Source organism: Cucumis sativus (assembly GCF_000004075.3).
Source record: "Cucumis sativus mitochondrion chromosome 1, complete sequence".
Lineage (NCBI taxonomy): Eukaryota > Viridiplantae > Streptophyta > Magnoliopsida > Cucurbitales > Cucurbitaceae > Cucumis > Cucumis sativus.
Window position 1 is genome coordinate 757,558 of NC_016005.1, and position 71,743 is coordinate 829,300.

A 71,743-nucleotide genomic window follows, 5' to 3' on the forward strand; every position below is an offset into this window, starting at 1 on the left:
GAAAATGCCATTTTTCATGCTTATGGGTTGAATGACTGAAATCTACAGCCCTTGCACTCCGAGACAGCGCCATTACACTCCATCCCTGCTACCCCTTGGAATGAGCCCAAGTCCGGGTGCTTAGGCAGTTGAAGCAAGACCCCGTTTAGGGCCACTCCGTCTTCTCATGGAATATCTTTCTTCTATCTTACCTATAGGATACCGATTAATACGAATGGGAAGAAATTGAATAGGACTTGAATCAATCCCATAGGATGAAAGAGGCCGACGGCTCAGCTGCTCGAGCTAGTTGACTCGGTGTGAACTAGAATCAAGCTAGAAGATAGAGAGGACGCCTCACTCGAAGGATAAGCATGAGTATTCCTGACCTCATCCCTTGAATAACCTCGTGGAGGTTCAAAGAATTTGAATGCGCTTTCTTCTTAGTAGTTGATCAAGGTCGGTTAGAAGAAAGGGAACGGGGGAAGCACTCTCAAAGGGAAGGGGAAGGGAATTCTATGTTGAAGTGAGAAGTTAGAGTATTCTCTCTGTCATTATCCGTTGAGTCAGTGGTGCAGCCCACGGAGCGGTTGAAGAATCGGGCAAGGCCCCAAAACTCAGGATAGGCGAAGGAGGAGACCCATCATTGTAAATCAATCGGAATGAGTAACTTCAAGAAAAGTAGAGCGGGAAGAGGTTAGAGTATGCGAGAGCAGGAGCAGGTAGTCATACGACTGATAAGGATCCGTAGACCAATGTAGAAGCTTAAAGACTCGAGAGGAGACTTTTTTTCTTATCATAACTGGATCGAGGGTAGAGATCCAAGACTCGAAAGAAATAATCAGAGCTTCTTCTCTCAACTTCTATTTTTTATGGATTCCTTGCTTCGCTTTTTCTCTGAAATCTCTCCCTTTGTCATTCTAATGGATAGTCTCATCACCCCATTAATAAAGTAGCTTCATTCAATGGACCTAATCTCAAATTCTCTAATGGATAGGACCCACGGAGCGGTGCAAAGAATATTGCGAAGGACGGATAGGTTTTTAGTTCTTAAAGGAAGATGAAATATTCTTCTCCGCAATATTCTTTCTCTGGGTCCTCCTTCCTTCCATATGGATGGTCCTACTTCGGTTAATTACGGATGGTCCTACGGATAAATCCTCCGGACTACTTCCCTCCATATGGATGGTCCTACTTCTAATGGATAGTCCTACTTCCATATGGATAGTCCTCCGGATAAATCCTGCGGACGTAGGACTCCGGACTACGGATAAATCCTGCGGACGTAGGACTCCGGACTACTTCCCTCCATATGGATGGTCCTACGGATAAATCACCTGGACCTTTCTTTGGCCCTGCGGACTGCGGACCCTGGACCTTTCTTTGGCACTCCGGACCTGTCTTATGGCGCCTTCTACGCGGTCCCGGTCTCTTCCTTCCTCCAAGCAAGCAGTAAAACGGGCAATGTCTTTAGCTTCATAAAGCTATAGAAGAGGATCAATAAAGTTCCAGGAAATAGTAAAGTCAAGCTATCAGCAAGCATGAAACTCCTGAAATCGCCGAAAGTTAGAAAGGTGCCATAAGACAGGCTCAATGAAATTTGAGTTGAACCGATTCAACGTAATGAAACTCATCTGCACCTCCGAACGGGTCCAGGTGACGTCCGAAGGACTTGTTTATATCCAACAAGATCCAGTCCGGAGGATTTATCCGTAGGACTCTAAAACGGAGGACTATCCATTATCAGGGCTTACAGTCGTCTCATTGATTGATAAGGACATCTTTGCAAATGAAGAGCGGGGCCGATTGACCGTTCATATCCGATTACGGAAAGAAAGAAGCCTACTCTGTACTATCACTGGCCAACTCCCTCCACCAGCGCACCCCTCAATGCTACGTCCACTCTACCGCACTGACTCAATTCCCTCTGCTAGCTGCCTTACCGCTTCCGACATTCCTGCTTCCAAGCAGCCTAAGCGTGATAGCTGCCCCCAGAGCAAGCAGGATAAGATCAAAAATCTCAGCCATAAAAAACTAGTAGTTCTATAGTGATCGAGTCCTTCGCCTAAGAGCGCAAACCAAAGGCAAAGGACGGGTGAACATGCATTCTTTTATCTACAGTAGACGGTTTTCTAATCAGAAGCGGAATCATAAACTTCGGAGTAGTGGCTCGGCTAGAGGAAGAAGCCTACGCCTATGCACTACCGAAGAATAGACCTGATAGAAGAAATCGATTGCATAAGATATGCCACAAAAGCACTGACTGGTCTTTCCAAACGGAAGAGCATAAAGAAAAAGAAATCAGTCGTCGCGAGCCCTACCTTTGAAGCTTCAACACAGTCCTTTTTATTAGTAGCTCGTTGCTAGAACTTCTCTTTGGCTCGCCCCTATCTCGTCAGGGGCTTACTCACTTCACTCGCTCTTGTTCAGTAGCGCTTTCTTCTTTAGATAGCAAGCAGCGCGAGAGCTCTTCACTTTCATTCAGGTCTTTAGTTCCAGTCGAATCACGAGCTTTGCTCGACACTGCTAGCGAAGCTCTACGACAGAGCATTTCCATTATTTCGTCAGTGGAAAAACTGCTCTCTCTCTTTCCGGCTTAGCCTACCGCCTCAATGAACAAGGGCTTCTATGGGCTTCTATCCCCCTGGTCGTATTCAAAGGATCTCTCAAGACCTTCTTCTGGCATCACAGCCTATTCTATCCTCCTCAACCTCTTCCTACTGAGGGGTTCAATCCATTGCCAACTACCCTCTCCCACTGACTCCCATAAAGTAGCTTGCTCTCTCTCACCACTGTCGAGTCGGGCTTCAAGGAAGCTTCGCTGTCTTTGCTTTCGCGAACTTGACTTATTGTTCTTGATTCTGCAATAGATCTTTCATCGTAAATAGTTTGATTTTCATTCTCTCAGCCGAGGAGAGTTCTTTACCGTGAACCTGCTATTCCTTCTTATTGATGCTTAGTAAAGTCAAGTCCTAGAAATCTATTATTTGACATCCTCCAGAAGAAAGGCTATCTATTTTCATGATGCATTTTCTTGAAGTGAGAATTCCATTCGATGCGAGCCTAGGTTGCATAGTCTAGTTCCAATCTTTTCATCTTACCCAGCCTCTTAGCTGCCTTTTCAAAGTATCCCTTTCAGATACCTTTGGCCTAGGCCGGAGACCATTGGGAAGGAAAGATATTGGTTGGGAGGGGGCGCATTCCATTCTTCTTCTGGTCCAATTCCATCTGCTTGCTCACACTCTCATCTTTTTTTTCATTCTGAATAAATGAATAAGGAGTTTCCTTAATCCAGGGGGAGTTCCCTGTAAGCTTCTTCACTATATGGAGATTCAGATAGAGAGAAAGAAAACTATTTACAGTGTAGGAGTATCTGATAGGGGCATTCAAGACCCCACGGAGCGGGAGAAAGGCTTAGCCTAAGGTTATTGATAGCGGTTATTTCTCTTTTTCCTAGGTCCTTTGAGCCTTCGCTTTTTTCGTCTCAGTAGTCCTCTCCCTCGGTAAACTCGGTCTATTGCATAACCTCTCCCAGTCCTTCAACTATCATCCTTCAGCCCTTGTAGGTAGCAATAGCAATCTTAATAGCAGTAGTTCATAATGCCATGTAAAGATATTCTCACTCCCAAGTCAAGGCAGCAGGTTCTCGGGCAAGCGCATACATTCAGTGACCTTTTTTGGTGGAGATCTTGACCTCTTCCACATTTTGCAGCGGAGGCAGAATTTGATTCAAGCACTTCTGTCTTCTCTGGCACAAGGATCCGACCTTGTGAAAAAAGCATTCCAGCCCCGCCAGACACAAAGAAGTCAGTGGTCAGATTACATTAGCAGCTTCAAAAGGAGACAGCCGCTGTCCTATCCGCAGAATACCTTGGGTTAGTCATAGCTAAGGGCGAGACAGATAAGACGGATAGAATTTTTTCAGTTCGAATTGAATCAATGAACAAAGTAAATGGCATGAGAAAAGAAAGCGAAAACCCACTGCAGTCTTTCACATCTTAACCGAGGGGACATGGTCAGGCCAATGGAGAGGTTCAAATCCTTCCGTCCCAGGATGATAGGTTGCTCAAGCTGCTTTAGCTACTAAAGCGAGAGGTTGAAGTAGTCTCGAATAGGAAGGAGAGGTTTGAATAGGTTTTTAGTCTCGACACAATATGCTAAGCAGACGAATAAATAAGTACGAAAAGCATCCTTGAGTATAAGATGGTCCACACAGTGGAATAGGTCTTGTGAGTGAGTCCACGCTTTCCTTCCATTCAATCAAGTAAAGAAAGTTGAACTGAAGAGTGCAAGTGTATGCATGAGATTGAAACCCTGGGTTAAGAGTCCTTGAAAACGAAGCTCAGGTCGAAGTAGAGGAAAGGAGTGCAAGTAGAACGAGATAGAAATCAATGATTTAGTAGGCCTTCTTGCTTTTCTTTCAGCCTCTTCTTCTTTCTTTATGGATAGTTCTTGCTGCAGATCGAACGAGGATATGAAGCAGCCTTTCCCCCCAGACGGAGTAAACTCATCCTGGTAACCTTTCCCTAGTTGAATATGAACCATAAATACGTGGGAACCGCTCCGTCCTCCTACGCAGGTTAATATGTAATCCTTTTTTAGTGGACGCTACTTGATTATGGGGGGATGAGACTGATTTATCCATATAGATCCATCGATCCCCCAATGCATGCGAAACTGCACTTTCAAGAATGAAATACGAAGGTTATAGGAGGATGCCTTTTCTCCACTCTTTGCCTAGTGCTGGATGGAAGAAGGGAAGGGAGAATGCACCCAGTAGGTGGTAGCCAGACAAGATTCTTTAGTCAAAGAAGGAATCAAGCAATCCGTACCAAGAAGACCTTCAGGCACGAGGTCTAAGCGCACCGACCTTGAAGTGGGGGTCCTTTTGTTCATTGAGGCGGTTTGGGTTCATTCTCAGTCAAAGACGCACACTTTCAGACATCAGGCCAGGAAATGAAGCAGAATTCAATAACGTAGTTCATTCATCGCCTCGTGGAATTGAGTATGAGAGAATTTCCGTTTCAGAAGTTCTTTTAAGTGGACGTTGTTGAAGACCGTTGCAAAGCTCCTGCTTTTGCAGCCTCATCTCTTGCCTCATGACTGGCCTAATGCCTTCTTTCTTTCTCTTTATTTATTGACTCCCAACGTGGACAAGAACTCTGATGACCTACGGATTCAAACCCAGCGCTTCGTCAACTCATCTGGAGCTTTGATTTGACTCCCCCATTTTCAGAGGACGTGATACGATTCGCTAATTCAGACCGGACGAGGCGCTCGACTCGGGTCAAGGGAAGAAGCTATCTCAATAATAAGGAAGAAAAGAAGAGGTTAGGGTCGTCATCAATCAGTCTTCGCCTTATTCTAAAAGTCAATCTTTCACTCACGCAATATGCCTGAAATTTGAAGGAGTCTTAAGACCGAAGGACAGACGGGTTAATATGGATAGTCCTTCGGACCTGTCTGGCCTCCGTAGCTTAATATGATTTGCTCAAAAATATGCGTTCCAAAGCGCTAAAATTGCCACTTTTCAATGTTAAATAGCCGCTTAAAAAGTATTATGGAACTGAAAGAAAGAAAATCTCCGCGAAGCTCATAATCAGATATAAGTCTAAGAAAGAAATAAGAAGATATGAACTTTCTATAAGTCCGGAGTATAAGTATAAACAAGTCCTCCTATAAAAATCAGTGAACATTGGTCCTTCAAGGTGCAATGAAATATGCGATGACATTCTTTCTTTTCTCCAAAAACAAAGGCGAGGCGCAAAGATCGTGGCCCACTACGCGGTCCCATAAGACAGGGATATTGCGGAGTCTTATTCCACTAAATGGTCCAAAGGTCCAGGTGCCATAAGACAGGTCCGAAGGCGCCATAAGACAGGTCCGAAGGACTATCCATTAGGGTGAGGCGCCATAAGATATTGATTGAGAAATAATATTTCACTTTCTTTTCTTCCTTTTATTTCATTCAACGCATATTTCATTGCGCCTTGTTCATTGATTGCGCGGAGCTCCGTGGGCAGTCGCTTCGCTTCGCGCCTTCTCACCCTTGTTCCAAGAACATCGATCAGTCGTCTTGACCCAGCCTCCGGCTTCTTATTCCGCTATCAAAGTATTCCACTAAGGAAATGCGCTTCTCAAAATTCTTTGTCTCAAATAGTGGAATGAATGAGTTCGGGAGGTTCCCCTATATTAACCTGAGGACTGAAAAGAAAGTGAAATATTCTGAATTTCATATGGAATCATAGTCTGAATTTCATATGGAATCCTACTCAATTCATTCAGCCTTAAGAGTCGCTTCGCTTCGCGCACCTGGTCCGAAGGACTGACCGCAGAGGTTAGCGGTCCTTTCGCAAATTCTTTGCGCCTACGGGTCCAGATGACTCTACCCTATGGAAGCAGATCCCCATATTCATTAGGCTAGGCCAGATCCAAGGCGAAGGACTAGTCTGAAATCAACCATATTAACCTGTGGAATTGAGTCCTCCGGACCACTCGTCTTGACCCGTATTTCCATTATTTTTCACTTTCACCTTTGGCTTTCCTTTTCATTCAAACTATATTCCCTTTAGACCGCTCCGTCTTCCGCGTAGTGCTTTCTTTATTATCTGAAACCTTCTTTAGGCTTTCTTTTCTGACTTCACTTTCTGCCTTTTCATACTTTTGAGTTTATGCTTTCATCTGACTTTCTAACTTCAAGCGAACGAGCTCTTCCATAAGCTAGCTTCCTTTTACTTTCTGACTCGGACTCTTTCTTCTTGTTCATTGATAGCTTTCTCTCGTCGAGCTTCGCACCTTCTTTTTAGTCTCTTTACAAAGAAGTCCCACTATTTAATGTAATAGCTATGAGAGGCTAAAATCAAGGCGATCGATGACTTTCGAAATCTTCTTTGAGCGTCCTTCGCGGTCTTCGCAATATTCTTTGCGCCTCCTTTTTTAGTGGTCCTTTAGTTAGGGTAGAGTCTCATCACCCCATTAATAAAGTTTGGAGTCTTATGGAACTTGAATAAGGAGCGCGCTGCTTTATAGCGGCTTTTAATGAATCATGACTTCTCATCAAATTCTTTCGAAATCTTCTCGCAATATTCTTTGCGCCTTTCTCGCAACTCATATTGCATTGAGCCTCGATCATTCTTTGAGCCTAACTACGGGGTAAGTATTACACTACATCAAGTCTAATCTTTCTCACGCAATGATCTTTGCGACCCACTCCGCGGTCCCATAAGACAGGTCCGAAGGCGTCACAGGTCCTCCGGACTGCGACTGAGGCGCAATGAAATATGCCTTGAATGAGAGAGAAAGAATATTGAACTTTTCTTCTTTTTCTGACTGGCAGCTTTCATTCTTGAATGAGATCTTTCCGAAGTCATGTCGAACTAAACTAAAAGAATGATCATTCAACTTACAGTCTTCTTTCTCTTTGTCTTTGTTGTTGAATTGGACGTTCATTCTATCTTTCTTTTCTAAGAGTCTCATCTTTCCCATTTCTATTCTCGGAACAGAGGTATATTCATCATGTCTTTTTTGCTCCTGGTTAGGACATCTACTTTTCACGTCTTTGACACGGGTTCGATTCCCGTTATACGCGATGTGGCGAAAGGGATGAAAGAAGATATGCCTTGCCTGCATTAAGATTTCAAACTTGTCGTCTACTTTTAGGAAATGTTCGGAAGAGAGAACTGACAATAATACAACGCCGCATTCTCCGAAACTTGAGAAACAAGAAGAGATCTATTAAGAGAAAGATTTATCCGAGAGAAAATCTTAACAGTTACATCCAATCACAAACTACACGAAAGTTGCCCCTTTTTCATGGGGATTTACCCATCACAGAGATGCACAGAGGAAGAGAACGAACTTCTTATATCCCTTTTCCACTCAATCCAGAAACAAGATCGGACGTTATTCCGGTTCGTCTCCATTTTAGTTCAACTATTCCTCAAGCAAGGCAGCCGATAAGTCATCGAAGGGTTTGTGTGAATAAAGGAATGGTCAAAATTACTCATTTTCAAGTGTCCCACGGTGATCTAATATCTTTTCAAGAAAATGAGGCGAGAATCCGCGGTTCAGAAATAAGGAGATCTTTCTATAAAGAAATATCAGTTGACAAAATCATAGGCAAATTCCTGGATCACCCGGTAAGAATGTGGAGAAGAAATAAAAGAGAATGGTTCCACCTACTCAAAACTAAGAGGGGATGCCGCCTACTACGAAAATCCCGGTTTTTGCAAGAGTTGCGTTCTTCTATGCAAGAAGAAGACTTAGAAAGAACAAAGAAGTTTGGATCGGAAAAAGTATGCTTAGGCAGTTCCTTCGCTGAGCACAAGAGAATGAAGAGGAATTTGTATCATTTTCAATCCCTATTCTTATCGAATAGAAGGAAGGAGAAAAACCTCAATCTTCCTACTCGAAGAAGAAGTCCTATAGAAAACAACTCTTCTTTCTATAGTAATTCGACCTATTGCTCCGCATCCCCCCATCAGTTTACTATGAAGAGCAAAATCAAAAGTCTCTCACTACCTACTCATTATTCGGAGGTGAATCATAGAACACTAAAAGCTGTGGTATCTTATGGACCTAACATAGGTCACATCCCTCACGACATAAGATTGAAAGATCCAAACCTTCCTCTTCGGAGCGGAAACGGACGTGGCCAAAACATATAAAGATCGGCTCGCTCATAGGGACATATCTATCCGTCTCCAGTCTCGTCTAGATCGATGAATAGATCTCTTTCTATCCATATGTATCGCTATCTCCGTGGATAGAGATAAAGAGAAAGAGAAAGCCTACCATCTAGATCTTGATTCACTATTGCCTTCTTTAGCTAAGGACAAGGAAAGAGAGTTTTTCTTCTGTTATTACTTGCTGGATCGGAGCGTATACGAGCGAGTAGAGCCCAGGGAACGGGGAAGCCCGTCATAGAGCAGTCGACTAGAAGTATCAGACTGCTGGCCTGAGAGATTAAAGTAAAGAAGAGTAAGGAAGTTCATATGGAAAAAGAAAGAATCTCATCTTGAGCCTGAATTTGCATTGACCTAGAAAGAGAGGACCTACGGTGCCATAAGACAGGTCCGGAGTGCCAAAGAAAGGTCCAGGGTCCGGAGGATTTATCCGTAGGACTATCCATTAGAAGCAGTCCGCAGGATTTATCCGTAGGACTATCCATTAGAAGGAGGACTATCCATATGGAAGTAGTCCGGAGTCCGGAGGATTCTTATCCGTAGGACTATCCATATGGAAGTAGGACCATCCGTAATTAACCGAAGTAGGACCATCCATATGGAAGGAAGGAGGACCCAGAGAAAGAATTTTCTCTTTTTATCCACCCCATAAATCAAGTCCAAAATATTAGTTCCATTAATCAGTCCCACTATTTATTTTGGGGATCTGGACGGATATAAAGAAGTCAAAAGGACTCCTACGGACGGTAATAGGTTTCATAGTCCTCCGGACAGGTTAATATGTCCTTATCAATGAGACCAAAAAATAGGCGAATTTCTCTTCTTTCTTTTTTCTTTCGGGGGCCCAGAAGGCTAAAAGGTGGGGGAGAAGCAAGCCGAACCTCTGATCGACCCCTGGAAACATCAGAAATTCTCGGCGTCGAGAGAGATTTGAGATTCCGTAAGTAACTCAGCGAGTGCTTTCTAAGCTAAGAAGGGCTTGACTTGGAAGAAGAAAATGAAATACGAACAACCGCGCTGGTGGTAATAGATCGACTTTCATGCTAGTTCTTGCTCCAGCATGTTTGTTCCATTTCAGGGAAGGACGAGGTACCATGATACTTTCCGTTTTGTCGAGCCCAGCTTTGGTCTCTGGTTTGATGGTTGTACGTGCTAAAAATCCGGTACATTCCGTTTTGTTTCCCATCCCAGTCTTTCGCAACACTTCAGGTTTACTTCTTTTGTTAGGTCTCGACTTCTTCGCTATGATCTTCCCAGTAGTTCATATAGGAGCTATAGCCGTTTCATTCCTATTCGTTGTTATGATGTTCCATATTCAAATAGCGGAGATTCACGAAGAAGTCTTGCGCTATTTACCTGTGAGTGGTATTATTGGACTGATCTTTTGGTGGGAAATCTTCTTCATTTTGGATAATGAAAGCATTCCATTACTACCAACCCAAAGAAATACGACCTCTCTTAGATATACGGTTTATGCCGGAAAGGTACGAAGTTGGACTAATTTGGAAACATTGGGCAATTTACTTTATACCTACTATTCCGTCTGGTTTTTGCTTTCTAGTCTGATTTTATTAGTAGCCATGATTGGGGCTATAGTACTGACTATGCATAGGACTACCCACTCCGCGGTGAAAAGACAGGATGTATTCCGACGAAATGCTCTAGATTTTAGGAGGACTATAATGAGGAGGACGACAGAACCACTCACGATCTACTAAAGGGCAAGTAGCTTGATTGGTTCGAATCCAAGTCGTGAGAGTGAGGGTGAGGAAAAGGCGTAGGTTGGCCTGGCTTTGGCTTGCTCTGGTCATTATGGCGATTGATGATCCCTGTGCAAAGAATAATAGTCTCCGCGATCTTAGTTACCTTGATTTATTAAGAAATAGTATTGTAGGTGGAGCTCCATAACGTTCTAGCCTCGAGCGTTCTCAGCGAGACAGAGTTGGGGACAGGGTAACCGACCCAGTTGGAGTGGGGGAGCATACCTGAAAGGGAATCTCACTTTCATCGGAAATAGGCAAAAGACAGAGTCCAGTAAGATCCCTGCCCATTTAGTTCTCTTTCCGTAACTCGACATCGCACCTAAAAGGCAGGAAGAGTTGATACGGCGCAGAAGAGGTGAGGTCTCAGAAGAGGCCGCTAAAGTCTCTCTTTCAAGGTCTTTCTTGAGTTCTTGAATCGAAGAAAGGATTAAGAGAATCAATGGGCGATGAGGAGAGACCAGGATCGCACGAGACCAACGACAAGAATGCTCAGTGGCGCTCACAGCTAGGAAATCTGTCCCACTCCGCGGTAGGGCCGTTGCAGCTGGTATAGGCATGATCAGTAGTTCCAGTTGATTCGCTCTTCTTGTGGCTGCTGAGTCAGAGTACGAGGGCTAGGCCCAGCCCTTGTTCATTGAGGCGGTCAAAAGTAGAAAAGATATTTCACGAAAAAAAGAAGAACGAAGATCCCTAGGCAAACTTATTCCATGAACTTGATTCCGCCTTACGTCAGCATTCAAACTCTATTTATTAGTAGGGTCCAGGGGACCAGGGAAGAAGTACGCAAAGAAGAAGAGGGCTGAAAGAAATCAACGGTCGTCTTCTCGACCAAGAGGAAAAGCTGTCCCCCGTCTAAAAAAAGGCGGACTGTTTTATGGAACAGAAACTCTCCAACTTTCTCTCTTATGTTTTCTTTATGGCATATATTTTGGACCGCCATAAAAGATAGGGGAGGAATCCCGCTCCGTCTTCCGCGTAGTGGGGTCCGGACCAAAGAAGCTCCGCGGACTTCCATTGACTTTTTCTTCCTCTAATATCAAAGTCAAACTTATATCCTTTAAGGAAAACTATACGACTTCCCCCCTCTCCTTACAGTCGAGTTATTTCATAACCTCCGGACCAAAAAAAAGCTATTATGTCCACTCCTCTTATTCCTTTCATCTTTTTCTTCCTTAATTCGCCTCTCCCTTCAGTCGAGCCTTTATTTCATTATTTTTTGAATAAATACGCGCGAGATGCTAATGAAAGAGGTCGCTCGGTTCGCCTTTATCCTCATCACATCCTCTCGTTCGTAAACTCGTTCTCGACTGAATTCCGAAACCCCTTTCTTCGAGGCAGCCTGCTTGACTTGAGTGCTGCGGATGCTTGTTCTGCCTGTCCGACCCTTGTTTCTGAGGTTTTCAAATTATAGACTGACTCTAAAGGTGCGGATTAATAGTGGCGAGACTGGTCCTACGTCCTACGTCTGCAGTCCGCAGGATTTATCCGTAGTCCGGAGTCCTACGTCCGCAGGGCCAAAGAAAGGTCCAGGTGATTTATCCGTAGGACCATCCATATGGAGGGAAGTAGTCCGGAGGATTTATCCGTAGGACCATCCGTAATTAACCGAAGTAGGACCATCCATATGGAAGGAATAAGGAGAGCTGAAAAGAATAGAATAAAGTAGCAAGAAAGAAATTCTTCTTTGTGAGTTAATGCATTTCATGCTTTTATCCTTTTTTTGATAATTAATTCATTGAGAATGAAAGAAGCTCAAAATGAATCTGCTAGATTGAAGAGCTAGATTTCAGATGAATCCGCGGAGGGAAATGCTAGGTTTTGCCCATAGGGAAGTAGCAAGAAATCATGAAAAATCAGTCATTTTTAGACAATTATCGTTATTTATCCATATTCGAAAAACTATGAAAAAGAAGCAAAAAAGCCGGGAAATAGCAATTCAAGAATCATAAAGGGATAAGAAATTCACATAGTTTGTTCAAACTTTGAGTTTCTGGTCCGGAGAAAGAGAGGTCTATTCTTTATTTCACTCCAGGTTATGGGTTATTCAATCATAATGATTCTTTCATTCGAGTTATGAAATCATAATTCTTCTTTCATTCTCGTTAATGAGCCCGTAGTTAGGAGTATTAAGACCGGTCCGGAGTCCGCAGGGCCAAAGAAAGGTCCAGGTGATTTATCCGTAGGACTATCCATTAGAAGTAGGACCATCCGTAATTAACAGAAGTAGTCCTACGTCCGCAGTCCGCAGGATTTATCCTACGTCCGGAGGATTTATCCGTAGGACCATCCGTAATTAACCGAAGTAGGACCATCCATATGGAAGGAAGGCGTCACAGGTCCTCAGTCCTATCCATATTAACCCGTCTGTCCTTCGGACCTGTCTGTCCTTCGGTCTTAAGACTCCTTCAAATTTCAGGCATATAATATTGCGTCTTTTTTTTTGGCCTTAAATTAATGTATAGGGCTTCCGAGAACATCGATAGTCGGACTCGTGAATTCCACTACCCCGCTCCGTGGGCATCGACTTTTTCATTGATTTTATTCCCTTGTTCATTGATAGTACTCCTTTTGAGCTTTCTGACTTCTTTCTTCACTCAAATATCCTCTTATGATACTCAAACTCCCACTCCGCGGTTCAAAGAAGATTGAATGAATAAAAGGCATAGCATAGGAAGAATCAGAATAAAGAAGTCAATGAAAAGTGAAAAGAAGAAGACTGAACTCCTAACCTCTTCTTTATGGGAGCTCCGCAAAAAAAAAGAGAGAATGAAGAAAATAGAACTCCTCCGTCTCTCTTCTTTATGTACGTCCTCCCCTTGTTCATTGAGGTCCGCTCCTTCTACGTCTTTCAAACCCACTATTTAGTCCTTAAGGACATAATATCTAAAAGAAGAAGAAGACAAGACTACGTAGCTACTTTCATCTTCTATATTATGAGGCTTACTAGTAATGCTGAAGTTTCCATTAGTCCTCCGCAAATTCTTTGCTCCTTCCTCGCAATATTCTTTGCACCTCCCTGATGGATAGTCCTTCGGACCTGTCTTATGGCGCCTTTGCCTTTTTCTTCCTTTCCTCTGAAAATCTCATCTGCACCCTTTAGTCCTATAAAAAGTACAAGAAAAGCAAGCACAATATCCCTGTCTTATGGAACCTTTACCGCTCCGTGGGAATCCTTAAGTTTCTTTCACTTTCTGACCGCACTACACTAGCTCACTAGGTATTTCAAATGCTTTCATCCACCTATCAATCAACTTAGATAGATTCATTTAGCCCCTAGAAAAGTGGCCTTTTTTATAAGGGGACTATCCATCAGGTCCATATTAGCTTTCTGCTTGGTACTTATAACCCCAACCGTCTAAAATACTTAGTGGGAGAAAAATGGTATATGTTCTATTGAACTTTTCATTGACTTCTCCACTCCAAGAGTTCCCACCCTGAGATTCATGCTTGGCCTCGAGGCGCCCTGGGAGCTCCCGGTCTTTGCATGGGTCAATAACAAGGTTCATGGGGAAATCTAGTAAGTGGGTGAAGGAAAGGTGTCAAGGTATCCTGCTTTCCTTGTTTCAGCGGTTGCACCCTGAGATTCTCATGCTCCGCCTGCGTCTCGCCCTGGGAGCGAGCACCCTACGGAGGGCTTGAGCTGGGAGTCGGAACACCGCAAACTCCAGAATTGGCTAGGCTTTCCCACGGAGCGGTTTTGCACCTGTCTTCCCTACGGGAGCTTGTTGGGGCGGACCTCTGGGATCCGCAAAATGGCGGGTCACACTTAGGAGTAGGAGTATGAAGTTGTTAATGATTTCTTGACCGAAAAAGGGTAGCTAAGGACTATGTTCATAAGATCTGGTAATAGTAATTAGCTGAGATTGTCTCAATTCAAAGGAGGAGTAGTGCCCCACGCTAGCTCTTGCTCTAAACCTCTGAAGTCTCGTTGCAAAAGAATGAAATGGTGAATTAGGGTTCATTGTTCATTTTGCTAAAATGATTGGATGCGGGTTAAGGCAAATCAAATTAATACGAGAAATTTCTTCTTTTTTTTTCAGCAGAGAAAGGAGAATTGAATTTTGATGCGTCTAAGGCCAAAGGTTTTAATGGTATAAAAGATAGAAATAAGAAAACGAACTTCAATCGTGGAAAATAATCTAAAGGTCTCGACTGAGGAAGGTCCTCAGGCTCCTACGTCTAATTCATCTCTCATTCTTCGTAATTCATATGAGATAAGAGAATGCCAAGCCAAAAGAAGGTTTCAGACAGTAAGATTTACTGGTTTTGGAAAGGTCTTTAGTGGACAATGATGATTCTGCCTGGATACTTGATTCAGGGGCCACTAATCACCTATGTTCTTTTTTTCAAGGAAGTAGTTCCTGTCAAGCAAGAGCTAGTTGCTGGAGAGATGACTCTGAAAGTTGGAAGAGGAGAACTCGGCTATGGCAGTGGGAGACATAAATCTTCTCCAAAGAAGGATAGATTTTATTGGATAATGTGTACATAGTTCCTAAGATTCAAAGCTCTTTTCTTTCTCTATCTTCTTTGCTTGAAGAAGGCTACTCAATTTCCTTTTCTCTTAATTCAGTCTGAATTGCAAGGTCTTGATCTTTGTTCTGCAAAAATGGAGAATAACTTCTATGTTTTGAGACCGGTGGAGGGCAAAGCAATTTTCAATCATGAGATGTTTCAAACTGCTGAGACTCAACCAGCATTTCTCAAAGTACCTATTTTTGGCATTTGAGACTTGGCCACATTAATCTCAATAGGATTGAGAGATTGGTTAAGAATGGGCTTAACAGCAAGTTAGAAGACCTTTCTGTCCGAACATTGAGTCTTGTCTCGAAGGTCAAATGAGAAAACGACCTTTTACAGGAAAAGGTTATAGAGCTAAAGAACCATATTCACTGGTCCTTTTTATAGGTATGACGGCAAAGTTGAGGAGGGTATGAATATTGATTGAATTGATTCTTATTCTAGGTACGGTTATCTATACCTCTAGGGAAAAGTCCGAAACCCTTGAAAAGTGAAAGGAGTATAAGGCAGAGGTTGAGAACCTATTAGGTAAAAGGATTAAGACACTTCGATCTGATCGAGGTTACGAGTATATGGACTTGAGATTCCAGGACTATTTGATAGAAGACGGAATTAGGTCCCAACTCTCAGCACCTAGTAGACCACAGCAGAATGGTCTATCGGAAAGGAGAAAGAGAACCTTGTTGGACTCCTTCAGAGCTATGCTCATTTGCCTAAGTCGTTTTGGGGTTATGCAGTAGAGACAGCTCTTTCTATTCTGAATGTGGTTCCGATCTTCAAGACCTTTTGAGCTCTGGAGAGGGCGTCAAGTAGTTCATATTGAAAGATTAGGGGATGTCCTGCATATGTGCTAGTGGCAAACCCGAAGAAATTGGAACCTCGTTCTAATCGATGCCTATTTGTAGGCTATGAAAGGAGAGGTGGATACTTCTTCGATCCAGAAGAAAAGAAATGTATCGAGAAATGCTACTTTCTTAGAAGAAGACCACGTTAAAGATCATAAACCACGAAGTTGTCTTAAGTTCATTTTCTGGTTCAGCTAGAGATAGATCAAGAAGAGTTGTTGATGATTCTTGTCCTAAAACAAGAGTTGTTGACGGCTCCTAAATAAAGAATGTCATCTTGACCTTTCTTTTTGCTAAAGTAGGTTTCAGGTTTCGGAAGAAAAAGTTCAAGGTGCAAAGATCTATGGCCCACTACGCGGTGCAATAAGACAGGTCCGGAGGACCCCTTTGATAACGATAAAAGATGAAAATGAAAAATGGCTTTGCTTTCGTATTTATTTTCTCTTTGGAAGGAGCGGAGCATAAGAAGGGGAGGACTTTGATGGAATATCTTCCTTTCCTGACTGAACTTTCTCCTAGGAAAGAGACCGGCAAAGAGAGGTTTCCCCTGAAAGAGAAAGGAGAACTATATCCCAATCTCAAAGATGCTCGCCCGACTCAGATAAAGGCTAGGTTTGAGACCGATCTACATCTGTCTTAGTTGCCTAAGACGAAAGAAATAGGGTAGTGCTGCTTGGGACTACAGAAATGGTTGAAATTGATCTCCTGGGCAATATTCTTTGCACCTTTCCTGCATTTTTATGAAACTGAGGCCTCGTGAACTGGCCTGTCCGTCTTTCTCTCGCTGGAGCAAAGAAGACGGGTTTCCTTCTTGAGTTTTTTGATGGTTTTTCCGCAGTGTGCCGCAGAAAGAAAGAAAGAATTCCTTCAGCAGGCTCTTTTCGTATTCCGGCCCCGAGTCAGAATAAGGATAGGCATGGTCCCATTTCCCAGTGAATAAGTAAATGAGACATTCTACCGCTTCAAACTGGAAAGTTTCTAGGGATTTCTCCCATGCAAATCTACTTTAATAGGGATCTCCTCGATCGGAGAAAGGCTGTTGAGGGGAATGGAGTAGCAGAGGAGGTAGCCTGGTCGATCTTTTAGCCTCACTCACCTTAATTTAAGGTGGAGTGGTTCATTGACCTTCAAACAAAGCAGGTTAAGGGGTTTTGTCCTCCCAAAGAATTTCTTCTACCCCGATCATTCTTTCTCAATATTCTTTGCGCCTTTCTTTTTCAAATAAAGCTAATATGAATAGTCCTACAATATCCCGCATATTTCATTGGGCCTCAGTAGCTTAATATGGGAATTTATAGGCGCTTCGAATATGAATTCATCCTAGCAAAAAGAAAGAATGTCTTTCTGACTCTACCCGTGCAAAGAATATTGCGAAAGCAGATCCCCAAGATCTCCTTAAATAAAGAGAGACTGGGCGAACCCCCTATTATGAGAGGAATCGGATGCGACCGAGTATCGAAGTCGCTCTTGAGTAAGAATCTCTTGCCCTTGTTCATTGAGGCGGGTCCGGAGCTATCTTCTTTCAGTTTCAGTTGCATCCTTCTTTCTTCTTTCATTCTCTTTAGCATGAGATCTTTCCCCTCTCCTCTGTAGAGGATCGAAAGAAGCGGCTTTACCGAGAGATAGGATTGGCAGCCCTCTTCTTTCTCTCTTTCATAGGGTGGAGGATGGAATCGACTCGGAAGGATGTAATTCAAGGAGAGGCGAGAGAGAGGCCCCACCCCGGCCGCTATCCTGCTGATTTCTTCTTGAGTATGCGTCATCGATCGGTCTATGGAAAGAAAGGCATATTTCTTCATTTTATGACTTTTCCCAATGGGAGTCCATTTGCACATCATAAAGTGCGGGTCCACTAAGCCGCTGGGATCAGAAGAAGGAGCTTAATATGTATGGAGTTGAACAGTCCCCATTATCTCGTATATTCAGAACTCCCGAGTACCAGGTTCAATGTAGTATCGGCCGAAGAGTCCCCACTACGCGGGTCGGTCGGGGAGAGGGGCGAAGAGACTCGACCGTAGGGAGAGGTTCTCAGACGCAAAGAGGGATGTTTCGGAAGTTTCAGAAGATCAGCACCTCTCAAATACTTTGACCCTGACTCGCTACGCAAATAATATGGTTTATTGTAGGCACCTCGCTCGAGCTAGCAGCGTACTTCTTTTTCCGATTCCTCATTCAAGTGAGAATGCTAACTTCTGATCCTTCTTTTATTTAATCTATAAAGAATCAAAGACAGAAAGAAGGAGTTGTCCTTGTTGTTCTCTTCTTTGAAATCTTTGCTTGAATTCTGAAAGAATGGTTGGTTGGTGACCGCTTCGACAGACAGATGGAAAGCTTGACTTGATGACAGACACTCCGATCTGCTCTACCCCTTTTTTCCCTTCTTTCTTTCGATATTGGCGTATAAAAGCCTATAATTGGATTCGTCCAGTTCAACTGGGAATACCGCTTGATGTGAGAGAGCGAGAGCCACAGAAAGAGCTTCTGGAACAGCAAGATCTTCAGCCGATGACGCGGACTCAGCAGGTGGGACTGATTCCTATGAAACTGAGAATGCTAACTTCTGATGATTCAATGGAAGAAGGAGCTCTCTCCGCAGCACCCAACTCTTCTGAAAGAGGGAATTCCCTTGTTGTTCGGGATGTGACCTGTCGACCTCTTCTCTTTCTTTTTCTTCCTCTGAAACTTATCCCCGGACCAAGTCTGACTCCGCTTAAGGCCCCGATCCTCTTTCTCATCAAATCCCCCGTCCTGGAAAAGCCGTTCAAAGAGGAGAACATAACCTAACAAAAGCTACTGAAGAAAGAGGTAAAGGTGAAAAGGATCAAAGTATTTGAGCTTTGCGCCTATCCTCAACGTCTATAAACTTATGCAGCAAAAAGAAAAGCAAGGGCTGCATAGTCTACTACTTGAGTTGCACCAGCAACTTAGACAACCGATGCCGATACAGCTCAATCTGGTCTAGCGCCGACCTACCCTACTTTAGAGAGTTTTTCCGAACCGAACTGAAAGAGGGACCCAGGGACGCAAGCCGCAGAATCATCAGGCTTTCCTGTGCAGGTTTGAATCACTATTTTGGAGTGTTCTACGAACTAAACAAAATGGGATCCCACTCCGCGGTAGAGGCTCAAAGTATTATCTCAGATTTCCGCTTGATTTTACATCTCAGGGAATGAAGGTGAGACCTGATGTTCTTGCATCCCTGGATAAGAAGTGGCTCCTCTTTCTTCCTCTTTCCCTTACACAGCAAGGTTCAAAGCCGTCCGGAGGACCATCAAAGAAAGGTCCAGGGTCCGGAGTCCGGAGTCCGCAGGATTTATCCTACGTCCGGAGGATTTATCCGTAGGACCATCCATATGGAGGGAAGTAGGACTATCCATATGGAAGTAGTCCGGAGGATTTATCCGTAGGACCATCCGTAATTAACCGAAGTAGGACTATCCATTATCCGGAGGACCACTATTTACGAAAATATGATGAATAGTCCAGAGGTGCAAAGAATATTGCGTGAAAGCAGAATATTGATATTGCCTGAAACCTAATTTGAGCATATTGCCTTCCACTTAAAAAAAGGTAAGCCCACGGAGCGGCGCAAAGAATATTGCTCAAAGCTTTTCATATTGCTCAGATTTTCGGTTCATCTTTCTCAATCTTCTTTGAGCCTTCGCCTAAGAGCGCAAACCAAAGGCAAAGGACGGGTCGAGAACGAGAAGTAGGGCATCAGTGGTATTAGAAGCAGCAGTCGCAGTTCTTCTTCTTTTGAAAAAGGAGAAGTTCTTCGATCAGCTCTTGAATGAGAAATAAGGCAAATAGCCTAACCCACTAAAATCAAACTCAATTGAATCGAGGTCAAAGCCTTCTAATAAGACTCCTCAGATAATCAGCCTACGGCTGGGTAGAAAGACGGCTATAATCCCAGTACAAAGAGAAAAAAGCCAATTCGCGAATAAGGCCTTTGTCATGAATATGGATAGTCAGCTGGTCCGAAGGACTGACCGCAGAGGGTTTTTGCTTCTTTCGAAATCTTCTTTCTTTCTCAAATATGATTCAATCAATAGCTAAGGATATTCTTTCTTCCCGCTACGTGGGCTTGTCGCAAAGTTCTTTATAGAAGGCGCAAAGAATATTGCGAAGACTTCGGACCAAAAAAGACTTCTGCAGACGAAGGAGTCAGTTGAGTTAACTAGAAATCTCCTTTCTTTAAAGACAGGGATATTGTTGAGAAGACTCCAAAATGCAGTAAGGTGGAATAAAGATGCTACGAAGGCTGAATGAATATGAGAAAGAATATTGACAATGAATTCATGGATGACTTTTTGTAGTTCTCATTTTCTTAACACATTTCATTCTAAGATTCGGAAAGTGGTCACAGTAATCAATGAACAAGGGCAGTGGTTTTCTTGTATCATATTCAAGTCAAAAACAAAAGCTCATCTGAAACCTGCAAAGAATATTGCTCATTTGAGATCAGGTCCATATTAACCTGTGGTGAACCCCACTACGCGGTAAAAAAAAGAGCAAGTGGCGCGGCTTAGTTTCCCCCGAAAGGAAGACGGAGCGCTTCGATCCGATGCGCATGCATGGGGTTTTTCCCTGAACTCTGCTCTCCGTCTAGTTCATCCATTTCTTTATCCGAGTTCATCAACAATATATATAATATGAGAAAGAAGAGCTTCTTTCACTTCAAGAACGACTGCCGCCAAGGCGTACAGCCTCTGGTCGAAGAGAGTGGGGCTCGAACCCTCAACTGCATTCTCCCCTAAACAACCCCTGTCCCACTCCGCGGTCGTCAAACTTATCAGATAGACATTCTTTCTTTTTGCTTTTTGTTAGGCGCAAAGATCTATGGAAAGCTCCTCTTGAGTCTGATTCCAATAATATCCGTCATGATTCCGCTAAAAGTCTTGTCAATATTCTTTGAACCTCGCAATATTCTTTGCGCCTCACGCAAACTCAAATTTCATTCAGCCTTACCCTTATTTTTCCTTACAGTCGAGCCTTCTCAAATTCCCTAATGGATAGTCATCTGGACCCCTTATAATTGGGCTTTGCGCCTCGCAATATTCTTTGCGCCTTCTACGCGGTCAGTATTTATATATAACAATAAGAGATAGCATCCGTACTCTTGGTCTTCTTTCTTCTCTCTTCTTAGAAGTGAGAGAGCAAGTCAATTCTGACCTTCCTTCTCCTTCAACCGCCTCCTTCGCACCTCGTCGGGCGAGCATGGGATTGGGATATAGTTCTCCTTTCTCTTTCAGGGGATGGGGATCCTCTCCGCTCTCTTTCCTATTTCAAGAGATCTTACCGCTACGTGGGCCTGATGAATAGAATGAAATACCTTTTCAAGGAAATCTTTCAGTCTCTGAGGATCAAAGCAATTTCCCCGGGTTTATTTCAGTTTGCACGCTTGGACTTGCGCTCCTTCGCTTCGCGCCTTGCCACCTCGCATTCCTTTTGGGGTTTTTGGAGTTGAGAGAGTCAATCTCTTTTCTTCTCACAAAGGGGGATAAAGAAATGTTCAGGCTCAATACGATCTCTTACCGATCGATCTACTAAGAAGGCTAGAAGAAGAAGGGATGCCGCATCCGAGAGCACGAATCTGCAACCGCTACTTTATGATTTACTCGACTATTACAAAACCCACTCCGCGGGCCAAGACTGAGGAGGGCGAGAACTGCGACCGGAACTGCCAAGGAGGATTTCTTTCGGTGAGCTTACTCAGCGCTCTGCCTCCGCTTCAAGAAGAAAGAGGTACGGATTCTTCCCTTCTTCTCTTTCGACGAAAGAGATGATTGGGAAAGAGAATGGGGTGGCAGACGTCAAGGACAGGATGAATCTCCATTTTCCATGACTAAAATCCCACTTTGCGAGTTCAAATGTGAAATTTCTTTTCGCCATAGTAATCTGAATAGGATTTCCTCATCAAAGAAAAGATAGGATAAGATATAATAAGATATAAGTAGTGCATGCGTCAATATTCTTTTCACCTTGCTCTTCTTCTTCTTTCTGAGACTTTTCTCCTTTCTTCTCTTTATCTTTACTTCTCTTTCCCCTATGACTTTTCTTCATTGATCTCTTTCTTTCTCTTTCAGTCTTCTTTCTTTACCCTGTGACGTGGATGGATCCCTAGCGGATCTACCCGAGCGCTTTCTCTGAGATCCGATCTCAGAACGTCAGCCTCAGCCACTTCCGCCTCTTGATTAAAGGACGAGTTTGTCTTCCTTGTCGCCGTCATCTCTTCCCTCTCCTTCGTAAACTCAGTCTCGTCAATATTCTTTGAACCTCTGACCTCCGATCCCGCGGATCTGCCTTCTTCCTTTGAAAGTGATCCTGATTATCATTCCCGGCTAGTCCTACTCACAGAAAGAAAGAGTACTGATGGAGATGGAAGAAGAGCTAAGCCACTAACTCAGACCCAGCTGAGGCTGCCGAAACTGAGACTTCTGCCGATCCCCTAGGTAAAGCAGCTCTCTCCGGAACTCCAAGAACTGCTCTTGCTTCGGAAAGAGAGAATGAAAGAGATCTAGCTAGAGCAAGGGTTCCTGGTTCAGGGGACCCAACTCAAGAAGATGAATGAAACTCGGGCCGGTGTAGCAGCTTTCTTTGAACCTATTCTTTCTCCTTCTCATGCTAACCCTTATTCATAAAGATACTTCCTTCCCCGTCCTCAGTCCTATCCATATTAACCCGTCTGTCCGGAGGACAGGTCCGAAGGCGAGAAAACAGGGATATTGATGATTTGAGTGAAATCAAAATCAAAGAATTGTCTTTTCGCTTTCTTTTCTTTACTTTCTTATCGTTAATGAGTGGAAGTATAGGTCTGACTATTTCTTTGATCTGGAGCTTGATTTTTCCAGTCGCAAAATAATTGAACCGAAGGCTCAAAGAATTTGAGGAGCATATTTCATTGCGCCGGAGGACCACGGAGCGGCGCAAAGATCTATGGCCGGGTCCAGATGACTATCCATTAGGGAGATCGGAGTAGGTGCAAAGAATATTGCGACTTTGTGCATCTTTGCGTTAATGAGCTCATTTTCTTTGATTTACGTAAAGGCTTCGCGCCTTATTTATTCAAGTGGAATTAATCAGTCCGAAAATCAATGAACTTTGCGAGTTCTATAGCTAAAATCAAGGCGGTCGATTCAAAAGGTGATAAAGAAGTCCTTCGCTTTTTGATTCGAAGCGTGGAGATAGTCATCTTTGTTCTAGTCTTTCTTAATGAGGGGAAAAATGGGGTCGAGGACTTTCTCTTGATGACTTTTAGTAGGTTAACGGTGGATTATTCCCAGAAAAATACCGGTACTGAAAATCAGTCAAATCACTTTCCTAGGAAAAGTCACCACCCGCCTATGGAGCTGGTTCGGATTGGGAAGGGGCACCGATCCTCCCTTCTCAGTCTTAGGATTTGAGGTTAGTCTTTGAAATGACTTCTAACCAAGGGCTTTCCTTTCTTGGACCTGGATATTCCATTCTTCCTTCTTTTTTCAGCCTTTCCCTTCCCGTTGAGATCCGGAACTTCAGGATCCAGTATAAAAAATCAGTCTTGGAAAATGAGAAAAAATCAAGGTAAATAGAGTTCAGAGGCTTGAAAAGAGATCTCCGATCGGACAACTGCTATCGAGGTCTAGCCGCCCGCGAAAGGGATCTGATCAAAATGAAATCTGAACATGGCTTTAGCCCATTTGGGGCTATTCAGGCTTCACCCCGCGACAGGTCTCCTCCCACGTAGCGGTAGTTTCCCCATGGTTTGATGATTTCTTCTCAACTCAGTGAAATCACTTTTCTATCTTCCGAGGTGAAATCCTACTTTTTTCAGCGGTTCTTAGCCAGTAAAGAGAGGATATGCTTTTCACATTAAGATCCATACTTATGACTCTTCCCGGTTCCGAAAGTCCATATGAGAAACCCCTAGATTTCAAGAAAACCCTAAGTCTAGACTGAGAATGACCTTTCGTCCTCCCCACCCTTACCTATTCGGAAAGAGATCCTACTCTTATTCCCTTCCAAAGGCCGACGGAGCGGTTTGCGTAGCGGGAAGAGCGGACTTCAACCTTCCCCTGCCTCTTCCTCGTATTCTCAGCCTCTCTCAAAATCAAGAATGTCCTTCTGAAAAACAAAGCGGAACTCAAATTTCAGGCAAAGAATATTGCGTTGGAACTTTTCTGACTCAATGAGACCACTAATAGACAGAGGAGAGGTTTTAGCATTCTCGGAACAAAAGTGCCCGTTGTCATTTGCGTAAGACAAAGATTCTTTCAGTCTGAGTAGTTTCACGAGTAAGCAAAAACAAGGGTGCAGATGAGCTCGACCTAGAGGGAGAGGGATGAAGTATCTCCACTCCACCAGTGGGGAAAATCAGTCAAATCAGTACTCCCACGTAGCGGTCACAAGACGGACGCTTTTCAAGCTCTTTCATAGGCTAGACTGGAAAGAAGATGTGCCATTTGAATCCGAATACATTAGCTGCTGAGTCAGAGTACGAGGGCTAGGCCCAGGCAAAGGCGAGACCAGTAGCAGCTCTTTCTTCAGTTTCAGTTGTTGTCGTTGAGTCAAGCTATTTATTCTCTCAAAATGTAGATTTAGAAGCTGCCCATAAATTTACCTGAAACCCTATCTCTTCCTTCGACTTCTACTGAATTTCGACTTCTACTTTCTGAAAGTGAATCCCCTCCACAAAGGTACCGCCCGGAAGTTGCTCCATTTCAATCTACTAAGATCCCAGATGCAAAGACGGTTCTTTCCTTAATAGGTGTCGGAAGCTGTCTTCCGGATTGACCAGATTTCATAGGCTTTCTGAACGAGTGGGAGGGCGAGACTGGTCCGGAGGACTTGTGAATAAAGGGTTCAAAGAATATTTCAGATCTTTCATGAGATCTTTCTCTTGTTCGCTCGGTAAGCTTAGAGCTAAATACAGGCTTTTCTCTGATTATTGTAATGTCAAGTCTTTTCCTGAATAGAATATGGAGAAAGAGCTTTTTTAAGCAGAAGCTCGACAACAGGGCTGGGGAATCAGAATGAGAACTGAGAAGGGCTCAACCGCCTATCTCTTCCTTCTTAAGCCTGACGCCTCTTTGTCTTTTTAAGCTTGTCTTTCTTCATGTCGCAATATTCTTTGCACCTCTCCTAATGGATAGTCCTTCGGACGGAGGCTCTTTGAATTTGAGGAGCATTTATCTAAGAAAAGAAGAAAGGCTCCATGCAATATGAGTTTGATATCCATATTAACTTTTCTTTGAGCCTTCTTTATTGATGGAAGTTCTTGAAGGAATGCTTCTGATATTCTTTTCTTCTTTCTTTTCTATTATGATCAAGGAGAGGTTAAGTGGATAGTCAGTAGGATTCAAGCCATAGCACAACCCAGTCCGGGTATACAAGTTCTCAAGAGGAAGGAGGGATCCCACCATAAGTAACTCGACAGGGAAAGAGACCCAAGCAAAGTCAGTCGACAAAGAGGTACAAATCGACCAGGACGCTCGACCCAAGGATGTGAACTTATTTATTCAATTCATTCATTTTCGGCTGACAGGAATATGAATTTGGTAGATTTCTTGAAGCATGCTGTGTTCACGCCTTTGGCTGAAATTTCTCTCTTGATATCGCACCTTTCTCCTGGCTTAGTTGCGCCAAACCATTGGATTTGACCTTCAATCAAGGTTATTTGAGGTTAGCCACCTATGGCGAAAAGTCAACCTTAATAAAAGAGAAGAACCTACTTCAAAGTTCAGTCAGAAAAGACTACTGATCCAAATGAAATTCCTCCTAAAGAAATAGGATGAATAGTCCAGAGGCGCAAAGAATATTGCGAGGAGCAAAGATCTATGGCCCCCAATTATAAGGGGTCCAGATGACTATTAGGGAATGATCGGCGTAGGTGCAAAGAATATTGCGAGAAAGAAGAAGGAGTGAAAGGAGAGGCGCAATGAAATATGCCTTGAATGAAAGGAGAGGCGCCATAAGACAGGTCCTCCTTCCTTCCATATGGATGGTCCTACTTCCATATGGATAGTCCTACGGATAAGAATCCTCCGGACTGCGGACTGCGGACTCCGGACTTCTTCCCTCCATATGGATGGTCCTACTTCCTTCCATATGGATGGTCCTACTTCCTTCCATATGGATGGTCCTACTTCGGTTAATTACGGATGGTCCTACTTCCATATGGATAGTCCTACGGATAAGAATCCTCCGGACTCCGGACTACTTCCCTCCATATGGATGGTCCTACGGATAAATCACCTGGACCTTTCTTTGGCCCTGCGGACGTAGGACTCCGGACTACTTCGGTTAATTACGGATGGTCCTACGGATAAATCACCTGGACCTTTCTTTGGCCCTGCGGACGTAGGACTCCGGACTTCTTCTTTAAAAAGAAGGGTCCAGGTTTCATAAGACTCCTTCGGAGCGGTCTTCGCAATATTCTTTGCACCGCACCGTGGGGGAGGCTCAATGCAATTTGAGTTGCGAAAAGGCTAGGTTTTTTCTCATACCGGTCTCAGATAAGGGCATTCTAAGTAGTAATAATTGATCAAAGGCTTGAAAGAGCTTGCCAAGAAAGGATTGGATCAGATCAGCCTGGAGTTGGGCCTGAGCATATCCGCAAATCTTTCACCCTTCGCGAAGCGCCTGCGCTTAGTAGATAGAATGACCGTAGATGTGTCCGCTAAAGATGATCCTGGAGTGAAGGGTGGTAGAATGAGCCTTCAGGACCCAATGTGCTTATCCACTCGCCTTAGAACAGCGGGCCTAGGCTCCCACGGGGCGGTAGCATCTCGAGTGAAAGGCAGCAGCCGTCATGGCCGCCGAGCTAAACGCATGATAGTGATGCTAGCCGGTCACGCCCTACTTTATCCATAGCACTTGGAACTGTGATACCTCCTTCGGTTCTTGCTTACCCCACCGGTGGCCTCTTATAGAAGACATAGAAAGCCTCCTGACGCCAGTCGAAGTATAGACGAAGGAGACAGAGAATAGATTAGTAGCTAAAGCGGAGTTGACGCAAATGAGCTTCCAAAGTCTCCATCAGCCTAGCATACCAGGGAACCCTTGCTGCGAGACTGCCAAAGCATCTAATTCCGAATCTCCTTTGAATGTGAAAATGGTTCATAGTCGGACGTAGAAGGAGCGGAGCCAAGTTCGAACTAATAGGCGTAGTAGGCTTTCTTTAGTGGGCTCCCTCCGCCATAATCAAAGATAAGGAGGACTTCCATTGACCTTTTCTTCCGTCCGGATTGCTCGAAGTGCTTTCCCCGCGTAGTGGGATTCTTTGAGCCTCTTATGACTTTCTTTCTTCATTTCATCTCTAAGCTTTCTCTTGTTGGATAGGCTTTCTTCAGTACTTTTTAGATTTGGCCTTGTTCACGCAATATTCTTTGCACCTCTCCTCGCCTATTTAATAGAATGAATGACTTGCACTCAAATTCCCTAATGGATAGTCCTTCTTCGCAAATTCTTTGCGCCTCCTCAAAGAAAAGCTCTAGATGAGGCGGAATGAAATATGCGTAGAATGAATGAATCTACCCTTTACCACTACTTAGGAGCAGCTTAATATGTGAGCGGGAAGGAAGATCATATTATAAGATTATGCCTGGAGTCCGGAAGACGGAAAGGAATTTCATGAATGATCGAGGTTCAAAGAACAAAAAGAAGGCGCAAAGAATATTGCTCAGAGATCCCCCGAGTAAACTAAGCTGGTGGTCGGTCTGGTACGGTGCTTTCTTGAAATCTTCTTTGAACTCATTGTGATATTGAATTGAAGGTCGAGCAAAATCTCAAATTCTTTCTGCAACTCATATTGCATTGAGCCTTTGTTTTTTCCTTACTTACGGAAAAGCGTATTCACACCTCTCCTTAACATTTGTTAGTGGTCCTTTTTCTTTATCAAGCTTTTCCTGTGGATAAAAGAGGTCCGGAGGACTGGTCTCGCCTATTTCAACAGCACCTATCTATAGAGCCCTAAACACGGATGAGTTCTTATGCTGCCGATAGTACTTAGTCAGAAGTCAAGAGGAGAGCTCCTTTATATCTATATCGCTCCTATCCAGTCGTATGAATACCTTCTCCCGATCCTGAGAATGAAAGGACGACGGATGGAGATTTCAGTTACCTTGATGTAGACCCTATTCTTCAGCCGCCCCTACGATTGATTCTGTCTCTTCCCTTGCTTATTACCTTTATTTATTACTGTTCCCCGAACCGAATAGCTGCTTGGTCGACTTGGGCTAGCGGCGTAGATCCCATTCTAAGAAAGAATAAGAAAGTGGATATGTGCAAAGGGCTAGCTTTCCAACTAAGTCTTCCCTTTATTTTGTATCCAGCGCCTCTATAAGTCTCGCTCAATTCCATCGACCCTCTCCGGCAACCGCTCCAACTCCTACTACTGAAGGTCAATCAATCGGGTGAGGCCTTCAAAGCTTCAACTCCTACTACGGACTTCGCTCCGCTAAAAATAGTGGTTGATCTGAACAAGACAAAGAAAAGAGTGAAGTTATGAACTTCCGAGCTGCTAAGAAGAGTGATAGCGCTTGAGCTTGATGCTCGTTCAGCCAGAAAATGGGATTGGGATAAAAAAAGAGATAATGAATAATACTTCTCATAATGCAAGAAAGGTCTTGAATTCCCCGATTCCGCTCCGTCAATCCCAATTATCAAGTAAGAAAAGAAGTGTCAGAATAGAGTTCTTCTTTCATTTCTTATTTCTTTGTTATCAAATAGAGTTCATAGTTCGCGCTTGACTCATCATACTCAAGGATGCTTTTCGTACTCAGACTCTGGATGTCTTACCTTCGCACCTTTCTTTATGAGTCTTCCGAACTTCTTATTTGAGAATGGCGGTATGAGTGCTGTGCTTCGGAATCGCGATGTAGCTATCGGCAACTTCTGAAGGTAGATCGTCGCCGGGATCATCTCCAATCTGGGCCTCCCCTCTCTTTTATTGAAAATGGGAAGTAAGAAATCGCCTAGTGCTGGATCGAACCTTTAGAGTCAGCTGGTCCGAAGGCTAGGCGCAAAGTTCGGTTAATTACGGAAAGTCCTCCGGACTACTTCGGTTAATTACGGATAGTCCTCCTTCCTTCCATATGGATGGTCCTACTTCGGTTAATTACGGATGGTCCTACGGATAAATCCTCCGGACTACTTCCTTCCATATGGATGGTCCTACGGATAAATCACCTGGACCTTTCTTTGGCCCTGCGGACGTAGGACTCCGGACTACTTCGGTTAATTACGGATGGTCCTACTTCCATATGGATAGTCCTACGGATAAGAATCCTCCGGACTCCGGACGTAGGATAAATCCTGCGGACTGCTTCTAATGGATAGTCCTACTTCGGTTAATTACGGATGGTCCTACGGATAAATCCTCCGGACTCCGGATAAGAATCCTGCGGACTCCGGACCCTGGACCTTTCTTTGGCACGTAGGACCCTGGACCTTTCTTTGATGGACAGGTGACGGGGAATTGGAGGCGCAATGAAATATGCGTGGAGTGCAAGTCATTCATTCTATTAAAGACTTCTGCAGACGTTAGGCTCCATAAGACAGGTCCGAAGGACTATCCATATTAACCCAGAGTCATGATCCCTTTCATGCAGCCGCTTAAAAAAGCGCTTTTGGGTCAAAGATTCTTAATCAATTGATTAGACCACTTTTCTGGAGGGACCCTCCCTTATCAAAATTGAATATAGTCTCAGATACTCATCTAGAGCTTTCTTTTTGCTTTAAATTCAGAGTCGGAGGCCTCACTTTTCTAAGATCGATATTACCAGGTCTCTCTTCGAATCATTTTGATGACCACTGATAGATGGTCTCATTATTTTCGTGGAAGATGTACCGTGTGTATTTTGCCCACCCCTTGGGAGCACCGATGTCCGTACGCTTTACTTTAATGCACAGTATAATTCATTCCAATGATGTCGGACAAGAAAAGAAGGCAAAGAAATCTTCTTGGCATAGAGAGTTTTATCACCGCTCTGTGCCATGAGCTTCGCACACCACGGCGGAGTTGGGATAGACTTCCATCTTGGGACAAAGTAAATTCCTTGTTCCAGAGTGAGGATGCCCCACGTAGCGGTACATACCGCTCTATCAAGCGTGCGAATCATTGCTTTTAACCAAAGAATGAGACACAAAGGCACGGATTCTTTCTTAGATAGAGGGTCGGACGAGACTGTCGAAGGTGTCCTTGCTCACAGCGTAAGCTGACTGAAAACCGAGAACAAAGACAGAGGGATCACGGCCGGATCCTTCACTCTAATCCCTTTCCGATTCAAACTTGGCTAAAATCAAGGTGCAAAGATCTATGGCCCACTACGCGGGATATTGTAAGACTCGTCCTACGCAGGAAAAGTGGATTTTCTAGACAGGTCCGAAGGCTAGGTTAATATGGATAGTCCGGAGGACTCTTAGCTTGATTTTTCTTGCTGCTTTATATAAAGAAAAGTGCAAAATGACTACTAATCAAAGATGTGAAAATCAACCCCTAATTTGCAGCATTATTACTTAAGAAGGGAGGACTCAAAAGTGACTAAACTGGCATTCCAACTCCAACTTACTTAAAGGAAATGGAAGAAAGAGAGAAAGTGGAAGGCAATATTCTTTGCGCCTCCGGACGGATCAGAATGCTCTTGCTCGACAAGATCCTAAGCTAGGGAATGAAGTTGATAGACGCCCACGGAGCGGAAAAGGAAGAGGAATTCACTCTTAGAAAGAGGAACCCCATCGATCGGGGCAGGGAATAAGGAAGCCGCTCTTTGCTACCTTTATTCGGATAGGACGAGACCAAAGGAAGAGTCATCTGTCTCGGATCCAGAGTCATAGGGGAAAGGCTCGACCTTGAATTGCGGAAGAAGTTCAGTCCTTATTAAGCTGGTCCTACGTAGAAAAATATGGGATCATGACTTATATTATTGGAATAAGACGAGAGGCAATATGGGCAATATTCTTTGCGCCTTCGGCTCATCAAAAACAAGGTTGAAGATGAGCTTTGATTTTGAAAGTGGCCTTTTTTATATTATAAGAGGACTATCCATATTCACGACGGAGCAGCTTAATATGTGAGCGGTATTCAGTCTTAGTAGAAGTGGAAAGAAGAAGGTCATATATCTTGAATGAGAAAAGATTCCCCATTCTCTCGTATATGAAGAACTCCCTAAATGCTTGCCCAGGGCAAGGTGAAAAGAATATTGAGCCGGTGCGGTATGAGATCTTGAATTCCATGATAAGGCAAATGGCTGAGAACTCTATTAACCTGAGATGTCCCACTCTGAAAGAAAGGGAAATTCGCTTTCCTCAAATTGAATTGAGCCTTCTATAAATCACTTTGCTCCTACTATATAGCTCCGGACGACTATGAAGAATATTTGAAAAAGAAAGATCTCCACTCGACTCTCTTCTCCTAGCCCGCGGATACTTCAACTTCAACTTCTCATTCCGATACCATAGCTCGAGCAGCGTTTCGGTAACCGCCGAGACTACTTCTGCTTTATTATAGAGATCCGATCGGAGACAGATTCCTATGAAAATGAGTGATAGCTTGCTTTGCTTTCTCTTGCCTTGTTCATTGATTTCTCTCGACTGACGAATCTAGTCTCCCTGCTTTTATATTTGAGCACTTGCACTCGCAATATTCTTTGCGCCTCATCATAAATACGAAAGAGAGAATCTAATCTCATAAGATAGAAATAGTTTCGAAAGCTCCTCAACTCATATTACATTGAGCCTTGTTCATTGATTCAATCAATAGTCGAATAAACCATAAAGAAACTGCTCAAGTGCGAAAGTAATAATCAGATATTCAAAAGACTAATAAATAGTGCTTTCTCTTATTTAAGTCGTGCGAAAGAAATAATCAGAGAAGATAGAGTGAAGCCGAGTCCTCTTCTTCTTGTCTTAAATAAGTTGACTCAAGAGCTCCTCATTTGTTCTCAAATAATGAGCTAAAGATGAACCGAAAATCTTCTTTGAGCCTTGTTCATTGACTTTCTTCATTGATTCATTCAACTCATCTGGAGCCTTTCTTTTTGAAGGAGTCAGAAACCGAAACCGCATCTTTGCAAATTAGAAGGTGAAAAGAATATTGACTAGACTTCCAGGCGCAAAGAATATTGCGAGGAGTGCAACTGATTAATGGAACTTTCAATGAAATAGTGGGACTGATTTTGATCCATATGAATGAGCAGATTCATTGAGGGATTTCAGTGACCAATTTTTCTTCTTTTCTTCCGGGCGAAGAAGCGAGACTCGCAGACGAGAGGGGACTGAATTCATTGTCCGTTCCTACAGCGGAAGGTTCCCCGCTAGAAATCTTTTCTTTTCTTTCTGGTCTTCTAGCAAATATAGCATATTCACTCATATAACGAGATTTTCATCAATCTCTAAAATGATCAAAGATTCCCAAACTAACGTAATCAAAAGTCAAGAAGACGTACTAAGTCACTCGCCCAAAAAGGCACAAAGTGGCTCGAGGCCCACGTAGCGGTTAGAATAAGGAAAGAGAGTTGTAGAAGTTGAGGAGAGGGGTGGAAGCCGCTCGACTGTAAGGAGAGGGGTGGAAGCCGCTCGACTGTAAGGAGAGGGGTGGAGAAATCCATGCCTTTGCCTAAGTTCTGACCTTATTAAGGTGCGCTTCTTTCGTTATGATTCATAAATGATCCCTTCCCACTGCCCATTGATGGAGATCTTTGGTCCCATCAGATTGAGTCTTTTCAGGATCAGTTCTTTGGTGAAGCATGAAGAGCTAAGCCATCAGATCATCAGCCTTTTGTTGGGATCCCTTCGTTCTCCTACCATAGTTTTCCCGGGTATGAGGCTTAGGCAAAGAGAAAGAACTGCCCGCGCGGATGACCTTTCTGCTCAACGACGACGGATGAGGCTTCCTATTTACCTTGCTGGTAATATCTGCTCGGCGCACTTCTCCTACGGGTAGAAGGAATGTGCCTGGAACTCTCACCTCTTTTGAAAGGAGATCAGACTCTTTTCTAACTTAACCTGTAACAGAAAGACGAAAGCGAGTCGGCTTCTTTGCCCTTTCCTCCCTACTGTAGCAAGCAGCCAAAGACCTTGAATTGCTCGCTTCGCTTCCTCTTCCTTTGGTCGAGCAGCTTTCGCTTCCCCGTAGTAGGAGTCTTATGTAGTGCCGTAGGTTGTAATAGTCTTTGAAAATCATCCAAACCGTCGTCCTGACCCTTATTTATCCCGAAATCTTCTTTGAGCCTCAATCATTGATTGTAATAGTCTTTGAAAAGAAAAGAAAGGCATATTTCATTGCACCGCGGAGTGGGCTTACGCTTGATTTTTGATAAGGACATATTAACAGCTTCTCTTCTTTGGTTCATTCCATAATTCTTCTGATCTTCTTTTTCATAGTAAAGTAAATCATCAAAACGTCTTTTCTTCTGAACTTATATAAATGCGCTTGCCTTCTAACCTTGGTCTAGGTGCCTTACCTACGGTGCCTTCTCGTAGGTGCCTTGCCGCGTAGAAGGACTCGTCTTTTCTTCTGAACTTATATAAAGTCGCTTCCCTTCGCACTCAAATTTCCGCAATATTCTTTCTCAAATTCTTTGAGCCTCCTTCCTTCCATATGGATGGTCCTACTTCGGTTAATTACGGATGGTCCTACTTCGGTTAATTACGGATGGTCCTACGGATAAATCCTCCGGACTACTTCTAATGGATAGTCCTACGGATAAATCCTGCGGACTGCGGACTCCGGACGTAGGATAAATCCTCCGGACTACTTCCCTCCATATGGATGGTCCTACTTCCATATGGATAGTCCTACGGATAAGAATCCTCCGGACTCCGGACGTAGGATAAATCCTGCTTCTAATGGATAGTCCTACGGATAAATCCTCCGGACCCTGGACCTTTCTTTGATGGTCCTACGGATAAATCACCTGGACCTTTCTTTGGCACTCCGGACCTGTCTTATGGCACCTCCTCCGAAAGGAAATAAGGAATAAGAGTATCTACTCGGTAAAGCTTAATACCTAAATCCTAAGCCGACTCGTGAGAGCTGAACCTAGCCTTTCTCCTATTGGTATTCTCTTGTCTAGCCTACGCAATATTCTTTGCACCTTTCTTCTTCTTCAACTTCTCCTTCTTCCGAGCCAAGGAAGCGATTCATTCTCATCGTGCCCGAGGCCCGGATCTGATTCCCTAGCCGAGATGAGGCATCTCTTCTCAAGTCATACTTCTTCGAGAGTTCCGATTTCAGTCTTTCAGACTGAAATACCCTCCTCACTCAATCTTCTGAGTTCTAGCGCTAGTTCACACCGAGTAAACTCCTTCAACTAGGTAAAGCACAGTCTATATCAGTCTCCTATTCTAATGCACTCCTTTCCCTTCCTTATTCATAGACTGTATCCAGAAAAAAACTCTTTCTGATGAATCCTATGCTAACTTCTTCTTCAAGTGAAAGGTATGCGTGGAAGACTAAGGAGAATTTCTGGAAGTCTTCCTTCCTCTTGGTGTGCTGAGACTCGGCCGGGAGCTGGAGACCCACTCCGCGGTTAGACAGCCACTGCTACTTCCGATTCTCGAGCTATTGCGCTTCCTCTTCCGAACTTCTTCTTATCCTTCCCTTCGTGCGAGCTAGTTCTCTCCTGGGCGTCCGCTCATAACCAATTGAGAGCTCCTCTACCTATCGACCGATCGGGGTCGGGGCTCATAGGGAATAAATGCGAGAGGGTACTCGGCTTTCTATTAAGGAGTGGGTTAGTAGTGCTCTTTCGTAAAGTGGGTAGAAGGGCTAGGCCCGCAGGATAAGCCGCTAAGAAAAGGACCAATGTAGATAGGAAGAATGCTGAAGGAGAACGAGAACCCACTACGCGGTGAGGACTAGCCTCGCGAAGAGCTAGAACTAAGAGTCAGTAGAGGCATCCGTCGGCCGAGGCTAGGCCCACACCCAGGATCAGAAGAGAGAGATGGCTATCTTTCAGAAGAGGAGGTCAGCTCTTTCAAGCAAGGGATATGATCAATCGGCGGGAGCTATATAAAGCGAAAGGGTATCGCTCCACCCAGGTGGGGATTCCCCCTAAGATCAGAATGACTTCAGGAGCGTCGGCAGTCGCTCTTCTTCTTACTTAAATAAAAGAAGGTGCCCCCTTTAGTGGAGAATAAGATGGCAGATGAATTAGACCTTTCCTTCTTATTGAAAGAAAGATTCACCGACGCAATATTCTTTGCACCTCAAAATTTTGCGCAATATTCTATAAGGAAGGCAATATCAATTTCAGGCCCACGGAGCGGTGCAAAGAATATTGCGTCGAGGAGGCTCCATAAGACAGGGATATTGTTGGAAGGCGCAAAGAATATATAGAGAAAAAAATAGATCGAAGAAGAAGGAAAGCCATCAAAAAAGTTCAGACGAGACCGAAGAGGGGAGGGGAGAAGTCCCAACAAGGTAGCCGTAGGGAAACCTGTGGCTGGATTGAATCCATAGCGTCCAGCAAGAACATCCATAAAGGGGAGCGGAGCGGATTATGGCCGCTCGATAGAGGTTTTAGTGGAATGAATGAGTTTCCGGAGCAGTTGGGAGTGCTTTGAAGAAGATCAAGCCTAGTGGTCTATGTTCCATAAATCAGTCCGACTATCGATAGACGATGAAAACATCTCGGAAGCCCACGGAGCGGTTCAAATCCCATTCTTTCTCCTGAAATTTGCTAATAACGTAATTCATGAAAGAGCGATCCGCCTGAACAACTTACACCATTTCTTGAGTGAGACCTAAAATGGACGCGCAGAAAGAAAGGTGAAAAGAATATTGACCTTCCATCCTATCTATTTCAAAGAAGAGCATAGAAGTAGCTGAGAGGCAGGGTAGCCTCATTGACTTCTTCTTTCTCTTCTTTTATCCAATTAGAAGAAAGAAAAGAAGGACTTGCGTAACCCCTGGCTCAAACCCACCCGTTAGAGCAGCGAGCTGCTTACTCCTTTCAGTCGAAGGATAGGTGCGAAGCAACGAAAGATCAAAATTGACAAAGAAGACAAGACTCAAATTAAGAATAAGAAAGATCAGTCAGAAGAACCTACTAAAATATAAGAAGCCAGAGAAGAAAGACGCATAATGTCTAAGAGGGAGTGCAAGCAGTTTCATGATCTCTTCATTCTCATCTCTCTGATTAGCTTGAGAAACCCCTGAAAGATACTTCCCCCTCAATGATCTGATCTTTCGCAGTTCTTCATATCTTATTATTTCTTTAGAGGAGCGAGAGAAGAGAAATCTCAGCTAATAGCATGAATATCCTTCGCCCCTTATCTCCTCATCTTCCTATTTATAAGGCACAGCTTACTTCGACGTTTCCAATTTCCCATAGAATCTCCGGGGCTTTCCTAGCAACTCTCGTTTTCTTTTTTTATCTTCTTTGTCTGAAAATGGGTTTGATTTGCTTCACCTATTCAAATTTCTACGGATTCTTCTTTTATTCAGCAAAGCTCATCCTAATATCCGTCGAGATTACTGCCTTAGCCCTGTCCTATCATCTGTATAATGGGGTTCGTCATTTATTTCATGATTTTTCTTTCGTCACTACTTCAAAGAAAAATATCTTATGATTTCTAGCTCTCTTCTTTAAAGCTTATGCCGTAGAAGATCAGGCTATTGGCCTTTTATCTGCATCTTCCTGACCAAGACCCAGAAAGAAGGTTAGAATATGCTCGACTGGTACTTGGCGGAGAGGTTATCATAGAAAGCTGCTTTACCGTCTTTACAAAAAGCCCACGGAGCTAGAATCAGACTTCCAGTTTCATGAGAAGATCAGAAGATCAATGAAGAAGGTTCAAAGAATTTGACTTTACTACTTATATCTATCTTCTTCTAATCAGAAGAAAGGAGAGAGAAGACGAAGGCAGAACCTACTATTTGGAATCAGACTCTGACGGAGAAGTCCCATAAGAAGAGATACATCAAAATCAAATGAAATTCGTATTTTTTAGGTTTTCAGGCTAAGAAAAAGCCTAGTAGAAGGAACCTTCACCAAGGCATCCTTAATCTTGCATCAAGCATCATGAAAATTCTTTGAACCTCGTTCATTGATAGTAATCCGCTCCGTTTTCCTTATACGCCGTGGGCTTCAAACCTTGCCGTAGGCCGCCTCAATGAACAAGGGGGCTTTCTTTAGTAGGTTTAGCCCTTGTTCATTGACTTTCTCTTTCTTTCTGGGAGAATCCCATAAATTCATATGGATATAAATCAGTCCTTCGCCTCAATTCACTTTGCGACTGAGGACGGATAGGCTTTCCTGATTTAGGCTTTCTTTAGTAGAATAGCTCTCATCAATATCCCTGTCTTATGGCACCTCGCAATATTCTTTGCACCTCAACGTTCTCGCAATATTCTTTGCGCCTCCCCGTAGTTAGGAGTATTAAGACCGGTCCTACGTCCGGAGGATTTATCCGTAGTCCGGAGTCCTACGTCCGCAGGATTTATCCGTAGGACTATCCATTAGAAGTAGTCCGGAGGATTTATCCGTAGGACTATCCGTAATTAACCGAAGTAGGACTCTAAAAAAAACGGAGGACCTGTCTTATGGCGCCTTTCTTTTTGGAAATTCATGGATAGGGCTTCAAACCTTGAACTGAAAACCTCTGTAGATATTATGATCCTCTAGAACCTACTATTTCTCATCAAGCCTATCTTCCTTATACCTTTTTATTCCGTCCGCCTCAATGAACAAGGGTCTTGTCTTCTTTTTCTTCTTCCGCTTTCTTCTCAAATTCTTTCTACTACTCATTGACTCCTTTCAGTCGAGCCCTCCGGCTTTCAAAGTGGACTCTACCCGCGGGGTCCTTCTCAAATTCTTTGATCCTCAGTCCTATCCATTAGAACGTTGAGGAGGAGGAGGTGCAAAGAGCGACGTCCGCTCCTTTCGCAAATTCTTTGCGCCTCTTCCTCAAATTCTTTGAGCCTTCGGACCAGCTGACTGATTTATCCATATAGATCCAACGATCCCCATATTCATTTCGGAACCGCGTAGGAGGTTCAAAGAATATTGAATGAAAGGAGAGGCGCAATGAAATATGCCTTGAATGAATGAATGATCAAGAAAGCGGAAAATTTGAGCAATATTCTTTTCTCAAAAACAATATCCCGCTACGTGGGCCACGATCTTTGCGCCTCGCCTTTGTTTTTGGAGTTTTAAGACCGCTTATTTCAGTTCCATAATACTCCTAAAATCAAAGCTCTAGATCCTAATGGATAGTCCGGAGGACGGAGGACGGGTCAAAGATTCTTAATCAATTGATTAGACAACAGGTCCGAAGGCTAGGCGCAAAGTTCGGTTAATTACGGAAAGTCCGGAGGACTACTTCGGTTAATTACGGATGGTCCTACTTCCATATGGATAGTCCTACTTCGGTTAATTACGGATGGTCCTACGGATAAATCCTCCGGACTCCGGATAAGAATCCTGCGGACTCCGGACCCTGGACCTTTCTTTGGCCCTGCGGACGTAGGACTCCGGACTACGGATAAATCCTGCGGACGTAGGACGTAGGACAGGTGACGGGGGATTGAGAAAAGCAAAGAATTTGCGAAATAAGCGGTTCAATTCCCACTACGCGGGAGGTTCAAAGAATATTGAACTTGATTTTGTAGGTTTAGAAGTTGAAGTTCTCAAACTCAATGAACTATAAAGAAAGCACTGATAATGGATAGTCCTCCGTTTTAGAGTCCTACGGATAAATCCTCCGGACTGGATCTTGTAAGGAAGAAGGCTCAAAGAGAGTATCCAACAACTAAATTCCATAAAGAAAAAGCAGGAACATGAAAGAGAAGTCCTAGTGAAGTTTGAGTGGATAAAATCAGTTCTCAAATTTCATTGATCCTTCGCTCAATGCCCACGGAGCGGGAGGCTAAAATCAAGGCTTTTAGTGGAAGGCAACTCATATTACATTGAGCCTGCAACTTCGGATATTGATGGCGCAAAGAATTTGCGAAAGAAGGCGCTTCTAATGGATAGTCCGGAGGACGGGGGATTTGAGGCGCCATAAGACAGGTCCGGAGGATTTATCCGTAGGACTCTAAAACGGAGGACCCAGAGAAAGAATATTGCGGAGAAGAATAAGGTTCAAAGAATATTTCACTCAATGAACAAGGCGCAAAGAATATTGCGTGATCGAAGCGAAGGTTCAGCTTCATTCCTAGGGCATGTCCGGAGGCGCCATAAGACAGGTCCGAAGGACTATTAGGGAATGAGAGGTTAAGCTTGATAAAGTCCTCCGCCTAATTCAATGGATAAAGAAGTCACCTGGCCCCTTGTTTTTAGTTCTTTGCGCCTTTCAGTTCTCTCAAATTTCATTGATCCTCCGTATTCCAAAAAAAAAGAAAGAAGATTTCTACTCAATTCAATTTGCAAAATCAAGCTCCTTCTCAATCAGTCCTATCCATTTTTTCTGTAAGGAGAGGCGGAGGAGGCGCAAAGAATATTGCGTAAAGGCTCGACTAAGAAGGAGAGGAGCGCTCCGTCGTCGGTCGTCCAAAATATATATGTAGAATCGTCAGATGGACATTCTTTCTTTTCTGGAACCTCCGCTAGGCGCAAAGAATTTGCGAAATAAGCGCGGAAGGCGCAAAGCATATTGCGTGAGAAATCCCGTCCTCAGTCGCAGTCCGGAGGACCTGTGACGCCTCCGTCCTTCGCAAATTCTTTGCGCCTAACTACGGGGTCAAAGATTCTGAATCAATTTATTATACCAAAGCTAGGCCACAGGAACGCACTGATTTTTGTACAAGCTTAAGGGCGATCTATTTTTCTTAGAAGCAGCTTTACCGAGTTGTAGAGGTTCAGGGGAAAGCTTTGTTTGGAATTCGACCTCTCCTTATACGCGGGGTCATGGACTCCTTTTTCGTTTAGGATCCCCTTTCGACATTCAATTCTTTCTTTTTCTTGGTGTGGAATCACAATCATTACACATTCATTCTTGGTCTGGCTGCTGGTCTAGCGATCCCTCCTCTCCTAGGCGCCCTCTCCGCCTGAAATTCATTTTTAGGTATAGGAGTCTCGCCGCTTCGCACGTCGTCAGTGCAGCCTGCCTGTTGAAGACCGTAACGTAAGTAACTCAGTGCTCTATATAGATATATACGGGGGAAATGAAAGCAGAATTTGTTCGGATCCTCCCACATCCCACATCCCCCATACATGTTCAATCTTTTTTTAGCGGTTTCCCCAGAGATCTTTCTCATTAATGCAACTTTCATTTTGCTCATTCATGGAGTTGTATTTAGTACCTCTAAGAAATATTCTTATCCACCGTTAGTCAGTAATGTGGGTTGGCTTGGATTACTTAGTGTTGCGCGCCTAGGAGGGCAGCGCGCTTTGGGATGCGGAGGAGCTATTATCGCCCAACTCCCTAACCTAATGCGGGACCGGGTTCGGGCCGCAGGGAACCGTAGCATGGGGGGACGTCTAATCCTTTTGCCGCCGCAAGGCTGGCTAATCGTACGCAGCAGGCTCGAAGACCCCTGGTTCTGGAAGGCACATGAGTCCGAACGCTATGTTGAATGTGCGACCGACACTACACTACGTAGGTACCTGTGCAGGTGAGGCGTCGGTCGGTCCTAGAAACGGCGGCAGCGGAGGAGTTCACGACCGGACGTGCTGCAACCTAGGGATCACCAGGCAGCTCTTTCGCTCTTAAGGGATCGGGGGGGCATAGCACAATTCTGATTGGAGGAGGGTTGCTTTGCCCGGGTGACTGATCCTGCCATAATATAATGTACTCCTACCTATAGCACCGGCAACCGAAGTCGAGCATACATACGACGATCTTCATGCGTGAATAGCCGGGAGGAAAGAAAGGGCGGTAGATGATAATGAAAAAAGGGCTCAGCGTCTGGACGGGCGGAATGGATGAGCGAAAGGTGCCATGCCATGGAGTGAGGAATATCCCGAGTCTCATCTAAGACATCAAAATGAACCTCGAGGTGCTGCCGAGGAACTGGGGGACCTTCTCGAGCACAGGATAGGCAATTGAGATCTCGAGCTAGCCTCTTCGTTATGGGGAATCAATGCTCCGGGCCGAATAGAGCTTACCTCCGGCACCTGGCTTTCTCCGCTCCGTGGGCATATTAGCTTAGCTGCGCTTAATAGGCCGGTTTGCCTTCCATTCAGACTCCCAGAAAGTTCAAGCCTAGCTCCGTGGGCCACGCTACACTCCCACTCCAAGCTAGGCCTGCTGAGCAAGATGCATTGCTCTTTCCTCTTCTGTGGACGCACCTCACATATTCCCAAAGGGAAGAGACAGACTTTTTTCGGAGGCGGGCTTTCTCTCTACAAGCCAAAGAGGCCCCAAGACAAGGTAGAATTGTTGGGAAGGGGACATGAGAAATAGAACCTGGCTGGATTCGGGCTGGTCTCGTGGCCCCATTCCTAACCAGTTCCGAAAAGGTTCGCTCATGCTGGAGGGAGCATCCCCAGATCGGTCCGCTAGTTCACGCAAATCCGAAGAAGTTATCACGGACGAGCCACATGCAGGGAAACTTGCACGTGTGGTTCTGGCCGTCAATATTCTTTTCACCTTCTTCATTGAGGCGGTATCTAATAACCTTGCTTCTGCTCGCCGCTGGCGCACCTCTCCTAACTATTGGCCATTTATTCTGGAATCATTTTTTTAGGAGGGACAATTTTACATATTTCTGCCAAATACTTCTATTATTAAGTACGGCTGGTACCATTTCGATGTGTTTCGATTCTTTCTTTAAAGAGAGGTTTGATGCTTTTGAATTCATTGTATTAATTCCACTTCCTACTCGCAGTATGCTCTTTATGATCTCGGCTCATGATTCAATTTCCATGTATTTAGCTATTGAGCCTCAAAGTTTATGTTTTTATGTGATGGCAGCATCAAAAAGAAAGTCAGAATTTTCCACGGAAGCCGGCTCGAAATATTTGATCTTAGGTGCATTTTCCTCTGGAATCTTACTGTTTGGGTACGACCGGACAACTACCGATATCTAAAAATCTCCTTTCTGAGAAATTAGTAAAATGGAAGAAATTCCAAGCCTATCCTCCGGACTCCCATAAAGATTGAGTTCCATAAATCAGTCCGACGCACATAAGTTTGAGTGGAATCTTTTCGGAATTCTTTCATGAGACAAGAAAAGGAGTTCATACACTGATTTTCGCCGTTTTTAGGTTTGGAAGAAAGCCTAGGCAAGGCTCTTTGAATGATCTCGGACTATTTTCTCATTCATTGATCTATTTTGATGCCTCCAGAAAGCCTATCTTTCAGTTCCATATAAAGAAGTCCGCGGAAGTTTAGTTTCCTTCTAATGGATAGTCATCTGGACCTTTGTTCTTTGACCGCCTTGATTTTAGCCTCTGGACCTCTTCACAGGCTCAAAGAATTCTCTCAGGACTTCTAAATTCATATGGGGATCTGGACGGATGAAAGTAGGGAAATCCAAGTATATATATACAACGTCAGACCCTCTATGTAGTTGTCGAGATAGGGCGATCGATCTACATCTTTGTCCATAGCCCAGGTGTCTCGATCTCCTACGTGCGAAATCGGAGGGACTAGTTCCTATGGAGATTCCCCTTGGTCTAATTCCACGCCTTATGACGAAAGGGGAGTCGGCGTGGCGTAAAGTTCAGATTGAGGGAAGTAGAGCTAAATTCCCCTTAGGGGTATTCCGAAGGTGTAACCTAGGCAACGAAAAAGGGGCCCGATACTGAAAGACGAGTCGCAGAGCGAAGGAACTCGACCCTTTTGAGAGTTGTAGAGAAAGAGGAAGAAAGAGAAAGAGAAAAAAAGACTTGATCTTTCATGATCTCTGAATTCGATCTTTCATTCTCTCTTTACAGGAGCAAAGCAAGTCAACTGTCAAGGAGAAGAGCGACCGGTTCACCAAACCCCGACCCAGCGTCCCACGTTCTCCAGGTCCGAAGGGATCCAGTGCCCAACTACCGACTCCTCCCGGAATTGCATTATCGGAGCCGAGCCAGGAATGGCCGTTAGTGGACACCCACCACTTTTCACCGGTTAGAGAGGCCCTCTTTAATACATGAAAAAAAGATGTTCACAGGGGCCAGAAAGACTCGGTCATAGGAACTTAGACCACCTACGCGCTGGTAAAGGAAAAGCACCTCGACCGGATCAGAGTAAACAAGAATGTCGATCAGGCCCCTTGCCTTGAAAGAATTCACACGCGGCCACCAGCTTTCCCAAAATCAGGGGAGATCCGCTGCTTACTGTTCACGGAAACATCCGACCTATACGAGAGTCAAGTCGTCCATATGAACCTACTTTTGGGGCTTAAAGGAATCTAAAAGGAAGAAAAGAAAGCCTAGAAAAAACTAGAAAGGAAGATAGGCTTTTCAATCTTCTTTGAACCTACTAGTTCAAGATTCAATCAGAGCAGGACTATCCACTGAAAGTAGAAAAAGATCAGAATATCTACAGAGGTTTCAGAAGAGGAAGGTGAAAGTGAAAGAAGAAGAAAGCCCACCTTCCATCTAATAGTCCTCCGGACCACTCCGCGGTCCCATAAGACAGGTCCGAAGGACTATCCATTAGGGGAGCTGAGGAAGGAGCAGCTGGACACTCTATTTCTGAATTGAGTGGAATCTTTTCGGAATTCTTTTTTCATGAGACAAGAAAATTTTGAGGTTTGGAAGAAAATCAATGAACATCCATAAATCAAGGGAGCCAAGTTCGAACTAAGAGGAGATCCAAATCCAGAAAGGAAGCATCAAAATGAAATTCTTCTAACTTAGTGCTTGAATATTTTCATCAGTTCCATAAATCAGTCCCAAGAACATGAAAGTGGAATTCTCAGAAGTCCAAAAAGAAAGAAAGCACTACGCGGAAGTGGAAGAGAAATAAAGAGAAAGCCTAGGTCATAATCAACGGAAGACTACAGGATCGGGAAGGGTTGGAAGTAGCTCGACTCTGATTCCGTAATTTCATAACTAATGAGTAAGATCTTGAAGGAGAAGTGATTATTCTCTTCCATTATCAAAGGGCATTTTTTTCCAACAAGAGGCGCAAAGAATATTGCGGAAAGCAAGCAGAAAGCGGTAGGGGCCTCAGTCTTCCTTAGTAGGGGGGTCGGACGAAGAATGAATAAGTCTTCTTTCCGTGAGTTGGACTATTAGTTTGCAAGAGAGAGACTTAGACTTCGCATGAGTCACTTCATTCCCAATCGGGGGAGTGAAAGAGTCATCCGTCTCAGTTTATGTTGAAGAGGAAGACTTGGGGGTAGGGTAGACTGGAAAGAAGAGATCAAAATAGGGTTCTCGGTACGACTTATTCTACTTCATAGGTAACTGAAAGCAAGAAGAGGAAGCTCCCCCTGATTGAGTAGCTCTCCTCTTTTTTCTGAGTCTGAGTTCCGGATCTCAACTGAAAGAGGCGCAAAGCATATTGCGTGAGAAGCGAAGTGAGTCCGTTCTTCCATTTCTTTTCTAAGTTCGTATGAGAAGGATAGGTTGCTGGTCCACCGTAGCTTAATATGGGAAGAAAGGCTATCACATGAAATAGGAGGCTCAAAGGTAGAAAACTCCTCCTTCTACGCGGCCGAGTTTCATTCAAGAATCGGAATGAGAGTAGGACTAGCGCGCGAACTCGCGAACTCTCTACATGGATACTCTTACGTGAAAGCCACTACGCGGTATTATTTTCTAGAATAAGAGTGAGCATTAGAAGGATCGGCTGAAAGGTTCGACTCTGAAAGGGGAAGGAGAGGCGCGAAGCGAAGCGACGGGAAAGGTTAGACGCCGCTCCGCTGATTATAGGAAACAAAGAAAGCCACGGACTAAGTAGGTTTCATATTCAATGAAATAGAAGAAGCATACGAGGATCGCAGAAAAAAGGGTTCTAGGAAAGCTGCTCGCCCGACACTCAGATAGAGGTTGAGTATTCCCCTTGCTCTTGTCCCTGTCTTTCTCTTTGATGAGATAAGTTACGCGTAGTCTAGAGCTCGTTGGTATTCTTTCATTCCTTCCCCTCTCAAGAAAGCCTTTATACTCGCATGATGGAGACCTTGCACGAGATCTCCTTTGGTCCTTCTACACCGCCTCAATGAAAAATCAAGCTCCAGATGAGTTGACGTATTCTAACCTTGTACATTTGCACATCTGAAGTAGGGGCATGAAAAGGAGAAAGAGCCGCTTAGTTGGAGTTGACTCGGTAACCTCATCGGCAAGGTAACTCAAAGCAGAAAGGGACAAGTTCGTCAGTCAGATCACTCAGAAGCAAGGGCGCGGATCGATGCAGCTTTCCATAAATAAGAGAGACGGACTTATCTGGTATTTCATTCTTAGACCAAGAGTCATCTTTCCGAAGAGTCCTCATCTCTTGCCGAAGCCTCAGTCGGGTCCGGAGCTTCTTTCCCTTTTTTAGTCGGTACGAAGCTCCTTAATTAAGATAAGAGATCGGCCGACTAAGAACTAAGAATCTGTTGCCGATCTTCTTGAATGAGTTCCATCCAGAGTCAGCTCGAAGTTCGTATTCTAAGTTGCGGAAGTACTATGAGAAAGTCTGATCTCTTACCGAAGCGAGAGGGTAGAACGACTGTAAAGCAGCTCGTAAAGCTTAGAATATGCGAGACCATAGGGAGAGGGGGCGGGGAGAAGGGAAGAATTGGGAAAGATGAACCGAAAATCTGAGCAATATTCTTTGCGCCTACGCTATATACTCCGAAGGACGTCCTCTGGACTATGAAACCTATTTCTTTGACGGATCCAAATCCAATAAGGCCAATTATCCATTCAATCTAATATCATATTTCTTTCATGCTCGAGTACTCAGTGAATGAGTCCGTATATCAAGTATCTTCCTCCTTTCCGTAAGGAAAAATGCAATTCTATTCCCCCTAAGACCCAATGAGTAGACAGAGGATTAGTAGTGGCTATCATCTCAAGATTTCAGGAGTTTAGACGAGCGAGATCGGGCAGAATGAGGGAGGGCATACGCACTTAGCTCACAGATCTAGACTTCTCCCATGTTCTAGCTTTCCCTTGCCTCCCCTAATAGTCATCATCACTGCTTGACTTGACGTCTGTATCTGACTCCACACTCTCACTTTCTCGCAATATTCTTTGCGCCTACGCCTCGTCCGGAGTGCCAAAGAAAGGTCCAGGGTCCGGAGTCCGCAGTCCGCAGGATTTATCCGGAGGACCATCAAAGAAAGGTCCAGGTGATTTATCCGTAGGACCATCCGTAATTAACCGAAGTAGTCCGGAGTCCGGAGGATTCTTATCCGTAGGACTATCCATATGGAAGTAGGACCATCCGTAATTAACCGAAGCAGTCCGCAGTCCGGAGTCCGCAGGGCCAAAGAAAGGTCCAGGTGATTTATCCGTAGGACCATCCGTAATTAACCGAAGTAGGACCATCCGTAATTAACCGAAGTAGGACTATCCATATTCAGGAGCGGAATCAAGAATAGACCTCTCTTTCTCCGGACCATAAACTCAAACTAGAAGTTTGAACATTGAATTTCTTTTATAGGCTTGATTCTTTCATTGCGTTTTCCCGGCTTTTTTGCTTCTTTTTCATAGTAAATCAAAGATTTCTATTTAACGAAAATTGTCTAAAAATGACAGATTTTTCATGATTTCTTGCTACTTTATAGGCCCAAAACCTAGCATTTCCCTCCGCGGATTCATCTGAAATCTAGCACAAAGATGTCTGAAATCTAGCAGATTCATAATTCTTCTTTCATTCCCATTTTGAGCTTCTTTCATTATCGTTAATGAAGAATCCACAAATGTCTAATCTTTCTCATCCCCTAATGGATAGTCCTTCGGACCTGTCTTATGGGGCCTCCGTAGCTTAATATGGGGAATATTGCCTTCCACTGAAAATTTAGGCGAAGGACTATCCATATTAACTGTGCTTTCGGGGTGTAGCCGATCCGATTTGGTCGCACAATCAGTGCCTTCTCTCATATTTCATTGACCCTCTTGACGGTAAACCGGAGATGCTTTACCCTTTCCCTCTGTCTCGTATAATACACGCCCTACGCAGTCGTGCCACTCGCACGTCCGAGGTAATCTCGGAGTTCTGACATAAATATGACGCCCCCTTGCATGTCCGAGAAGGGTGTAGGAAGGTGGTTATCGCCATGCGTGCAGTGCGGACCCACCTTGGGATCTTTGATACCTTCTCGGGATGCATTAATCGGATTGGTCTTCGGCCTCTTTGTTCGTAGTTTGTGTATCGTCCAATAAAAAGGTCAGCCGGATGTTCACTGACTACCAACGATAATCGCAAATCGAGAAAAGAAAGGCCGATAGGCACACAAATATAGTAGTAGGATTATCCCCTCCTGCTCCGTGGTTTTTTTTTGGTTTTCTGTTAGAAATACGCGTATTTAGTGCATACGAGGCTCAAATAAGGTGAGGACCAAAGATGGGTCTTTCTATTCCGAGAAAAATGGAAATGAGAAATGAGCATGTATTTGAAAATGCGAAATCCTCTTCCGATTAGTCTGTCTCCCTCTAGGGGTTAGGGGGGAAAGGGAGTCTTAAGCACGGCTCGGAGATTTCCCTTTAAGGCAATTACATCAACCAGAGGTTAATCCGGTACACCAATGTGGTTAGCTAGCCTCATCCCATTTCAAGCTCATCCGATGGTACCTTTGATCCGCTAGCTCCCGGGGGAGATTCTATAGATTGAATAGGTGGCCCTTGTATCAGCTATGTGTATCAGCTGTCGGTTTTTGGACCCCTAGGCTTTCTCTTTCCGCTTTATTTAGATCTCAATCTCCTTCTCTTTCAGTTGCGGTTTCACAACCCCTCGGATATTCTTCCTCTGGTCCTTAGTTCCCCCTCTGGACCCTTGCTTTTACTCCTTTGAATGAGAAAATACTGGAAAAATGCCCAAAAGGTCTATGGTTCAAGCAAGTGCGATGAGGGGTTTTGTCTTCTTTGAATCTCATTTCCCAGGGAGATGAAACCCACTACGCTGTTTTGGGCTAGGCTAAATGGAATCTGTCCTTTCCTCTTTCAGTCGCCGTAGATTCCTCAGTCTCACTTCCAAATACCTCTCCTTCCTGGGGCACCCGTCCTTCTTCTTTCAGTTCCACTTTTATTCCTTCTACCCTCTTCGGCTCGAGCTGCTTCGTTCGCTCTCTCTCTTTCTGTCTCGTTCTCGCAATATTCTTTGCGCCTTTCTTTTTTTTTTTTCTTTTTTTCATTAATTTCATAATATGACTGAATTCAAGAACCATTCTTTTCATTCTCCCCTTTTTCTGGATTCAAACAAGAGGAATTAGAAGGAGAGACCTACGGCAAGGAAAGCGTAGTAGGAGTCCGAAAATCAATGAACTTTGCGACTACAAAAAGCTCCAGATGAGTTGAATGAAAGGAGAGGAGAAGGATGTAGCCTTTACCTTTAGGCCCAGAATCACGAGACTGACTAAGCGAAAGAGGAAGATCACGGGAAAAAGAAGAAGAGCTCGAGCCGGATGGAAGAGGGGCGAATAGACCGATAAGGATCTCCTCCTTTTTCTATGTATGGGGGGCAAGTTTACGAAGAGTCCGCTCGACCTGTCTGTCGATTGACCCATTTCCGTGGGTTCAGGAGAAAGGTAACTGAAAGAGACTGAGTCAGCGAGACCATAAAGAGAGTAGACAGACGAGGTTAGAGATCTTGAAGTTTAAGCATTTCTCGTTTAAGAAGTGGTTGCAGGAGAGTTTAGGAAGTGGGTTCCTAGCCATTGAGCCACTAGTCCGTCCCGATCCTCCGATCTCATCCCCAGGGCGAGAAACTGAGTCCTGTCTCGTGTCGACTTTCCTCTTTTCTTAGTAAATTAGTAGTTTGGAATGGTGCGAGATTCCATCTTTTCTCATGAGAGAGATATAACGTGGAACTACGGACTGGTTCAACCACAAAAGAAAGGGAGTCCTAATAATCCACGGGCCGAGCCTCTCATCTCCAGTGCGCCTACCTAGCCCCGATCGATGGGGATGGGCCTAAAGCGTCTATAAAGAAAATGACTCAACCACCAGGTACGGGTGTCTGACCTTTAGCTTGTGCGCGGATGAGTAAGGTTCAGAAAGAAAGGCCAGTGAGAACCAAACCCACTAGGGAAAGACTACTACATTAAGAGAGAGTTCGCGCTTCACTCATACTGGCTGGAAGTCGAGCCCTTGATCCTGGGCGATTCCCCTTTCTTTATCTTCGGATATGCCAATGTGGATAAGTCTCGTCCGTCTTGCTGGTCTCGCTTTCCTTCCTTGGCTTGCTTTTATGAGCACCGGCATAAGAGGGTCTGGGTAAGAAGACCAATTCTCATCCGCCGGTGAGCCCTATCCATTAATTTGGCGGTTCTCGACCGCGGAGTGGGCTTGTAGCATCCCTTTCTGTGGCTGTGGTTCTTTCCCTTCTTGCTCTTCTTGCGCTTCTTCGATCGGTACTAGTGATGCATTTCTTTGTCTTTTAGATGTCCCAACTCATTTCATTTATTTACAAGGAAGAAGACTGAGGGAGGCAAATCAAAGGAATCCTCCTTCTGCAACCCGGAGGCAAAAATATCCATCAGACGAGACTCAAATTCTTTGACCCCTACAATACCCCCTTTCTTATGGAGCCTCAGTCCTCAGAAAATCTAGACCTTTGTTTTTGCGGAAGAAAAACAAGGGTAATTCTTACACTCGGACCTGTGGAATCTTTTCTACATCTACATTGTTAAAAGAAAGCTAAGACAAAGACAAAGTACTATTATCCTCAAATTCAAAGAGCCTTGCCTAGGCTTTCTTTCAGTATTTTTGAGTAGTCTAGCTTCGGAAACTGAGACTTCCTATTTCTTTCTCGCTGATAACCGATCCGGAGAGCATATTATCTACTATTCAGTTACGCGTCTGTTCCGAGATCCCTCTAGTACTTCTTCCCTAGCTGATGCTCGGCGCACTTCTCCTATTCTTGTTTTCCTCGAATTTGCAAATGGAGGCTCGACTGAAAGGAGAGGAGGCGGTTCAAACTTGTGAACCTACTTAAAGGAAAGATCGGTAGCATAAGAAGAAGTTGCGCTTTCTTGATTCTTAGTGGATCTGGATAGGTCCCATAAATCAGAAAAGAAAGAATCTCATCTTGACCTTTCTTTTTGCTAAAGTAGGTTGAGGAGAAGGAGGATAGGCGAACCTGACTGAACTTTCTGAAACTTCCCCGGAGTCTGACTCTCTTCTGTAGTAGAGTGAATCCCGTCCTTCGGACGGTCTTCTTTTTCTTCCTTGAACTGCTTTCTCAAATTCTTTGAGCCTCTTATGACTTTCTTTCTTTAGATATTCTGATACTATAACCTCAAATACGGAAAGCCTACCGTCCGAACGTAGAAGGTAAAGGAGGGAGCGGACTACGGCAAAGAAGCGGAGCGGGGAAGTGAAAGGTTTTCATAGAAAGGAATAAAAAGTCAATGGAAGTCCTGGAGCCTCCTACCCTTGTTCATTGAGGCCTTCTCCGCCTCCGGCTTTCTTCTTCTCCTACTACTGATTTTTCAATTTCTTTTCTTGTTCTTATTAATGTAATTCATTCATTCAAAGAATGGCGGCTAAGACTGCTTGGGCTAAGAATAAGAGGAGCTTTTGGAAGGGGATTCTTCCTATTTCCTTTCAAAAGGATGGCTAAGCTTTCGCCGATGAATCGCTAAAGGATACCAGGATTAGAACGCATTCTTTCGGAATTTCATGGAATTTGATTGAAGATTTTCAAACTAAACTAGTAAGATAACTTTGGACAATCTTTAGGCGTTCTGAACCAGCCAAGAAGTGAAGTTTATTTAATGATTCAAACTACTAATTACACTAAAAAAGATTTAGGAAGGTTAAGAAGGTTCATTCTTATCATATCACTCTGTCCCAGAAAAAGAAAGGAGATTAAACGGGAGGAAATGGCAAGTAGGTTAGAGGCTTAGATATTATGTCCGTTGCACTGCCATAGTTGTTGCAGAGGAAAAGCACGAAGATGAGGAACTCCATCATCACATAGCCCTACTAAATGAGAGCGCATCCCGACACAATGCAAGACGGATGATTAGGGAAAAGCCTTCCCAGAATGGGAGGGAAGGCAATGCTATGTCAGCTTCCATAAGGCTTGGGGCAGCCTCTCTGTCTATCTTAGAAAGCAAGACAAGAAGCCCTACGTATGGGGAAGGTTCTCGCTGAAGGAGATACTAATCTCAGCCGAAGCTCTTTCAAAGCATAGAATAGAAGGGGGCCCCTCGTTCACAAGCACGAGCGGACCCAGAAGATTTTACGAAAGATAGATAGTTACGATAACTTCCTTCATCTAAGGAGAGATCCCGAGCTCGCGGATCTCCTCTTGTCCAAATACAGTACAATGATCAACCCTTGGGAAGATTCGCAGCGCATAAAGCTGCACAAGATATCCGCTATGGAGCTAATAGTAACCTATCTCTTCGAGAGAGGGCGGCCCCAAGAATAGACCGCCGAGGAATTGCAAGAAAAGTGCCTAATGCGTCATTGGATAGCCACCAATGACGTCTTCCAGCGGCCCATAAGGAGAAGACAGCTCTTTGTCTACGGCCCGCCAAGTACACAGAAAATACTTCAGATAAGTATGTTAAAAAGGGGTGGCTTAAGGGTGGGCCAAAGGAAAAATGACTATTCTGGCGCGCATGATTACTTTGACCTATGGGTTATCGACGAGTTCATGGAGGACAAGCCCCAGTCCCAATTCGAATCGGAACAGCGGGGAAGCTATATTCATGCGGTACTCACCCTACTGGGCAGGAGTGCAGGCTAGATGGAAAATATGAACGGACTTTTATCAACGAACGTCCCGTTTAATGGGAAACCGTATTCCATATCTAGTTTCACCGTGGGAAAGACGCCCTGGGCAAAGCGCGTAATGTCCTTACAGTTCAGTTCTACTTCAAATAGAAGGAGCTCGACTGAGAGGAGAGGAGCAACCTTATGCGCTTGCATTTGCCGAAGGACCGACTATGGTCGTCCCGTATCCCCGCCTTAAATACGATTCTCTACTCTACGTAGAGTAGAAATCACTCTAAGCCACCCTACCTACAGGAAAGATCATTTCCTTCCTCGAGATTGAGGGGACGGAGGTGCAAAGAATATTGCGTGAGCAGCGGGAGAAAAAGCCTTATCTAGACCGCTCCGTGGGGATTTCTCAACTCCGTGAAATGGAAATGAATGTACGGAAGTTTGCTATAGTACCCCTTGCGGGTCAAAGAATTATCGAAAGCCCACCAAGAAAAGAAGACAGAGAAGGCTGCTTATAAAAAGGGAGGAGGCCAGAGAAAGGACTATGCATTTTGGCCCCTCTTTTGAAAGAGAAAGGGGACGGGCAAGATGCCCCCATAAAAGTAGACCTTGACGAAAAGCCGGAGGGAGAAGAAGAGTGGAGGGACCTATATGATAGGCTCCGGAAAGAAGAGAAAGAGCGGAGCTCCTCGGAGCGGAGGGAGATAGAAGTCGAGATTCTGATTGGGCTACCGGAAGAGCACGGCCTGAGGAGCACGACGGTAGCTCAAGGAAGAGCAAGTTAGACCTGAAGGAGGCATTCCGCTCCGTAGTCCACACCCCTACATTCAAATCAAACCCGGGAGCCGTAGCCCTCCTTCCTCGGCTACCGACCATACAGAGAGAAGAGGGAAGAAAGGTTAGCTGTTCAGCTTCGTCAATATTCTTTGAACCTCTTGATTCTCCTTAGAGTCCGCGTCATTCTAATGGATAAAAAGAAGTCACCTGGACCTCTGAAAAGATTTTATCTGAAAGATTTTTTTTGGGTGATGAACATTGTCCTTTGTGCTAGGAAAGGGCTATCTCCGCGCCAATATAGGATATTCCGAAAGTGCATATATACCGATTCGACGAGCTTACTTTTTAGTGGTCTTTGATCCCCCCTCCCAAACCGATCGCTATTGTTTTCTTGCTTTCTTCGTCAATTGTGAGAGAATGCCTTTCTATCAGGTATAGTTCGTAGGATGAAGTGGGATTCAGCCTTAGTGGATATAGCGTCTGTGCCGGGAATGCGGCTCGGGCGTAGTAGGTCCGGACGCCTAAGCATGAAGCAGCCTTCTCTGGTGGCGGCACTATACCGGATGTATAGTATCTCTGAGGCTTCGAGCATCCAGACTAATCAGTCTCAACCCATTAGCGAGGGGGATTATTTGAATTTGATCAAGGAAGAGAAAAGATGCGATTAGACTTGAATGAATGAAAGAGAAGACGGAGCGAAGTGCTTCCGAGTTCATTCTCGGAAAGAAAGAGTTCAAGCTTTCTCTTCTGATCTTTCTTTTCTTCTCTGAAATCATATAAAACCTGCTCTCAAGCTAATAAAAAGCCGAGTGAAAGAAAGAGGGTAAGCAAGCAGCGGGAGCCACTTTAATGAGTTTACGAGCCGAAGGCGCGAACCGATGAAAGAGGGTAAGCAGCTCAAATTCCTCTTTCTGGGGTTGGGTTGGGGTTGGGAAATAGGTAGATCCTAAAGTGGAGGGTTCTTTCTTTCATGTGAAGCTTCAGCTTTTCTTTTGAAGAAGTCTCAGGAGAATCAGTAGCCCTTGCCGTAGCCTTTCATTTGATCAAGTTGAAGGAAAGGAGCGAAGCCAGCATAGCGAGAGGAGCGTCTAACTTGAATGCATGAAAGAGAAGAAAGAAGGTTTTTTCAGTACTGGATAGTCTTGAGAAAGAATTAATACTGATTCATTCTTTCAAGTTTCAGGAGGGGAAGCGAGCCTAGAGTAGCAGCCTATTACCTTTTTCAGGCCCCATTCTATTAGTAAAGGGCTAGCGCCCAGTCAGGCTGCTATCAATTCAACCAAAGAGAAAAAAAGCCCAGTGCCTTTTGTATAGATCGAGACTTCTAGCTTGATTCTTTACTCATTCCATACTGAAGAAATTCCAGGAAATCATTCGATAAGACTGATTCCGATCTTTCCATCTCATCTATCTTATTCGGTCCATCGGAGCTTGGAAGATAGAGGAGAAAGAATCTCTATCTCTTAGAAGGACACCTTGGAGTTCTCTTTCGTCGAAGAAAACTTTTCTTTTCATTCCATCGGGCGGGTAGGATTCCTCTTAGAAGGACTCCTTCGGTCCTCCCTAGCTTAATTAGGGCTTCCTTCGGTCGCCTCGTATAAAAGGTCTTACTGGGCCCTACCTATTCACTCGTATCGACTCGCTTGCAAATATAAGAGCTTGAAAGCAAAGTAAAGCAAGTCAACCGGCTCTCCTTCAACCTCGCCATGCCCCAAGTCAAACCTCTCCAACTAGTTTTGACCTCATGAAAGGAAAAAGAATATTAAGCCCTTATTAATATTAATGAACTTAAGGTTTTAGTAATGAACTTAAGGTTTTAGTTTAGAAAGACTATCAAAAACAAACATAGACGAAAGACTCTGAAAAACAAATGTATGGCGCCTGCTCCGCTGTCTGATTCTACGAAAATGAATGGATTATCTTAGCACATCTTTCTCGATGGATAATTGGGACCGAGGAAACTATATAAGTTTCACCGATGATGAGATCCCACCGAGCATAGAAAAGCTATACATATTTCAGCAAGATGTAAAGGGTGCACTATTTCCCTTGGTAGACAAGGGATTTGAATCTCATGCCAAAGTCAAGATCAAATGCTCATCGAAAATTCGCATATCAGACCAAGCCCTATGATTGTGCGAGCCTTTGATGGAAGAGAAGTAATAGGAAGAAGAATTGAACTCCCAATGGAATGGAGTCCTGTGAGGTTTAGATTTAATGTGATGATGGATATCACTCGTAGACCTTGGATTCATTCTGCTGGGGCTCTCCTCTTTGCAAGCTTTAATTCATCATTTCAGGTATTCATTTTTTCATCTTCCTAGCCGACAAGTCCTCACTAGTAGATCGTCTGATCTTCATCGGAAAAGAATTCCTTCGCTTGCTTTCTCACTCTGGTTTACATAATAGATATGAATGGAAGGTCTGACCCTATCAACCAAGAAAGAATGAAATACCTCATATCCAAGCTTAGGATAGGAATGAAAGAAGGCTTGCCCTACTATGACTTCCTCCTTCGTATTTATTGATTGCATACTCTCTTCTTCCTCGCATACCGCCGTACTCTAAGTCTACCGATTACCACCTGGCTCTCACTCTCCTCCAAGGTCGGTCGAAACTATTCCTATCGCTTACCCATTTCCCAAGGACCGAGTGAGCAGCTTTCTTTTAGGAAAGGAAGTGGAGGAGGAGAAGGAAAGTCAAAGTCTGGCTGTGCGAGAGGCCAATATGACTAATGACTAAGGCTAAGAACTGATATCATCTATTCGATCAATGTGGCCTGCCAAAGCGAATAATAGATAATCCTGCTATCCTAGCCCCGGAAGGGATTCTCTACCATGGTATATTCCGAGACCATCGATTCCTTCATCCTTATAGGCATTATATCCAAGTCCACTATCAAGGTATTTTGAAAGGTATTCGTGAGAGGTTAAGATTAAGGCTTTATTAGCTCTTCGCTCTTTGCCAGACACTTACTAAACTGCTCCGCTGCAGGTTATCATAGTGATACCTCAATCTTTCGCCTGGCTTTGAGCCTTCCTTGAATCTGGGACTGAACCCTGCTTACTTTCGCTTGTCTATGGTAGTCCGAATCCAAGTCTTCGGGAACTTTTCTCTTGGCCAGAACCGGGCATTGCCCTTGACCATCCCACCACTAGGAGACTGGGACTCGAGACGTGGTTTAGTATTCCCTTCCGCTCTTTCAGTCAATTTCTTTGTGAAGAATATCGGAATATCTTCGATTTTCTAAGTTCAACTACATCTAGAAATCCATTGGCTTCCATCTCTCAATGAAGGAGAGAAAAGCCTGGCCTCGAGCAGTCGGCTTGCCCTTTTTTTCTTTCCACTAAGCGGGCTCCCGTCTTATACTCTAACTGGATCCCAATAGATAGGTAAAGAAGACTGGACGTGCTTACCCTATCCCCGAGATAAAAGGGAAAGCTGCCTTGTTTATTTTTGTAAAGGACCAGTAGGCTTGCTTCGCATAGGCTACACAAGCGGGGTCCCGTGCTTTCCTTTTGTGGGAATACCCGCCCGGATATCAATGACTCAAGTATGTTCCGGCCCGAAATAAAGAGAGAGTTAGAGTGAATTAGAGACATAATCTCACAGATTCAAGAAAAGAGAGAGGATTCTTTAAGTCAAGCAATCGTAGAGACCGAGGTTCAAACAATATTGACAGTGGAAATTCTCCCTCGTAAGGCCTGCAGAACCAAAGAGAAAAATCTCTGTTTTAGTCTTCGATTTCATTCATTCTGGGTTTTGAGACCTGATAGCCCACTGCCTTTGCTTTCCTTATTCAATGGTAGAAAGTCAAGTCTTCCATTATTGGACTAAGAAAGACTTCCGCCTTTCATTAGAGTAAGAGGTGCTTAGCCCTCTTTGCAAGAACTTGGGTTTAGTGGCTTAGCTCTTTCTCTTGCTAGCTAACCCGTCCTCCGTCCGTCGTCCTCTTTTCCATACATTTGTTTTGGATAGTTTGATAAAGAATTAATAGAGGCTGAATGCAATATGAGTTGCCGATACATTTGTTTTGGATAGTCTTTCGTCATCATTAAGATAGGTACGGACTCTAAAACGTGGGCTTATCAAAGTATGAAAAAGAAATGTATGGGATCCTCGTCCATTCAATCTTTCTATTCATAATTTCTTTGAAAGCAGAAAAGTGATGAAACAAGAAAACGAAATATAGTGAGGGAGGGCTCGCTCGCTATAAGCCTTGGTCGATGACGCTATCTTTCTTACTTACCCCGATCCAATCGAAGAACGGATCCACTAGCATTCTCAGCTACAGGAAGGGCTTCTTCCACGGAAAGATATCTAGAAAGCGCACCCGAGCGTAGAAAAATACCTGCGGATTCACACCTATCCAACTGCCAATGCTTAAAGGACATCACTATATATATCTACGATAAAGAGATTCGCACTTCCTAGTTAATCTCGTATTAATCAGAGCTTACTTACCAATCAAGAGATGACGCAACTTCTGCCACTTATTCAAGATCAGACTCCCTTGCTCCCTCTTTCAGTGCTCATTCCTATTTATGTTCCCCAGCTTATCGTACTGACTCAGCGGGGACTTATTCAACTGCCTCCGCCGGAACAGATCGAATGACTACTAAAGAGAGAGTTTTCCATGTTACGGGGGTTTATAATGAAAACATTTCTTCTCATTCAAAAGAGTTACGTGAAATTGAATAAATAGGGTTTGGACTCATCGATAAATCCCGCCGAGAAAGTGGAATCTTTGGAACGTCGATAAACGGTCTCTTTTAGGATCAGTTAGCATTTGCTACACATAGACTTTTTGTGCTGTGAACTCTTTCATCCTTTTTGGGGAACTAGGGGGAGGGATCAACCACGCCTTTCCCACGTCATCCATTTTCTTCGGACTGTGCTTTTTTCTCATTTTCTCTTTTGAAATACGCAACTTGAGTTCGTATTGCTGACAAAGACGTGTTCATCTTTGGGCTTAGATTTCTTAATACCCGCGAATAAGACTCAGGAAAAAGGTTCACAGGCGCATCCATCAAAAAAGAAGAGATAAGGCTTGAATAGGAATAACTGGAAAAAGAAAGAAAGCGAGCGTCTTTGGTGCTTCGGCTTCTTCCATCTTTTTCTCAAGTGATCATTCTTTTGCCCATTTAAGGAATGGAGCCCGAGAGTCCTCAGAAATGTCAAGGGCGCGCAGCCTAGCGTGTGGATAGAGGGCACACAGATCTTTAGGTTTTTGAACGATTGCCGATAAGTTCAGTTCAGGGCTCAGATATGGGGAGATAGCTTACCATTGGGTAGGTCATCATCTGAGAAGGATATGGCCATCGGTGCAGTGAGAATTCCTACATATAGGTCGGTGCTTTCTACAGGTACCCGGGCATCGGACAAAAAGGGATTTCAAACTTCCTGGTGCTTAGGAGGAGTTTGTAGGAGCTCTAGGATGGATATGGAGGCTTGGGTCCTATTGAGTGAGTTGTCCTAACAAGTCATAAGTTCTTGGCCTCTCTCTCTCTTTCTTCTTGTGCCGTGTGCTCAGGATGGGAGTACCCTACCTGACCTAAGGATTGTCCTATTGGTCGTCATCAAAGAAGTTCAAAGGTAATCCCTCTAAGCCAATATAATATGGATGTCCTTCTTTCTCCTAGATAAGAGGCTTTCCCCATTAGTGCGTGTGTATCTAGTAGCTGGCCTCCTAGTGGCTATCCTCTTTCTTTCAGTCCTAAGCTAAGTCCCTCTTCTTATGTAGGGGCTTCTAATCTAAGGTACCTCTGTCCCTGGGAAAGTCTTGGATTCTTCAAAAGAGCATTCTCAACTTCTCTGTTTATCGTCCTCTATTTTCTTTGAATTTTGATTGAACTGAACCTTCTTCGATTTGAGTATATAACAAGTAACCTAATAGGATAACTAACCAGGAATCAACGCGCGTAGTTGCGATAAAAGCCACTTCCTTCTCTTTGTGCGCAGAATTCAGTTCTTTCTTACCAAAAAGAGTTTCCACCAGAAAAGGAAAAGCGCGCAGTCCCCTCTTTCCGCCTTCCTACCCTTCCCCGCAGAGTCCTTCCTCAGGGCTCGAACCTGCTGCAATGGACCAACTCCTCATTCTTGGACCGAATGAGACCTCTATAGAAGTTGTGGACTAATATGAACTACTCCTCACTTCGCGGACTTTCACGCTCACAAGGATTGGAACCGTAGACATTGGGTAATATATCAGAGAAAAGGGGAATTATTTCGTTTTATTAAAGAAAAAAAGGGGATTCGATTTCTTAAGTAAAGATAAGGATAGATTTAGATAAGTTATCTAAACTTTATCTTCTTCATATATTAAACCTTTTTCATATATTCAAAACTCTATCTTCCTTTTTCTTATATTAAGCTAGCTAACAACTGAACTAAGAGCTATTATTTCTTACGATTATATTACACACGACTGTAAAGACGCGATAAAGTCAGCCACCCGGAGGAAGGATAAGATAGGCAGCACGTCAGATAAGATGATGAGGAATCCTTAGACTTACGGGCTGGAATGTGCCGCTTCGCTTAGTCGACTGAAAGAGAATCGACCTACTTCACTGTGAATGCCGTACTTCATCCCGTACTCTGAGCTAAAGGTCATACTGACTTCCAGAGAAAAGTGAATATATGGATTTCTTTCGTTTTCTATCTCGTTCGTAAACTAAATCTTCCGCTTATCTGAGCATTGAGCCTGACTTTCTTCTGAACTTATATAAATGCCTTTCGCCGCTTCGCGCCTACTACGCGGCAGAACTGGAGGCAAGCAACTCATATTCATTCAGCCTACTACGTCCAGAGGAGAGGAGGCCCGAAGCTTTAGCTGGAGGAGGAAAGGCGCGGAGCGAAGCGACTGTTAAGGAGCGCAAAGGAAGACTCTGTAGGAGCCGGAGTTAGGAGTCTTAAAGAGCAGAACCTACGAACCGGAGGCAAGTTACCCAAATAAGAAGAACGAATCTTGCATTCAGCCTCCGGACGGAGCGAAGCGACTGTTAAGGAGCGCAAAGCGACGTAGGAGTCCTCCGGAGTGTTACCGGAGGTAAGGGTCAAAGAATATGGATCAGACTATTAAGGAGCGCAAATCGACTCCTACGCCTATCTTAATGATGACGAAAGACTATCCAAAACAAATGTATGGCAACTCATATTGCATTCAGCCTCCGGACTGTGAAAAGTCAAGTCAAGAAAAAAGAAAAGAAGAATTCACTCATTAACTCGAATGAAAGAATAATTCTGATTTCATCACCTTGTTCATTGTACTCAAAATGAATCTGCTAGATTGAAGACGGAGGGAAATCAATGATTTTGCTAGGTTTTGCCCATAGGGAAGTAGCAAGAAAAGACAAAAAATCAGTCAAAAAAGTACTTTTATCGTAGAATATCAATATGAGAAAAAGTCCTATTTTGCTTCAAAAAAGCCGGGAAATAGCAAGGCATTGTCCTATTTGATTTTCGAAATGAACATAGTTTGTGAAAACTTAGAGTTTCTGGTCCGGAGAAATACGGGTCTATTCTTTATTCCCAATGAACAAGGGCCTAGGGGCGGTAAACAAAGGGAAGGAACTCAGCTTCTGCTGCAACCGCTACGTGGGCAGAAAGGGATGCCCCTTGCCTCTCCCTTCTCTTCTGCTGATTGAGCCTAGCTTCCCAACCGACCTATGAGAGATAGCAGGAGGCGCGGCGGCGGTGTAGCCTTTGCTTCGACCTTGAAATCTTCTTTGAACCTTGTTTTCATGTGAATGCGGTGGCAGCAAGTTGGAACCTTTTCTCATTTTCTTTGAAGAGGGAGGGGACAAGATATGTTAATTAATTAATCAATACGCCTGCCTTACGAAAGAGAGACCTTACGAAAGAGAGAGAGCTCCCTAACCTAGCAGAGATGAGGCGACTTCTGCACAGCTACTTCTTTTTTCAAGAGAGAAGACTCAATTCATGACACTCGGCCGGATGAGCTTACTCATGTAACTGAACGAAGTGGAAAACCCGCAATACGAGAGAGAGCGTCGGACCCGAGGTCCCCTCCTTTACACTGGGAAGGCGGGCATACGGGGAGCCTATATATACGGCGTATACGGTTCTCGTGATCGATCCGGAACTCCTTAACCCGCTACGTGGGCTTTCCTTCACTCATTCTCCCTCTTTTTGAGAGAAAAGCAAAGAAGAAAGCCTATCAAAAGGAGGCTCATATTGCTCAGAAGAAGAATTGCATTTTGATGCCTTCTCCATCGCTTGATACTACGCCTATCCTTTACCGGCATCTCCGAGACCGCGGTCCACTATGTTCAAGCTCCATTGGGCGCCTGGCGTCCAAATTGTGCTAACTCAAAGATCGAGATACAAAGCCAGAACTATCTCATACTCAATTCTCATTGAGTTCTATTACGAGATTTCTCAATTCTTCTTTCTTCAATTCATAGACCGAGCTCATCTGCACCCTTGTTTTTCTACGAACTGAAACATAGCTTCTGAAAGAGGAGACTGATTCCTATGCTACAGGGACTGATTCCTCTGGATCCGGATGTGACCTTTTCTTTTCATCCCCTTCTTCTCTGAAAAGCAGTTCCATTCCTATGAGCCGGCGACCACTCAATCTGGTTTCCGATTGAGGCGCCCTACTTTGGAGAGTTTTGAAGCACAAGAAAGCCGTTGGTCTTTGACTCTCAAAATGGGGTTTACGGGGGGGTGAAGATTGTGTTCACATCTTTTCTTCTCATCTCACTTTGGGATCTCGTTTTCACAAAGGCGTTAGGAAAGAGATAAGGCCGACGGCCTAGGTCAAGAGATCTAGCAAGAGCAGACTCTTGTTCAAGGACAGCTTCCACAGCTACAACGGCTTCTTCTGAAAGTGAAAGAACTGAAACATCGTCCCCTGCCGCTGGTCGAGACGCTGCCGGTTCTTCCTATTTGGATGAGAATTCCCTATCTGCCTCCCCTATTGATTGATGTGAAAATCCGCCTTTTTACCGCGTAGGAGGTGAAATGTAATATGAGAAGACTTAAGAGGAGCGCACACTGGAGGCACGGAATCGACTACTATACTAAATAGGGTTCGAAGAAGATCGACTGTGTTGGAGATAGAGAGATTAGAAGACTCCTACTACGTGGCACGGAATAAGACGGCAGAGAGAGGAGAAGTACTTTTGAGCTCTTTCTTTGCACTCCTTAACAGTCTCTTCTTCTCGGAGTATTCGTCTTCTTTGCGCGACTATCTTTCTCTCTTGAATTCATGCGCTTCGCTTCTCATATTTCATTGAACCTTCAGTTTCATTTTAGTAGGTTGTCGCTTCGCTTCGCGCCTGTCGAGTTTCAGATAAAGAGTCAAATCTTTGAAGAAAGAAGCATTGACATTAGAATCCGAGTCAATTCATCAATCAGCCCTTCTTTCTTTTAGCCTTATCATGAGAGCATTCAACAGCTGCTACTGAAGAAAGAGAATGAACCTCTCCTAGCTGAGTAAGGTAATCCGAAGAGGTAAGTCGGTCTCGCTCTACAACTGAGAATTCCCAGACTGATGACTATCGGGAAGGAGTTCTACTCTGCCTCGTCAACTCGGGTAAGAAAAATCAGCCTACTTTCGTTATAGCTTGAGGCGGCCGGCGTCTCTATCTGACGCGCTAGTCCGTCCCTCTGATCCGAGGAGAACTCTTATTGATTCTCATACTGAATACCGAAAGAACAGTTATGCCGGAGAAAGACCTCTATCTTAGCTGGAGGCGGCGTCTCTATCTCTGAGCAATATTCTTTGCGCCTTCTGGAAAATCTTCTTTGAACGAGAGCTAAATAAGGAAAAAAAGCTTGGTCCTTCTAATAGGAGTCAATATTCAACGCATATTTCATTGCACCTTGTTCATTGATTTCATGCTCCTCAAATTCATAGATTATGCTGAAGGAGGTCCGGAGGACAGACGGGTTAATATGGATAGTCCGGAGGACCTGTGAAAAGTCAAGAAAAGAAAAGAAGCTCATTCACTCGAATGAAAGAATACTCAAATTCTTTGAGCCTTGTTTTTACGGAGTTCATTCCTAGGTTTTGGGCGAGACTGGTCCGGAGTCCTACGTCCGCAGTCCGCAGGATTTATCCGTAGGACTATCCATTAAAGAAAGAAAGGTCCAGGGTCCGGAGGATTCTTATCCGTAGGACTATCCATATGGAAGTAGGACCATCCGTAATTAACAGAAGTAGTCCGGAGTCCGGAGGATTCTTATCCGTAGGACTATCCATATGGAAGTAGGACCATCCGTAATTAACCGAAGTAGCAAGAAATCATGAAAAATCAGTCAATAAAGAATAGACCTCTCAATATCCGGAAAAGAAACTCAAACAAGAATCAAACGATGTTCATTTCTGGGATAGGAGTTCTTCTTTCATTGCTATTTCCCGGCTTTTTTGCTTCTTTTTCATAGTAAATCGAAGATTTCTATTTAACGATAAAAGTACTTTTTTGACTGATTTTTCATGATTTCTTGCTACTTTATAGGCCCAAAACCTAGCAAAATCTTGTATTTCCCTCCGCGGATTCATCTGAAATCTAGCTCTGAAATCTAGCAGATTCATAATTCTTCTTGACTTTTCAATTCTCGTTAATGAACTTCTCAACAAGAAAAGAAAGAATTGAATATGGATAAAGAAGTCCGAAGGACTGATTGATGCTACCTACCGCCTTAACTACGGCTACTGCAACAACGGAAAGGGATGCCTAATCCTCAGGTCTCGTCAACGCATATTTCATTGCGCCTCATCCCTATCTTCAGAGAAAAAAAGAGAGACTGATGACGATTGGTCTTCCTCTCCGGCTTCCGGTTGATCTTACCTTGATTCCTCTACTTCTCATTCCAAGTCTGCCTCTCTGGATCTTGCTCATTCAACAAAGACCCGTGGGTAAAGATATGGTTCACTCGGGAAAGAGAAAGTCTTTTCCTACTTCCGAAGTGGTAGACTAGATTAGAGTTTTCCGCCGGGCTCAAGGCTTTTCCTTTCCACTAGGCGCACCGCTACGTGGGCCACCAAGGGGGCATATAATTCGAGGCCCTACCATGAAGAATGGGGACTCCCAGATAGACTCCAAGATCTGCTGTCAACGGGATACCACTTGAATTACTCAATTCCGCTGCTAGCTGCCTACTCACATTAGGCGAAAGAAAGAGTTTAGACTTCCGCGGGCTACAGGTTCTCACGCCAATATGCTTTGCGCCTCGATACATTCTTTTAAGATTCTCACTACTACACCAGGTTTGCGCCTATTTGCGTAAACAAGACGAAGGAGGGCTTGGCTTGGCACCAGGGTGGTTAGATACCAGATTACTTTCTCCCTTTCTTCTTTGATACTAAGCTTTGCCCTCGGCATTCTCTCGCTTAGACCCCGTCCTCTTCTACGCATCGCTGACCTTGATTTCAATCCTTCATCTCATCCTTGCGGCACACTGGACTATACAGAGGTTGGCAAGAGTTTTTTTCAAGACGGAATTCATAGAACTAGATAGGGATTAGGATAGGGATTCTGAGGCCTAGAATGTGAATTGGAAAAGCATTACTCAATCTCATATATATGTCTTATTATCATAACCTAGGATTCATGATTCACGAAGATGTAAACCTCACCGATTAGTATAGATGGTTTAGTTGGTCAACCATAGAGGGGGAGCCCGGCCATATCCTTTCCTTTTCAAGAGAGAGACTTATACCCATTTGAAGCGGATACGTCCATTCCAATGGCGGCGCTGGTAGAAGATAGGCTGTATGCCCTCGGTACCTGGTGCTTTGAGTCCCTTCATAGAAAATACGGCGGGTGCAAAGTTCGGTTAATTACGGAAAGTCCTCCGGACTACTTCGGTTAATTACGGATAGTCCTACTTCGGTTAATTACGGATGGTCCTACTTCCATATGGATAGTCCTACGGATAAATCCTCCGGACGTAGGACGTAGGACGTAGGACGGGTGCGAAGGCGCAAAGAATTTGCGAAAGAATATTGCTCGAAGATTGAGAAAGATTAGACATTAGGAATAAAAGGAAGAAGAAGAAAGCCTACGGCAGCAAACCCTGTCCGTTGGGGTGTGATCCATTAGCCCTTTTTTCTCCACGGGCCCAGGAAGCAAGTACTTACTGGAAGGGGTAGCATTGGAATGGATAAGTCTTGCTTTCTCTTTCTTAACTTAAGTCGTTCTTTCTTCGCTCGATTCTTTCATTCATTCCTACCCCATCCTTACCGTGGGAGCTCCATTCGACCCTAGTTCTTCCCCTGATCTTTCTGAGTAAATGCCCTATTTACACTACACCGGTCGACAGGCTTGACTGTCAAGGGCTGGAGGTGTAGAAGGGAAGGAGAAATTCAAGACTTGAACGAGAGCTAATATGACAAATACAAAGAGACGGAGGCTTTGAATAGGTTTCACTCATATTGCATTGAGCCTTAAGAGTCTAGTCAATATTCTTTTCACCTCCGGACAGGTCCGAAGGACAGACAGGTTAATATGGATAGGACTGAGGACGGGATTTCAGACTAGTCCTTCGCCTTGGATCTGGGGACCTCTTTTATCCATAATATGGTAGATTTCAGACTACTCCTTCTATAAATTCAATGCTCCTAAGTTTTGATAGGCTTTCTTTGAACAATGTAGATGATCCCGTCCGAAGGACTCTAAAAAGGAGTCAGAAACCGCATCTTTGCAAATTAGGCGCTCCGCTCGTCTTGAGCCGTCCTCGGGACTATCCATTATCAGATTCCTTATCAATTGATTCCCCAACGATCCCCATATTCATGTTCAGAACCGCGTAGGAGGCTCAAAGGATATTGAGGCGTGAGGTGCAAAGAATATTGCGATGTAGGCTCCATAAGACAGGGATATTCTTGGATTTCAGACTCCCTGATGGATATAGTCCTTCGGACCTGTGGCGCCTCTCATATTTCATTCAGCCTCAGCCCGTCCTCCGGACTATCCGTATGAACCTAGCCTTCCACTGAAAGATGCGTCTTTTCCGCTTTCTTTGTTTTTACAAAGGTCCAGGTGACTGATTTAAATCCATATTCACGAGGCGTAGGACTATGAAATCTATTACAAAGGTTTGAGAGGCGCAAAGATCTATGGCCCACGTAGTAGCGGTCCTCCGGACTCCCAGAAAGAAGAAGAAGGAGCGGGAGGCGCAAAGAATATTGCTCGAGAAGTCTCCCACTATTTAAGAATAGCCATATTGACAAAGAATATTGAGAATTTGAGGTCCTTTTTCTTTTTATTCCTTTCAATGAAAACCGCCCATCCAAGCAAAGGGAGAGGTTCAAAGAATATTTCATCCATATCCATATCCTATCTTTTTCGAGTCCTACTCTCTTGGGACGGATTCCGCTTTCCAAGTCTGCCTCTGACAAAAGAAAGACCAAAGATCCTCAGATAGAACTCTTAAGCTACTTCTTTTCTTTTTCTAAGCGGTTCGCTTTCCGATTCTTTTGCTCGAGCTCCTTCCTTCTTCCCTTCCTCTTTGAGTTACTCTTTTTCTTAAGAGTGAAAGGGACCTATTTCTTCTGATAATGGAATGATTACGATACGGGGGGAACTTAGTTTTCTCCGAGTAAAGGTGCAAAGAATATTGAAGTTCATTGATCACTGGAAGTCTGACTCTTGAAGTTACCTTTCGTACTTCTCTTTATCTCTCTCAGTCTCTTACACAGCCTCTGACCTCTACGTCCCCGGTGCGTAGGGCCGATCCCCGTGTGCCCCACTCCGCGGGAAGACCAGAAAGTTTGTCTTAAGCATGACGTAGGTTTTTGTCTTGTTTAGGAATTTGGTGTCCTTTCTGCCTATCCGTACCAGAGAGCTGCTCCGAACCCAAGTCTGACTCTTACCCGTCCGAAGGACTATCCATACTAAGCACTAAGCTGATCCCGCTCCGTGGGCTGCCCCTCCCACTCTCCCTACTATAATCATTGACTTATTCAAATAGTACTTCTTTCTTCTTTCTCTTTAGATATGACGAAAGTCTTATTCCAAAAACGCCCGCTTTTCTAGGCTGAAGGGCTGGCCTTGCTGCCGAGACAGACTTCTACCCATAAACCCGTAATATAGTGTTGAAGACGATCGTATGATACAGCTAGTAGAAACCTAAAATCAATACTAAAATAGTCCGACTGATCGCCATTCTGTTTTCGTTGAAGCTAATATGGATAATATGGATAGTCCTTCGGACGACTAGAAAGGTGAAAAGAAGATTTTCTCTCAAATTCTCTAATGGATAGGACTGAGGCGCATCAAAAAAAGGCTTTCAGATGACCTTTCTTTTTGAAGAAATAGGATGAATAGTCATCTGGACCTTTGTTCAAAGTAATAGTATTCCGCAATATGCGCCTGTTCAAAGTCAATAAAAGAAAAGAAGAATTCACTCATTAACTCGAATTCAAGAATAATTCAGATTTCATAACCTTGTTTTTACGGAGGGAAATACATGATTTTGCTAGGTTTTGCCCATAGGGAAGTAGCAAGAAATCAAGTCAAATGCCTTCTTTTTTTCTCTATTTTCGTTAAATAGAAAGATGATATTTAGTCCTATTTTGCTTCAAAAAAGCCGGGAAATTGCAAGGCATTGTCCTATTTGATTTTCGAAATGAACATTGATCAGTTCTAGTTTGAGTTTCTGGTCCGGAGAAATACGGGTCTATTCTTTATTTCCCTCCACGAAGGACTAGTCTGAAATCTCCCATATTCACCTCTTTCTTTTTCATTCCCATTTTGAGCTTCTTTCATTATCGTTAATGAGCTTCTTTTCTTGACTTTTCACAGGTGCCATAAGGGATATTCTTGAGAAGCGAAGCGCATTCAAAGGAGAGGTGCATATTGGGAAGGCGATCAGAAGATTGAGAATATTGCGTGACATCTGTGGAATGAGTTCCGACTAGAAACTGAAAGTCAAGCTGATGATCTCAACTGCGTAAACGTAGTCAACTTTTTGATGGATGCCTTCTATCCTTGATTCCGAGACTAAGGAGTCAGAATCGTTATGAAACCGAGTAAACTAGCACTAGGTCTCACACCTCTCCCGGAACTGAGACTTGAACGTCTCGCCTTTCGCCTTTCTCCCTCACTCAGTCCGAGCGGCCGGCTTAGCATCTCAACTTTGAACATTCAGTCTCCTTCCTCTTTCTCGTCGAGCGAGTTCTTCTACTGTCAAAACTTCTTCGGTCCTTTTCCTTTGAAAGAGCTTGTGCCTCTGACTGGAAGAGTTACCACTCATAGCGGCTTAGCTTCTATTTTGTAGAAATCCTTCTTGGGAAAGCAAACCTATCCCGCTACGTGGGCAACAAAGGAAGTAAAGAGGTCCCGCCCCTTCTCTCCTTAGCACAGCAAGCACGAACATAGGCTCGGCAGAGAGAGAGCTAGAAGCCGATCGACCGAGTCAACTCTTTTCATTGGGATTCTTTAGTTAGGGGAATATTTCTTATTGGGATTATATCGTGAATTGGGGATTTCTCCCGGACACATCTAAAGACTGAAGCATCAGAGACTGAAGCCGATACAGGAAGCGCCGAAAGAGAGAATACAGCTCCCCCTAGTTAGGAGATTTTGGATAGCTCTGCGGTCAGTCCTTCGGACCAGATGAGTCAGAAAGATTTCCTTAAGGACTGATTTATGGAATTTCATTCTTATGGCTCGCGTAGGAGCAGTCCACTCCATAAAAGTCAATGGAAGGAAGAAGAAGAAGATAAGACTGCGGTGAAGATGAACGGAAAATCTTCTAATGGATAGGACTGAGGGCGAGACTGGTCCTCCGGACTTGTTTAATGGATAGGTCAACTCATCTGGAGCTTGATTTTTCTTTGATAAATACTCGCAATATTCTTTGCGCCTTTATTCCACTCAAACTTTCTTCTATGTTACCAACAAGATATAAGTCGAGAATCAAGCTCTTCGGATTCTTTTGGACTCAGCACTCCCTCCCGCTCCCTCAAATTCTTTCTCAATCTTCTTTGAGCCTTATTTTACAGATAAATGCGCTTCCCTTCGCGCCCTTTGTTCATTGATCCTTATTAACACTCTACATGCTCCAGTCCCTTATCTTGAGTGTAATAGTTGTCCAGTGAGAAATAGTGCAGCGCCTGGCCTGCACTGCCCACGTTGTGCAGGCTGATCACTGGCGCACCTCACTCATCCTGGAAGACTGCGTCTACGCAATAATGCATTGAAGAACTCTATTTGCTAACCGATCTTCATCTCCGTTATAGGCTTCTATGGATGCCTGAATCATCTCTTCCCGGCCAGTCTCGCTCCAATCGATCCTATGGCCAGCTACTTGGGCCAATTGCCAGATAAACTCGCGTTGTGTGCGACCCTTACCCTCACGGAATGGATGCAAAAGGTTGATTTCGAACGATTGGGAGATAAACAAAGGTCCAAAAAAGAAAAGGTCCAGATGACTTTATCAAGCTTATTAAGTGCTTTCGTCTTATTTATTTTGAGGTTTACACGCTGACTGAAAAGAAGCGCATCCAATCCTTGCAAGTCTCGCTCCTGAGGGAGCTGGTAGAAGAGCTTCCGGGCCGCGCTCTCAATCGTCATTTGACGGGCAAAGGACTCGACCAGCGGCAGAGGATCAAGGGCGAGACTTCCCCAGGATGGAGGAATCCATCTTGAGTCAGAGGTATAGCTTTCTCCTCTTTCATGAGTTTCATAGTCAGAAGAAAGCCACTCTTTTGATCGTTTAGAAAGAGTATTCAATTACTATGCGGTTCAAAGGAATAACTAGAAAAAGAGGAAGAGGAACCCCCACTACGCGGTGCGGAAGCTGCCCACTACGCGGTTGAGTCCCACGCTTTTTCAGTGAGAAATCAGTCGATGAAATTGAGAAGGGACTTAATAGGCTGAATTCAATATGAGTCGACTGAGTAGAAATAGAAAAGTCCAAGACCTAGTTCACGAAGTCGAGATCAGAAGCTCGACCCACTACGCGGTTAGGAAGGAGAGAGAGAGAGAATTCCTCATATGCTCTCCCGAGTGGAAAGGTTTCCTCCCTAGATAGGATAATTGAGTAACCCGAGGCTCATAGGGATTTTTTCAAGCGAGAACTATCTATCTACGATTGGGAAGACCGGCCTCGTCTCATTCATCAATCGGAATTCAGAGGCGGACCTAGTTTAGATCGCAATAAATGCGAGAACCGTAGACCAGATTGAGTAGTGCTCTTTCCCTTCGTTGGGTAGAAAAGAGAGAGGGGCTAGGCAGAGGATCAGCCGCTAAGAAAAGGACCAGAATCCCGAAAAAGAAAGATTGCCACTACGCGGTGAGGACTAGCCTCGCGAAGAGCTAGAAGACTGAGTAGACTGATCCTGGAAGAGTGAGGAAAGACGGGTAGAGAAGTATTTATGCGTAAATACGGGTAAGAGAGGGCTAGGCCCCACCCTTGCGCCATTAATAAGTACTCTTTTTTCACTGAAATAGGAATGAGGTAAGAGAGAGGCTAGGCCCTTACCCTTAAGAGCGCAGGATAAGCCGCTCGTATTCAGTCTACGAATACTTAGAGGTTCAAAGACTCCCAATCCGTGACCCAGAAGACAGAAAGAACTCCTTTTGACTTGACTAAAGATGAACCGAAAATCTCCACTGTCTTTTTTTTAGTGGAATCAGACTCAAGAGGAGCGGTCTCGAAATCTGGGTTAATATGGATAGTCCGGAGGACCTAACGGAGTTGAATTACGAATTAGCGGCTCGACTGAGATGGAGGAGAGGTGCAAAGAATATTGCGTCGCCGTAGGTAGGAGTCTTAAGTCCGGAACCCGAGGTCCGAGGTCGTGGTCCACTATTTGAGACTAAAAGGGTACATCCGCTCAAGGTCCCAGTTTCGAGCAAATAAAGAGGATCTGGTCCCAGTAGAAGGAGTGGCTGGAAAAGGGAAGTTGGGATCCGCCGTCAATTATCCGAAGTTCAGTGGACGGTAGGCTGAAATGGTGAGTTGCGCCTACATTAATTACCTACTTTGACCGCAGAGTGGGAGCCTACTAAGTCTTTCTGATGCGCCCTATTTTTCATGCCCTAAGATTGGATTCGTTTGGACTGTTCGGAGTCAAAGAGAATGAAGAAAGACCTTACTTACGCTCATCGATCCAATTCGGAAACAAAGGCAGAGTGCCGGGTAAAGAGTTCCCGTCTTTCAAGAAGTTAGGGATCTCCGCCCCGAGGTTGGGAGTTTTTGTCCTGATGGATAATACAGTGCATCCATTTTCTTTCATCCTCCCTTATCGTTCATATCAACAAAGATATTTCATAGCTTTCAGAACCGCTACGTGGGTATCGAGGTGGATAAGGCGCGAACAGCAGCCAAAGAACCTACGTTCCCAACAGCAGCATGGGAATGCCCCGGCCGCCTAAGACAACGAGGGGGACCCCCAGGCCAGATCAGTGGCATCCGCTGAAAGGGCAGTTGGTAGCCGTCCTTCGTCTTCTTTATTAACCCGTAAAATCTTGCTTAGTTGCAGACGTTAGGAGCAAAGAATATTGCGAGAACCTCCGGACTATCCATTAGAATTAGACATATTCATATTTTCAAAAAAAAAGGCTCAAAGAAAGGTGCAGTTGAGGAGCAAAGAATATTGCCTTCCACATATTAAGCTGCGACTGAGGCGCAATGAAATATGCGATTGAGAAGAACAAGAACTGAAAGGGCAACCAGCACTGTACGAACCACCGCCTCAATGAACAAGGCTACAAGACCTAGAACTCACTCGATCGGCAACTTCCCTTTCTCGAATTCCTGGAGCAAGAAATGAAAGGGGAGACTGAAAGAGAGCCAGCGTGCTTGCCTCCCTCCGACTGAAAAAAGAAGAGTGCTTGAGGCTAAACCTTCTCGTTATGATAGATCCAACAATGCTGGTTGGTGTTGGGGAGTTTGGGAGTTTCTTTCTCCTGTCTGAACTTCCTTCCTTAGACCTAGAGGTCTAGCTATCCTACTCGTTCATTCATTGTACAATAGTAAGAATCTGCCGCTTTTAAGCTAAGCAACTCCGACTATCTTCATGCTACGGGGACTCAAACATATACTTCCCATTCAAGGGGCTAGAGCGAGCGTAAACCCTTTCTTATCTGACTGTGCCTGCTTACAGTGCTTGGTCGAGTTTGTGCCGACTTTCTTCCCCTGACGCAACTCTCTACTTATACTGATTATTGACCTTCCCCCGTGGTGGGATCGACCATTTGTCTTTTCATTCATCCTTGAAATTCAGTAATTAAGCCTTTCATGAATGAGAGATAGATCGAACCACGGGAGCGGACTAGTGGCGGAATGGTGAATGACAAATGCTACCGCCATAAGAATGGGACCTCTTCTCCTAAACTAAACGTCTCGCAACTTTCTTCTACCCCACTCCTAGGTTCATCAGGCGCCCAATGGTTGAACTTGGTATCGTAGACCTTCCTTCCTATACCCCTTTCTTCTTCTTCTCTTTTCTTAAGGAAGGGGTTGCTTCGTTCATCGCCTAAGGCTGATTTCTGAAAATCAAGGATTAA

The 71,743-nt window shown here is 44.2% G+C and overlaps 4 protein-coding genes, besides 1 other annotated feature.

Moving 5' to 3' along the window:
- Positions 1–7,562: 7,562 nt before the first annotated feature.
- On the plus strand, positions 7,563–8,645 carry rps4 (ribosomal protein S4). The gene is given in 1 exon segment: positions 7,563–8,645. A coding segment is annotated over 1 exon segment (1,083 nt).
- Positions 8,646–9,757: 1,112 nt separating this feature from the next.
- On the plus strand, positions 9,758–10,381 carry nad6 (NADH dehydrogenase subunit 6). Its single transcript has one exon. It carries the CDS (start codon positions 9,758–9,760, stop codon positions 10,379–10,381), a length of 624 nt encoding a protein of 207 aa, YP_004849335.1.
- A 25,643-nt stretch (positions 10,382–36,024) lies between these two features.
- sdh3 (succinate dehydrogenase subunit 3) lies at positions 36,025–36,342 on the plus strand. The gene has a single exon. The coding sequence runs from the start codon at positions 36,025–36,027 to the stop codon at positions 36,340–36,342; it is 318 nt and encodes a 105-aa protein (YP_004849336.1).
- A 3,584-nt stretch (positions 36,343–39,926) lies between these two features.
- Positions 39,927–41,716: within the span that the record gives for nad2 (NADH dehydrogenase subunit 2), a trans-spliced gene. Coding sequence (YP_004849337.1) covers positions 39,927–40,079; positions 41,325–41,716 — 545 coding nt within the window.
- A 3,765-nt stretch (positions 41,717–45,481) lies between these two features.
- Positions 45,482–45,657: a sequence feature (chloroplast-like DNA).
- Positions 45,658–71,743: the final 26,086 nt, after the last annotated feature.